Source organism: Symphalangus syndactylus, chromosome 8 (assembly GCF_028878055.3).
Source record: "Symphalangus syndactylus isolate Jambi chromosome 8, NHGRI_mSymSyn1-v2.1_pri, whole genome shotgun sequence".
Taxonomy (NCBI): domain Eukaryota; kingdom Metazoa; phylum Chordata; class Mammalia; order Primates; family Hylobatidae; genus Symphalangus; species Symphalangus syndactylus.
This window is the reverse complement of record NC_072430.2, coordinates 84550530-84622618: the sequence shown is the minus strand read 5'-3', so window position 1 is coordinate 84622618 and position 72089 is coordinate 84550530. Positions and strand designations below refer to the sequence as shown.

The 72089-nt window shown below is 37.0% G+C and overlaps 2 long non-coding RNA genes across 2 annotated transcripts; both read left to right on the top strand.

The window, feature by feature from the left end:
- Nucleotides 1–23630: 23630 nt before the first annotated feature.
- On the top strand, nt 23631–29954 carry LOC134737409 (uncharacterized). The gene is made up of 4 exons (XR_010122297.1): nt 23631–23757; nt 26830–26870; nt 29231–29302; nt 29752–29954. It is a non-coding gene; the product is annotated as an uncharacterized lncRNA (long non-coding RNA).
- A 1797-nt stretch (nt 29955–31751) lies between these two features.
- Nucleotides 31752–65017, top strand: LOC134737408 (uncharacterized). The gene is made up of 4 exons (XR_010122296.1): nt 31752–31875; nt 32986–33219; nt 63830–63947; nt 64925–65017. It is a non-coding gene; the product is annotated as an uncharacterized lncRNA (long non-coding RNA).
- Nucleotides 65018–72089: the final 7072 nt, after the last annotated feature.

Genomic DNA, 72089 nt, shown 5'->3' with positions numbered 1-72089 from the left:
AGGCCATTTGCATTTTCCTTTAAATATTATAATAACCTTGCAAAATGCCATTAAAAAAACTTTCTGAGAATTTGATTGTGATTGTACTGACTCTGCAGCTCAGTTTGGGGAGAATTGACTTTTTAGCAATATTGAATGTTCCAAGCAGAAACATAGCATATCTTTATTTAGGCCCTATAAAGTTGCTTTCAGCAATGTCCTATATTTTTCAGCAAAGAGAACTTACACATCTCTTAAATGCATTATTAAATATTTTATATTTTTGTTATTGTAAATGCTATTTTAAGAAATTTCAAGTTGTTCAGTAAGAATGTGTAGAAATACAGTTGATTTTTGTGCATCATTTTTGTTTTGTAATATTGTTAAGCCTACTTGTTTAATTATTTATTATTCATTTTATAACAAAATTCATGGGATTTTCTACATCTACATTCTGTCATCCACCAGAACCTTATGTTTCTTCTTGACTTTCTTTATGTCTTTTAGCTCTTTTTCTTGACTTACATATCCAGTATGATCTCGAATAAAGGTTGTAATGGCAGATATTCTTGCCTTGTTTCTATCTCAGGGGTAAGTTCACTATTCCATACAAGGTTAATTGTAAGTTGTTCTTAAATGTCCTTTATGAGATTTAGAAAGCTTTATTTTATTCCTAGTTGTTGAGAGAGTTTGTCATTTATGGAATAAAATCCTTAATATACTATGTTTTTATATCTTGCTAGATTGTCCTTGCTAATATCTTATTTTTCATGTCCTTAATCATGAGGGACATTAGTCTGTAATTTTCTTTTCTTCCAGTTTCTCTACTTGATTTTGGATTTGGTTATACCAGTGTAATAAAAGGAGTTAATAAGTATTATCTCCTCAGAAATCATTTGTATAGGATTGGTCTTATTTCTCCCTTAAAATTGATAGAATTCTGTAATAAAGCTATTGGGGTCTAGGGTTTTCTTTTGGAAAAGTTTTAAATTAAGAATTTAATCTATTTAACGATTATCAGATTTTTTGTTTTTGAGGAATTGCTACACTCTCTTCCACAATAGTTGAAATAATTTATACTCCCACCAACAGTGTATAAGCATTCCTTTCTCTCCACAACCTTGCCAATATCTATTATTTTTTGACATTTTAATAGTAGCCATTCTGACTGGTGTGAGATCTGCCCAGCAAATCCATTACTGGGTATATTTCCAAGGGAATATAAATTATTGCATTATAAAGACACATGCACCCGTATGTTCATTGCAACACTATTCACAATAACAAAGACACAGAATCAACCTAAATGTCCATCAATAAGAGACTGAATAAACAAAATGTGGTACATATACACCATGGAATACTATGCAGCCATAAAGAAGAATGCAGTCATGTCCTTTGCAGGGTCATGGATTGAGCTGGAGGCCATTATCCTTAGAAAATTGATACAGGAACACAAAACCAAATACCCCAGGTTCTCATTTGTAAGTGGGAGCCAAATGATGAGAACACATGGACACATAGAGGGGAATAACATACACTGGAGACTATTAGAGGTTGGAGGGTGGAAAGAGGGAGAGGATCAGGAAAAATAACTGATGGGCACTAGGCTTAATACTTGGGTGATGAAATAATCCATAACACAAACCTCCAAGACACAAGTTTACCTATGTAACAAATCTGCACATATCCCCCTGAACTTAAAAGTTAAAACAATCATATTTTTAATTTCTTATTGTATCAATTATGTTAAGATGTGTTTTTAAAGGAATTTGTCAATTTCTTCTAAGTGATCAAATTTATTAAAATAAATTTGTACACAATTAAAACTTATTGTCATTTAAATGTCTGTAGTATCTGTAGTGAAGTCTGCTTTTTTCTTTTTTACATAAGTGATATGTGTTACTCATTTCCTTCACTGTTCTTGCTAGGAATTTATCAAATTTCCCAATTATTTTAAATTTAAATTAACTTTTTCTAATGTATTTCTGGTTTCCATTATATAGATTCCTGTTCTTACTTTTGCTTGTTTGTCATACTTCTTTGGATTTAATTTGTTCTTTTTGTCTCCCTAGCTTCTTAAGGAATAAATACAGTCTTAATTTTGCCCCTCTCCCTTTTAACTAATATAATAATGCTATACATTTTCCTCTAAGAGCTACTTTACCTGCACTGCTGAATTTTGATACATTGTGTTTACAACATATTCAGTTCAAGGTGTTTTTTAATTTTTTTATTTCTTTTTAATTTAGTATAATTAAATAATGTTTACTTTTCAAGTATATGAGTATTTTCTATATATCTTATTCACATTGATATATAATTTAATATTGTTTTGATAAGAAAATATAAACTTTATAATTCAGATCTTTTGAAATTTGTTGAGACTTGTTTTATGTGCCAGCATATGGTCTATTTTGGTGGATATCTCATATTCATTTCTACTATTGTTTTATGTAATGTTTTCCGTATCAATTAGGTGGTATTGCTCAAATATTCTGTATTTTTGGTGATTTTTTTTTTTTTTTTTTTTTTAGATGGAGTCTTGCTATGTCACCCAAGCTGGAGTGCAGTGGTGCGATCTCGGCTCAATGCAACCTCTGCCTCCCGGGTTCAAGCGATTCTCCGGCCTCAGCCTCCCAAGTAACTGGGATTACAGGCACCCACCACCACACCCAGCTAATTTTTTTTTTTGTATTTTCAGTAGAGATGGGGTTTTACCATGTTGGTCAGGCTGGTCTTGAACTCCTGACCTCAAATGATCTGCCCACCTCGGCCTCCCAAAGTGCTGGGATTACAGGGATGAGCCACCATGCCCGGCTGGTGATTTTTTAATATATAACCTTATTATATACTGAGAAGAAGGTTTAATGTCTCTAGCTATGATTGCAGACTTCCTTCTTTCTTTCTTCATTTCTGTCAGTTTCTGTTTTAGGTATTTGAGTGCTTTGTTATTAGGTACATAGATATTTACTGTTCTTAATGAGTTAATCCCTTTATTACCATAAAATGTCCCTTGCTATTTCTTGTAATATTATTGTTTTGGATATTTACTTCTTTTTATACTAATATACACCTACCAGCTTTTTTTATGCTTTCTTATGCATAGTGTTTGCATGGCATATCATTTATTCAGCCTTTGCTTTCAACCTATCTTTTTCACTAGAATTTTTCATATACTTATCACAGTTATTTTTAAAACACTGCTTAATAATTTCAACATCAGTGTTATCCCTTAGTTTGATTCTAATGACTATTGACTATTTGATATTTTGATAATGGGACACATTTTCTTGCTTCAACACGTTTCTCATAAATTTTAATTGAATATAAGACATAGTGGTTTAAATAACAGTGTTGACTGACATAAATTATATTTATGCCCCAAAAAGGTGCATGTCTCCTGTCTGACCACTAGAGTCAATCTAGTCTGTTGAACATCATGTGCCTAGATTCTTGTTGTTGATTTATAGATTCATTTCACTCAGTCTTCAAATGACGTGATGGCAGAAACAAATCTGTCCTTTATCAGAGCTTGGAGTCTGAGTGCCTGGAGCATTTGTCTCAGGTTTTCTGCCCTCTTCTTAGCCATTAGCAGGCCCTATGCATCTGCATCTCAGAAGAGTTTTCTTTTCTGCTCTCATGCAAGGTGCAAATAGTCACTACCTGGTGCTCATCATATGGCCTGGAGTGCATGCTGGGTTTCTCTCAGTTCTCCTTCAGACTTAAGCAAGCCTGATGTCACTATACCTTAGAACGTGTTTTTCTCAGTTCTCTACTCTCATGAGCACTAAGTGAAGGTCCTTGGAAAAGAGTTATGCATGTTTTTATTTTCTCCAAGACTTCTGGGTCTTTTAAGTGACTAAACCTGTCCACATTCAGCCTTTAAAAACTCATCACAAGGTCAATTCTTCTCTTTTCACACCTGTGGCAGCTGCCTTCCCCTCCCATTGCTCTAACAAGGATGCGTGCAATCATGAATCTCTTCTTTCCTAGGAGGAGCTCATTACTTTCTGAATTTCAATCTATTAGTTTCCATCACAACCTCATATCTCTTATAAAAGATAAACTTTAAAAAATACATAATTTTGTAGATTATCCAGTGTATTCTCACTTTTAATTTGGGAATGATGCTTTCTTGAGATTTTCTATATCTGAAGCAGAAGTTTAAGTGGTTTCAATTGTTTTTAAGAAAATCTGTGATCAACCTAAAATATAAGTAATTTATTATATTTATTGCATACAGTGTGAAAAGCAGCTTAAATTTATTTTATATGCTCAATACACATTATAAATATTTAACAAATACATGTTAGACCCTCAACTAAATATAAGTATGAAGCCTGTAATCCCAGCACTTTGAAAGGCCAAGGTGGGCAGATTGCCTGAGGTCAGAAGTTGGAGACCAGCCTGGATAACATGATGAAAACGCTTCTCTACTAAAAATACAAAATATTAGCCAGGTGCGGTGGTGCACAGTTGTAGTCCCAGCTACCCAGGAGGCTGAGGCAGGAGAATTGCTTCAACCCAGGAGGCAGAGGTTGCAGTGAGCCGAGATTGCGCCACTGCACTCCAGTCTGCATGACAGAGTGATACTTTGTCAAAAAAAAAAAAAAAAAAAAAAAAGCATATAATTTCTTAACTAGATCACTTGAATATTTCTACTTGCCAAGAAGAATTAACAGCCTTTACTCTCCTCTCTCTATTCCATTATGGCAATAATGCAGATGTTTTATTTTCACATAAAAATTACATTATAATATTGACTACAATTTTGAATTATATCAACTCCACCTTCAACCTACCTGAAGATTCTCATATGGCCCACTGAACGTCAAGAGCTCAATGTGCTTTTAAAACCCCATTTGGGAATTAATGAGATACACAAAATATCTCATTATTGTCGGATTTCTTTATTTCTAGTGTTTTCTTAATTAAAATTGTTATGTTTAGCTTTTTTAACACCCAATGTCACCAGCTTTGGTCTTAAATGATTTTTGTATGTGAGTAAAACCAAAACTGTTCTCTACACATTGGAGACAAAGGTACTTCTAGATCAGAAATAGTAGGATTAGTCTTATGAATGTAGTGTTGCTTTAGCACTGCCTTACCCTAATTCAGTATTATAGAGTTTCAGTCCTTCTGTACCTTATTAAAATGCTAGCTTTTAAACATTCTACTATCTATTAAAAATGGTTGGTGTCACTACTTATTGAAATAACTAAAAAAATACACTACCAGAAAAAAATAGTTTTGAAGACAGTTTCAAATTTTGAATTTCAAAATTGAGCAATGGAAATCATTCTAGTAAAGTAGTGTGACATAAGGATCCTTCATTAGGTTAAGTGATTTAATAACAAAAATAAAATCAGAAGATGACTGATTAAACACAGGTAGTATATGCCTCTTCCACAGAAAGGAACCATAATAATAAGTAGATACATTTCAAATAGATTGGCTAGGAGAGAATGCCATGATTCACCAGAGAGGGGACAGGAAACACCAGAAGTAAGGAGAGGGTTCAAGGCAGATCACCCAGCCGAGGACTGACTGAGAGCCAGGAACACCTCCTGGACACAAGAAAACAGTAAGACAGAAAACCCTAGGGTGTGGCTTTTATGATCTTGGCTACAGGAGAAACCCTTGACCCACTAGGGCCTTGGGTCTTCCAAAAGATTGCACAGAGATGTTGCTCCAGAAAGGGAACCTACATGGAATCTCACAGGCATCCAAGACTAGACCAGCCTCAGCCAGTCGCCATTTCAAGTCTAGATATTGGGGATCTATAGAACTGGCTGCTGTTGCTGCATTGCTCCAAGGAGAGAGAGGAGAGAGGGGATACTGAGCGTTCCTATGCACCCTTGGAAGAGTCCCTACCACGCTGCTGTGAGCTGCTGTTGGGACTGAGACATGAGTGGACTGTACTCTCTGTAGCTTTTTATACTGCTTGCCTAGGACCCCACCCTCTCTGGCTTCAGCCTCAAGGATCTGTTTTGAGAATTTAAGAGTGGGCTGTGCCCCATCCTCAGGTTGAGTTGGGCTGATATAGCTGCAGCTGCCACCCAGCCAGAGAGGGTCAAGGAAACCAGGCCCCGCTATGGATATTTAGGATGATACCCACAGCAATGGGCTGCTGTGAGACTGAGATGTGAGGACACTGCACTTTCCACAGCTTTTTGCTCATGCTGCTTACCTGGGAAGGGCCCTGCTCTCCCTGGTTGGAGGCCCAAGGAGCCATTTTGAGAGTTTAATGCTGAAGCAGCCATCACCTGGTCAAAGAGAGTCAGGAAAACCATGTTCTCTTACACACACATAGGACAATACCCATTACCCACTTTGGGCTGCTGTGAAACCAAGACTAGAGCAGACCACACTCTCTAAAACTTCTCGCCTATGCTGCTCCCTTGAAAGAGATCTTGCACTCTTTGGTCACAAGCCCAAAGCTTGCACCATTTTGTAAGTTTAATGCTGGGCTGTGCCCTGCCCTTGGACCAAGTTTGAGTTGGCGTGTCTGTAGCCACTACCTGGCTAAGGAGGGACAAGGAAACTAAGCTCCTCTATATTTACCTAGGACAGTACCCACCACCCTGCTATAGGCTGCTGTGATACTGAGACTTGAGTGGGCCACACATTTAACAGCTTCATGCCCATGCTGCTCATCTGACTGTGGGTGTGGGGGTTGCTGGAAGGGTGGGGCATCCTCTAGACACAAGCCCACAGCTGGCACCATTTTGTCAGTTTAACACTGGGCTGTAGTCTGCTCTTGGGCTGAGTTTGACATGTCACAACTGCAGCCACCACCCGGCTGGGGAAGGGAAGGGACGACCAAGCTCTCCTAAACACACTTAGTACAATACCCACCACCCTGCTATAGGTGGCAGTAGGAATGAAGACTAGCCAGCCAGCCCAACTCATTGCAGCTACCGGGAACACCAACACAGCAGGCTTGGGCCCCAGTGGGTTGCTCGATCACTGCTACTGCCATCACCCACATAAGACTAGCTGCTGAGGGGCCTCAGAGCCTGCCCACACCTCGTTCCCTACTCCCTCTATAGCTTCTAAGCAAGCTACCAGCAGGCCCAAGAATCAATCCTCCACAATACACAGAAACCAGAACTAGTGTAAGCTGCTCTGGGGCCTAAAATAAGGCATGTTTGCCCCACTGATGCCACAACTGGAACCCAAAGACTAGCTCAGTTGTTGTCCATAGGCCCCAGCAAAACTTTGACACAACTTCAACTAATAACTGTACTCTAAACCACCAAGAAAATAATAAAGACCACTGATATTGTGTACTGCCAAAGAAACATACAAAGATCACACTATCATGGGCACCCAAAATCAAATGCAAAATATCCCACTTAACCAACAGCACAAATACATTTTTAGGAAAAAATTCTCCCCTACAAAAGTAATTTTGAAATATTGGAACAACCAATTGCTACACCATATGCACAGATACAAACAGGAAGACATAGGAAACATGAAAAAGCAGGGAAATATGACACTACCAAAGGACTAGAAGAGTTGCCCAGCAACAGATTCCAATGAAAAAGAATCCCTTGAAATGTCAGAAAACTATTCAAAATATTAATTTTAAAGAAGCTCAATGAGACACAAGAGAAATCTGAAAAGCAATGCAAGGAAATCAGAAAAACAATTCAGGATATGAATAGAATTTTTTCCAAGCAGATACATATTTTTTTTTAAGTAAGCAGAAATTCTGGAACAAAAAATCATTGAAGGAAATACAAAATATATTCAAAGCTTTAATAATAGACTAGACCAACTGAAGAAAGAATCTCAAAACTTGAAGACAGGTCTTTTAAAATAATTGATTCAGACAAAAATAACGGAAAAAAAGAACAAAGGTGAAGGCATCACACTACATGACTTCAAACTATACTACAAGGCTACATTAACAAAAACAGCATGGTACTGGTACCAAAACAGATATATAGACCAATGGAACAGAACAGAGGCCTCAGAGATAACGCCACATATCTACCACCATCTGATCTTTGACAAACCTGACACAAACAAGCAACGGGGGAAGGATTCCCTATTTAATAAATGATGTTGGGAAAACTGGCTGGACATACGCAGAAAGCTGAAACTGGATCCCTTCCTTACATCTTACATAAAAATTAACTCAGGATGGATTAAAGACTTAAATGTAAGACCTAAAACCATAAAAACCCTAGAAGAAAACCTAGGCAATACCATTCAGGACATAGGCATGGGCAAAGACTTCATGACTAAAACACCAAAAGCAATGGCAACAAAAGCCAAAATTGACAAATGGGATCCAATTAAATTAAAGAACTTCTGCACAGCAAAAGAAATTGTCATAAGAGTGAACAGACAATATACAGAATAGGAGAAAATTTTTGCAATCTATCCATCTGACAAAAGGCTAATATCCAAAATCTACAAAGAACTTAAACAAATTTAGAAAAACAAAAACCATCAAAAAGCGGGCAAAGGATATGAACAGACACTTCCAAAAAGAAGACATTTATGCAGCCAACAAACATATGAAAAAAGCTCAACGTCACTGGTCATTAGAAAAATGCAAATTAAAACCACAATGAGATACCATCTCATGCCAGTTAGTATGGTGATCATTAAAACAACAGATGCTGAAGAGGATGTGTAGAAATAAAAACGTTTTTGCACTGTTGGTGGGAGTGTAAACTAGTTCAACCATTGTGGAAGACAGTATGGCAATTCCTCAAGGATCTAGAACCAGAAATACCATTGACCCAGCATTCCCATTACTGGATATATACCCAAAAGATTATAAATCATGCTACTATAAAGACACATGCACATGTATGTTTATTGCAGCACTATTCACAATAGCAACGACTTGGAACCAACCCAAATGCCCATCAATTATAGACTCGATAAAGAAAATGTGGCAGGGGTGGAGCCAAGATGGCCGAATAGAACAGCTCCAGCCTACAGCTCCCAGCCTGAGCGACACAGAAGACAGGTGATTTCTGCATCTCCATTTAAGGTACCCGGTTCATCTCACTAGGGAGTGCCAAACAGTGGGTGCAGGACAGCCGGTGCAGGGCACTGTGCGCAAGCCGAAGCATGGCGAGGCATTGCCTCACTCGGGAAGCACAAGGGATCAGGGAGTTCCCTTTCCTAGTCAAAGAAAGGGGTAACAGACGGCACCTGGAAAATCGGGTCAGTCCCACCCTAATACTGTGCTTTTCCAACGGGCCTGGAAAACGGCACACCAGGAGATTGTGTCCCGAACCTGGCTCAGAGGGTCCTATGCCCACAGAGTCTCGCTGATTACTAGCACAGCAGTCTGACATCAAACTGCAAGACGGCAGCGAGGCTGGGGGAGGGGTGCCCACCATTGCCCAGGCTTGCTTAGGTAAACAAAGCAGCCAGGAAGCTGGAACTGGGTGGAGCCCACCACAGCTCATGGAGGCCTGCCTGCCTCTGTAGGCTCCACCTCTGTGGGCAGGGCACAGACAAACAAAAATTCAGCAGGAACCTCTGCAGACTTAAATGTCTCTGTCTGACTGACAGCTTTGAAGAGAGTAGTGGTTCTCCCAGCACGCAGCTGGAGATCTGAGAACGGACAGACTGCCTCCTAAAGTGAGTCCCTGACCCCAGAGCAGCCTAATGGGAGGCACTCCCCAGTAGGGACAGACTAACACCTCACTCGGCCGGGTACTCCTCTGAGACAAAATTTCCAGAGGAACTATCAGACAGCTGAATTTGTGGTCTCATGAAAATCCACTGTTCTGCAGCCACCGCTGCTGACACCCAGCCAAACAGGGTCTGGAGTGGACCTCTAGCAAACTCCAACAGACCTGCAGCTGAGGGTCCTGTCTGGTAGAAGGAAAACTAACAAACAGAAAGGACATCCACACCAAAAACCCATCTGTACATCACCATCATCAAAGACCAAAAGTAGATAAAACCACAAAGATGGGGAAAAAACAGAGCAGAAAAACTGGAAACTCTAAAAAGCAGAGCACCTCTCCTCCTCCGGAGGAACGCAGTTCCTCACCAGCAACGGAACAAAGCTGGATGGAGGATGACTATGACGAGTTGAGAGAAGAAGGCTTCAGATGATCAAACTACTCCGAGCTATGGGAGGAAATTCAAAACAATAGCAAAGAAGTTAAAAACTTTGAAAAAAAATTAGATGAATGGATAACTAGAATAACCAATGGAGAGAAGGGCTTAAAGGAGCTGATGGAGCTGAAAGCCAAGTATCGAGAACTACACGAAGATTGCAGAAGCCTCGGTAGCCGATGCGATCAACTGGAAGAAAGGGTATCAGCGATGGAAGATGAAATGAATGAAATGAAGTGAGAAGGGAAGTTTAGAGAAAAAAGAATAAAAACGAACGAACAAAGCCTTCAAGAAATTTGGGACTATGTGAAAAGACCAAACCTACGTCCGATTGGTGTACCTGAAAGTGACGGGGGGAATGGAACCAAGTTGGAAAACACTCTGCAAGATATTATCCAGGAGAACTTCCCCAATCTAGCAAGGCAGGCCAACATTCAGATTCAGGAAATACAGAGAACGCCACAAAGATACTCCTCAAGGAGAGCAACTCCAAGACACATAATTGTCAGATACACCAAAGTTGAAATGAAGGAAAAATGTTAAGGGCAGCCAGAGAGAAAGGTCGGGTTACCCAAAAAGGGAAGCCCATCAGACTAACAGCTCATCTCTTGGCAGAAACTCTACAAGCCAGAAGACAGTGGGGGCCGATATTCAACATTCTTGAAGAAAAGAATTTTCAACCCAGAATTTCATATCCAGCCAAACTAAGCTTCATAAGTGAAGGAGAAATAAAATACTTTACAGACAAGCAAACGCTGAGTGATTTTGTCACCACCAGGCCTGCCATAAAAGAGCTCCTGAAGGAAGCACTAAACATGGAAAGGAACAACCAGTACTAGCCCCTGCAAAAACATGCCAAATTGTAAAGACCATCGAGGCTAGGAAGAAACTGCATCAACTAATGAGCAAAATAACCAACTAACATCATAATGACAGGATCAGATTCACACATAACAATATTAACTTTAAATGTAAACGGGCTAAATGCTCCAATTAAAAGACACAGACTGGCAAACTGGAAAAGGAGTCAGGACCCATCAGTGTGCTGTATTCAGGAAACCCATCTCACGTGCAGAGACACACATAGACTCAAAATAAAGGGATGGAGGAAGATCTATCAAGCAAATGGAAAACAAAAAAAGGCAGGGGTTGCAATCCTAGTCTCTGATAAAATAGACTTTAAACCAACAAAGATCAAAAGAGACAAAGAAGGCCATTACATAATGGTAAAGGGATCAATTCAACAAGAAGAGCTAACTATCCTAAATATATATACACCCAACACAGGAGCACCCAACACAGGAGCACCCAGATTCATAAAGCAAGTCCTGAGTGACCTACAAAGGGACCTAAACTCCCACACAATAATAATGGGAGATTTTAACACCCCACTGTCAACATTAGACAGATCAACGAGAGAAAGTTAACAAGGATATCCAGGAATTGAACTCAGCTCTGCACAAAGTGGACCTAATAGACATCTACAGAACTCTCCACCCCAAATCAACAGAATATACATTTTTTTCAGCACCACACCACACCTATTCCAAAATTGGCCACATAGTTGGAAGTAAAGCTCTCCTCAGCAAATGTAAAAGAACAGAAATTATAACAAACTGTCTCTCAGACCACAGTGCAATCAAACTAGAACTCAGGATTAAGAAACTCACTCAAAACTGCTCAACTACATGGAAACTGAACAACCTGCTCCTGAATGACTATTGGGTACATAATGAAATGAAGGCAGAAATAAAGATGTTCTTTGAAACCAACGAGAACAAAGACACAACATACCAGAATCTCTGGGACACGTTCAAAGCAGTGTGTAGAGGGAAATTTATAGCACTAAATGCCCACAAGAGAAAGCAGGAAAGATCCAAAATTGACACCCTAACATCACAATTAAAAGAACTAGAAAAGCAAGAGCAAACACATTCAAAAGCTAGCAGAAGGCAAGAAATAACTAAAATCAGAGCAGAACTGAAGGAAATAGAGACACAAAAAACCCTTCAAAAAATTAATGAATCCAGGAGCTGGTTTTTTGAAAAGATCAACAAAATTGATAGACCGCTAGCAAGACTAATAAAGAGGAAAAGAGAGAAGAATCAAATAGAAGCAATAGAAAATGAAAAAGGGGATATCACCACCGATCCCACAGAAATACAATCTACGATCAGAGAATACCACAAACACCTCTATGCAAATAAACTAGAAAATCCAGAAGAAATGGATAAATTCCTCGGCAAATACACCCTCCCAAGACTAAACCAGGAAGAAGTTGAATCTCTGAATAGACCAATAACAGGTTCTGAAATTGTGGCAATAATCAATAGCTTACCAACCAAAAAGAGTCCAGGACCTGATGGATTCACAGCTGAATTCTACCACAGGTACAAGGAAGAGCTGGTACCATTCCTTCTGAAATTATTCCAATCGATAGAAAAAGAGAGAATCCTCCCTAACACATTTTATGAAGCCAGCATCATCCTGATACCAAAGCCTGGCAGAGACATAACCAAAAAAGAGAATTTCAGATCAATATCCTTGATGAACATTGATGCAAAAATCCTCAATAAAATACTGGCAAACCAAATCCAGCAGCACATCAAAAAGCTTATACACCATGATCAAGTGGGCTTCATCCCTGGGATGCAAGGCTGGTTCAACATACGCAAATCAATAAATGTAATCCAGCATATAAACAGAACCAAAGACAAAAACCACATGATTATCTCAATAGATGCAGAAAAGGCCTTTGACAAAATTCAACAACCCTTCATGCTAAAAACTCTCAATAAATTAGGTATTGATGGGACGTATCTTAAAATAATAAGAGCTACCTATGACAAGCCCACAGCCAATATCATACTGAATGGGCAAAAACTGGAAGCATTCCCTTTGAAAACTGGCACAAGACAGGGATGCCCTCTCTTACCACTCCTATTCAACATAGTGCTGGAAGTTCTGGCCAGGGCAATCAGGCAGGAGAAGGAAATAAAGGGTATTCAATTAGGAAAAGAGGAAGTCAAATTGTCCCTGTTTGCAGATGACATGATTGTATATCTAGAAAACCCCATTGTCTCAGCCCAAAATCTCCTTAAGCTGATTAGCAACTTCAGCAAAGTCTCAGGATACAAAATCAATGTACAAAAATCACAAGCATTCTTGTACACCAATAACAGACAAACAGAGAGCCAAATCATGAGTGAACTCCCATTCACAATTGCTTCAAAGAGAATCAAATACCTAGGAATCCAACTTACAAGGGATGTGAAGGACCTCTTCAAGGAGAACTACAAACCACTGCTCAATGAAATAAAAGAGGATACAAACAAATGGAAGAACATTCCATGCTCATGGGTTGGAAGAATCAATATCGTGAAAATGGCCATACTGCCCAAGGTAATTTATAGATTCAATGCCATCCCCATCAAGCTACCAATGACTTTCTTCACAGAATTGGAAAAAACTACTTTAAAGTTCATATGGAACCAAAAGAGAGCCCGCATCGCCAAGTCAATCCTAAGCCAAAAGAACAAAGCTGGAGGCATCACGCTACCTGACTTCAAACTATACTACAAGGCTACAGTAACCAAAACAGCATGGTACTGGTACCACAACAGAGACATAGATCAATGGAACAGAACAGAGCCCTCAGAAATAATGCCACATATCTACAACTATCTGATCTTTGACAAACCTGACAAAAACAAGAAATGGGGAAAGGATTCCCTATTTAATAAATGGTGCTGGGAAAACTGGCTAGCCATATGTAGAAAGCTGAAACTGGATCCCTTCCTTACACCTTATACAAAAATTAATTCAAGATGGATTAAAGATTTAAATGTTAGACCTAAAACCATTAAAATCCTACAAGAAAACCTAGGCAATATCATTCAGGACATAGGCGTGGGCAAGGACTTCATGTCTAAAACACCAAAAGCAATGGCAACAAAAGCCAAAACTGACAAATGGGATTTAATTAAACTAAAGAGCTTCTGCACAGCAAAAGAAACTACCATCAGAGTGAACAGACAACCTGCAGAATGGGAGAAAATTTTTGCAACCTACTCATCTGACAAAGGGCTAATATCCAGAATCTACAAAGAACTCAAACAAATTTACAAGAAAAAAACAAACAACCCCATCAAAAAGTGGGCAAAGGACATGAACAGTCACTTCTCAAAAGAAGACATTTATGCAGCCAAAAAACACATGAAAAAATGCTCATCATCACTGGCCATCAGAGAAATGCAAATCAAAACCACAATGAGATACCATCTCACACCACTTAGAATGGCCATCATTAAAAAGTCAGGAAATAACAGGTGCTGGAGAGGATGTGGAGAAATAGGAACACTTTTACACTGTTGGTGGGACTGTAAACTAGTTCAACCATTGTGGAAGTCAGTGTGGCGATTCCTCAGGGATCTAGAACTAGAAATACCATTTGACCCAGCCATCCCATTGCAGGGTATATACCCAAAGGACTATAAATCATGCTGCTATAAAGACACATGCACACGTATGTTTATTGCGGCACTATTCACAATAGCAAAGAGTTGGAACCAACCCAAATGTCCAACAACGATAGACTGGATTAAGAAAATGTGGCACATATACACCATGGAATACTATGCAGCCATAAAAAATGATGAGTTCATGTCCTTTGTAGGGACATGGATGAAGCTGGAAACCATCATTCTCAGTAAACTATCGCAAGGACAAAAAACCAAACACCGCATGTTCTCACTCATAGGTGGGAACTGAACAATGAGAACTCATGGACACAGGAAGGGGAACATCACACTCCAGGGACTGTTGTGGGGTGGGGGGAAGGGGGAGGGACAGCATTAGGAGATATACCTAATGCTAAATGATGAGTTAATGGGTGCAGCAAAACAACATGGCACATGGATACATATGTAACAAACCTGCACATTGTACACATGTATCCTAAAACCTAAAGTATAATAATAATAATAAAAAAGAAAATGTAGCACGTATACCCCACAGAATACTATGCAGCCATAAAAAAGGATGAGTTCATGTCTGTTCCAGGGACATGGATGAAGCTGGAAACCATCATTCTCAGTAAACTGACACTGGAACAGAAAACCAAATGTCACGTGTTCTCACTCACAAGTGGGAGTTTACCAGTGAGAACACATGGACACAGGGAGGGGAACATCATGCACCAGGGCCTGTTGGCAGGTGGGGGGCTAGGGGAGGGATAGCATTAGGAGAAATAGGTAATGTAGATGATGGGTTGATGGGTGCAGCAAACCACCATGGCATGTGTATACCTATGTAACAAACCTGCACGTTTTGCACATGTACCCCAGGACTTAAAGTAAAAAATAAATAAATAAATAAAATTTTAAAAAACCATGATCCAGCTCCACCTATATGCTGTCTGCAAGAAACTCACCTTACCCATAGAGACACATACAGACTGAAAGTAAAAACGTCATAAAAGTTATTCCACAAAAACAAATATGAAGCAGATTTTAAATCAAAATGATAATAAAGGGCAAAGAAGGTCATTATGTAATGATAAAGGTATCAATTCAGCAAAGGAACAATCCTAAATATATATGCTGCCAGCATCATAACACACAAATGCATAAAATAAATATTCCTAGTCCTAAAGAAAGAGATAGACAGCAGTACAATAATTCTGAGGAACTTCCACACCTCATTAACAGCAATAGACAGATCATCAAGGCAGAAAATTAACACAGAAACATTGGACTTAAATCAGACTTTATACCAAACGGACTTAATGGACATTTATAGAACAGTCTACCCAAGAACTATAGAATATACATTCTTTCCATCAGCAGATGGAACATTTCCCAAGATAGACCATGTATTAGGTAACAAAACAAGTCTTAACAAATTTTTTAATAATTGAAATCAAGTATCTTCTCAGACAATAGTGGAATGAAGCTAGAGATCAATACCAAAAGAAACTTCAGAAACTATACAAATACATGGAAGTTAAACAGAATGCTTCTGACTGACCACTGGGACGATGAAGAAATTAAGATGAAAATTAAAACTTTTGAAATGAATGAAAATGAAAACACAATACAATATACCAAAACCTGTGACATACAGCAAAGACAGTGCTAAGAGGGAAGTTTATAGCATTTAATATCTACATTAAAAAAATAGAAAGATCACAAATAAACAACCTAACATCATACCTCAAGAAACTACAAAAACAAGAACAAACCATACCCCAAATTAGCTGAGCAAAGGCAATAACAAAGATCAGAGCAGAACAAAATGAATACGGACCATTAAAAATGATAAACAAAATGAAAAGTTGATTCTTTGAAAAAAGATAAATAAAATTAATAAATCACTAACTAGCCAAAAACATGAGAGAAGACTCTAATAAATACAACCATAAGTGAAAAAGGAGACGGTACAACTAATACTACAGAAATGCAACAGATCATCAGAAACTATTATGAACAACTGTAAGCTCACAAACTAGAAAATCGAGAGGAAAATGCTAAATTCCTGGAAACAGAAAACTTCCTGAGATTGAGCCAGAAAAAAATAAAATTCCTGAGTATACCAATCATGAAGAATGAGAGTGAATCTTAAATAAAAAATCTCTCTCTCTCTCTCTCTCAAAAAATAAAAAAAAAGCCCAGGACCAGGTGGACTTTCTGGCCCAGAACAGTCAAATTCTACCAAACATACAAAGAACTAACACCAATCGTCCTGAAACAATTCCAAAAAATTGAGGAAGGCATTCTCCCTAACACATTTTCTGAGAACAGTATCACCCTAATATCAAAATCAGAAAGGACACAGCAAAGGAACAAAACTACAGAACAATATCCCTGATGAAATTACATGCAAAAAATCCTAAACAAAATACTAGGAAATCAAATCCAGCAGCTCATCAAAAAGATAATACCCCATGATCAGGTGCAATTTATCCCAGGTATGCAAGGATGGTTTAACATATGCAAATCAATAAATGTGATACATCATATAAGCAGAATCAAGGACAAAGTCCATACGATCAAATCAATAGTCACAAAGAAAGCATTTGATAAAATCCAGCATCCTTTCATTATAAAAATTCTCAACAAACAAGCATAGAAGGAACATTCCTCAGCATGATAAAAGCAATATTCAGCAAACCCATAGCCATCATTATACTGGAAACATTCCCTCTAAGAACTGCAACAAGACAAAGATGCTCACTTTCTTCACTTTTATTCAAACCATTACTGGAAATTCTTGTCAGGGCAATCATACAAGAGAAAAAATAAAAAGCATACAAAATGGAAAAAAGGAAATCAGATTATCCCTGTTTACTGATGATATAATCTTATATCTGGAAAACCCTAAAGACTTCACACACATAAAAACCTCTTAGATTCAATAAATTAATTGAGCAAAAGTTTCAAGATACAAAATTAATGTACAGAAATCAATACCATTTCTACACACCAATCATCAGCTTGCTGAGGATGAAATCAATAAGGCGATACCATTTACAATAGCTACAAAAATATCTGGAAATATATTTAACCAAGAAGGTGAAAGTTCTGTCTATAAGGATAACTACAAACACTAATGAAAGAAATCATAGATCACATAAACAAATGGAAATACATTCTATGCTCATGAACTGGAAGAATCAATATTGTTTAAATGACCATACTGCCCAAAACTATCTACAGGTTTAATACAATGCTTATCATATTACCAGCATCATTTTTCACAGAATTAGAAAAAACAATTCTAAAATGTATATGGAACTAAAAGAAGAACTGAAATATCCAAAGCAATCTAAGCAAGAAGAACAAAGTTGGAGGCATCACATGCCCCAACTTCAAATTATACTACAAGGGTAGAGTAACCAAAACCGTATGGTACTGGTATAGAAATAGGCAATAGGTGAATGGAACAGAATAGAGAACCCAGAAATAAAGTCATATATCTACAACCAAATGATCTTTGACAAAGTCAACAAAAATACAAACTGGAGAAAAGATACCCTATTCAATAAATGGTGCTGAGAAAATTAGCCATATGCAGAAGAATGAAACAACTGGACCCATACCTCTCACTATACACAAAAATTAACTCAAAATGGATTAAAGATCTAAACATAACACCTGAAACTGTAAAATTCTTGGAAGAAAACCTAGGGAAAACTCTTCTGGATATTGGCCTGGGCAAAGAATTTATGACCAAGTCTTCAACAGCAAATGTAACAAAAACAAAAATAAGCAAATGGGACTTAATTAAACCAAAAAGCTTCCGCACAGCAAAGGACACTAACAACATAGTAAACAGTAAACCTACAAAATGGGAAAAAATATTTGCAAACTATACATCAGACAAATGACCAATATCCAGAATCTATAAGAAACTCAAGCAGCTCAGCAAGAAAAAAAAAAAAATACCCCCATTTAAAAAAAATTGGCAAAGGACATGAACAGACATTTTTCAAAAGAAGACATGCAAGTGTCCAACAAACATGAATAAAAATGTTCAACATCACTAATAATCAGAGAAATGCTAATTAAAACAACAATGAGATAACACCTTATACCACTCAGAATGGCTTTTATTAAAAGGCCAAAAATAACAGATGTTGGCAAGGATGTGGAAAAAAGGGAATACTTATTTGCTGTTGGTGGGAATGTAAATTAGTTCAACCTTTATGGAAAACAGTATGGAAATTTCTCACATAGCTAAAAATAGAACTACCATTCAATCCACCTTTGCCACTACTGGGTATATACCCAAAAGGAAATAAATCATTATATCAAAAAGATACTTGCACTCATATTTTATCACAGTTCTATTCACGATACCAAATATATGGAATAAACCTAAATGTCCACTAACAGAGAACTGTATAAAGAAAATGTTGCATGTGTTTGTGTGTGTGTGTGTGTGTGTGTATGTATATATATACACACACACCTTGGAATACTACTCAGCCATAACAAAGAACGAAATCATATCCTTTGCAGCAACATGGTTGGAAGTGGAGGTCATTATCCTAATTGAAATAACTTAGAAACAGAAAGTCAAATACCACATTTTCTGGCTTATAAGTGGGAACTAAATAATAGGTACACATGGACATACAGAGTGGTACAATAGGCATTAGAGACAATACGTGGGAGTCTGGGAAGGGGATGACGGTTGAAAAACTATCTGTTGTGTACAGTGTTCACTGTTTGGGTGATAGGTGTGCCAAAAGCCTCAACTTCACCACTACACAATACATGCATATAAGAAGCCTGTATTTATACTCATTATATATATAGCATGTTTTTTAAAGGTGAAAAAAAAATCAGCCACATTTCTTTATGGCCACAATTCAGGTACTTCAGTGGTCTCTGTCAGTGAAAAGAGCTTAATATTTTCTAAATAATATAATAGCATCAGGTACTCTATTATTTCATTTACATTTTATCAATAAGTTGTTATATAAAACAATAAAAGAGAAGACAAAACAGTAAGTTACTTATGGGATCGTGTTATGTGCAATCTGATACTCCACATTCACCTTTTTAACAGGAAATTGTTCATCTAAATTGGATATTTCCTTTTTTAGTCAACAAAGTAATCAGAATTCATGTCAGCACACCTGTACAAGACTCACTTTAAATTGAAACAACAAATAAGATAATCTTGAGAAGCTGAAATCCTTTAATTTTTCAGAATTTTTTTCTGTTAACATATTTCACTGTATTATGGTGTATCATTTAGAATAAAAACACCAACCTGTCATATTGCTTTTCTTTTTTATATTTATAATATAATGCATCATCTAATTTTGAATATAATCTTGAATATACTCCAAATGTGAGAAAAAACACTTAGAGATAGCAATAATCATGATTAAAATTTGGCTATGCAAATTCAGAGAACTTATTCTGAAATGATGCAAACATGTATACATTAAGCCACATTGTTTTTACCTCTGAAAAACCTCCTGATAAACACCACTGGCCAAGGGTAGCAATTCATAGCTTCATTTCTATTTGCAAGTCATGATGTATAACACATTAAGCAGACTATATGCATATATACATATATATATATCAAGCAGACTAAGTTAAAAATAATAATCAACATGTCCATTGTTGCTCTTAAGACGTGTTCTCAGATGTGATTTTGACTAAAAAGAATTCTATTCATATTCTATATGCACCCATAGCAAAAAGTGTTGAAGTATATGAGACACACACACACACACACACACACACACACACACACACACACACAGAGATATCCTTATTACATACACCTAATTTAAAATGTAGATATAATTATTGACGGACTAATAAACAAATATTTCTCTATGCTACAGCTTATAGAATTGGTTATGCCAAAAATATTTAAGGAAGTAAGAAAACTAAGGTGCAGTGGGGTACAATTTCTTGGTACTTTTTTGGGAAGGAAGGCTGTGGTAGAAGTCTCCTGACTGTCGCATTATATGCCCAGAGAGCTTTGCTCTATTCCTAAAGTGTTTAAATTAAGAATGCATTCCTAAAAACTGCATTTTTTCCCTAAAGTCCTTAAAAATTACTAACCATGTCTGAACAACTTTAAGTTACATCTTGAGTTTATATGATAAGCTATCACATCTTGCTTCTGTGAGTCTTACATTGCCCAAGAATTGTTAGTCCAGTTCACATGGAAAAAGACATATTTTTATTTACTTGGATTCAAAAGATTCTTTAATGTTATAAACAAATAACACACTCAAAAATAAAGCTTAATATTCAGATTTTACAGTCCTAGCCATTTTTCCCTTTAACTTTAATATTAATTGCTTTCTGAATGTATCATTACTTTTAAGATAGAAACATACAATTTCAAATATTTAGACACAGGAGACACATTCATCTCATGTGCTTCCACAGATATAAATTGGATATATGCTTATCATAACAGGTTGTAATTGCCATTTTATTTGTCTAACAGCTCAAAAGACTACAAGTTCTATGGAGACAAAGATCATAACTCTTTTAATCACTATTGTAGCTACAGTGCTGGTGTTATATAGCTGGTATATAAGTGATGATCAAGACATTTTTGTTGAATTTTTATTCATTCATTAAATACTTATCAGACACCTTCTATGAGCAGTATGATTGGCAGTAAAGATTCTGACATGAACATAACTGAGAAGCTTAAACTCACAGGAAAAATAAAATAAAGTGTAGCAAGTGCAATGATAAAAAGCACATTATTTATCAAAGTAATAAAGAAGAAAGAGGACTTAATTCTTTTCGGCATAATTTGTGGAAGACTCCTGAAAGAGCCAGATTTCAAAGAAGAATGGGATTTTGCCAGGAAGATCAGTGGGGAGATTTGACAAAATTCTAAATAAATGGTGCAGTATTTGAAAAGGCACACTGGATATGATGATAAAAATTGACAAAACCCATATCCCTAAAACATAAAATAAATTAGTTGTTAAAATATGTGGCAGTTCTTACTCCACAAAGAGTGAATTACCACTCCAAAATTTTTATCAACATCGCCTTAATACTGCTGTTGCTTGAAACTGTGTTCCCATAGAATTTTATATTATCACTATTAGACCTCCATTCTAATTTAATCAGTATGTCCCACTTATCAGCATAAGATAAAGAATTAAGTCACTTTCCTTTTATTCAAATTAAATTATTTTGAGGTTCTAGTCTATCTCTTCAGAACCTTCTCCTTACTGATCGCTTTAAGCCCCCAGGGACAGTTTGCTTTTCTTTTGTTTAATTTTCTTTCTTTTTCTCTCTCTCTCTCTATATATATATGCATATATCTTATATATGCAAATATGCATACATAAATATAAATATATATATAGAGAAAGAGAGAGGGGGAGGGGGGGGGAGAGAGAGAGAGCGAGAGAGAGAGAGGTCTCTATCTGTCACCAAAGCTGGAGTGCAGTGGCGTAATCATGGCTCACTGCAGCCTTAAACTCCTGGACTCAAGGATCCTTCCATCTCCGGCTCGCTAGTAGCTGAGACTATAGACATGCATCTCCATGCATGGCTAATTTTAATTTGCTTTTTGTAGTGACAGGGTCTTGCTATGTTGCCCAGGTTGGTCTTGAACTCCTGGCCTCAAGTGATCCTCCCAACTCAGCTTCCCAAAGTGATGGGATTAGAGGGGTGAGCGACTGTGCCTGGCCCTGGGATAGTTTCTTACTTCAAAAGGTCTCAGGAAAGCAGCCTGTGTCAGACAAGAATCTTCCACCCTGGCTGTAATACTGTGGTTGCTTCCGTAGGACTGGTGTTGTAACCTGGGCAGTCTTCCCAAGAAAATATAGTGCAGGAAGGTCAGGTGTTTCCTAGGGGACCATGTATAGTAACTTGATACACACTGAGCCCAATGCGTGGTAAGCCAGCTTCCAGGTACAATTTATGTCCTAGTATAGATGGTGTTTCTTGCCTCCCCACCTGGTCCTGGGTGAAGGAATAAAAAAGATGATTTCATGCTTAATTCTCATGATTCCATGCCACCTTCTTCTTGAGAGCCTAACATGAAAGTTGTTTAATAATACACATCTTTCTATTTATATCCACAAATATCTACATAGCCTTAAAAAAAAAAAAAACTAAATAAAGCCCAGATCTAGAAGGGTTGCCTGTTTCAGCCACATTAACATGAATTACGTCTTTGTATGGTTTCCAAGAGTGTTAAAGGTTCTCACCTTTTCTAGCCACACCAGTGATCACCGTTTCCTATCCTTGGGTGAGTGATATTTCTATCTATAAAAATCCTAAATTCAATTTGTCCTATACAATGCTTCCCAATTAAATTTCTTTCTTAAAGTGTAACTCTTCTTGTGCCAATTAAAAATTTGTTTTGGTCCTCTACTGCATGTCAAATTGTGGCCATATGTTCTAGTTTTGAGTCTTCCTACTCATATTACAGCAAAACACTTCACGTAACCATAGTCTCACATATTCCTATAGTGATAAGGAATTAGATATCTCCTATTGCCAATCCAATCCAATCTAATGATTTTATTTCATTGATGAGGAATCAGACTAGAATTTTAAAGTTCTATTAGCATAGGTACTTTTCACATTCACTACCATATATTTAATGCTGAAATGAGTACCTGGCCTATCGAAAGCGCTTGCTAAATATTTGTTGCATGAGTTAAAAGTTTAGATTCATTTTTCTATTTCCAAGCTATAAATCAAAGTATGTATACAGGATCTGATTATCTCATCACAGCCAAAGTGAATATTGAAGCAAATTAAAATAAAAATCATACATCTACACTCATTCACCTAATATCAAGGTGCACAATATTATTACTATTTCAAAAATAATAATAAATATTTATTAAACATTTAGCATGTGCTGTATTTTGAATGACTGTCCCTTCCAAACTCGTGTTAAAATTTAAAAATTGCCATGGATAGTATCTGGAGATGGCACCTTTAAGAGGTGGTTAGGTCATAAAGGCTCCACTCTCACGAAGTGACTAACACTATTATCAGGGGAGGAGGATCTCCCTCTCTTGCTCTCTCTCTCACCTCTCTTGGCCATTCTTCCATATGATGATGCCTTCAGCCATGTTAAGACGCGGCAAAAAGGCCCTCACCAGATTCTGGCACGTGGATATTGTACTTGCCAGCCTCCAGAAATGTGATAAATACATTTCTGTTTAATTTATCCAGTTTCAGATATTCTGTTATAGCGGCACAAAATGGTTAGGTGTTGTTCTGATATTTTAAATATATTAATTCATATAATCTACAAAACAATCCCACAGTAGATATTAGTTTATGTCAATTTTACAAACAAGAAAACTGATCACAAAGAAACTAAATAACAAGTACACTGAGAGAAGAATGTCAGAAAATTTTGTCTGTAACATGTGTAGGAGCAGAGAGTATTACAGGTAACTAACTACCAGTTATCCAGGATTAGCATCTGATTTCATGGAAATGCCAGCATGAAGATAGCAAATTTGAAAGAACATTTAGGTTTGGGGGTGTGCATGTGTACTTTAATGTGTTTGGTTTGGGTTTTTATGTAGAGAGACCTTTAAGATATCCAAAGAAAAATATTAGGATGGCAGTTGGCTTAGAGGTCAGAAGAGAAGCCTTGAATGAGGATATAAATCTGGGAGTCAACGACTTACAATTTATATAGTATCTAGCTATGACATGCACATGCATATTCCCACATCCTCATACGTACATACATACATACATACACACACTCAGATACTAATAGATAGAACTATGTCATGCTGAACTATAATTTAGCCCAGCTTCTTAATTCAGAAAATACTGCCTTTTAATATTAAAGCTTGGGGATCTATATTCATTAAGTTTAGCTACTTGTAGCAGAAACCAGAATACAACTATTTCTCAGGTAACAAGTCAGGAAGAAGGTATTTTAGAGCTAGCGCTGGTAAGGGCCTCAAGTTTCTTATAGTTTCCTACTCTCCCATCGTAACTGTGACATTTGTATTTATTCATTGTGGTGTTACAATATTCCGGGCAGGAATAAAGAAGTGCAAAGTAGTGTGTACATCAGGAAAGCAAAGTATTTCATTTTTCATGGCCACCCCTAGAAACAAAAGTTCCTGGGAAACCAGGTTTTTTATCTGAGCATAATGTAACCCCAAATAAAATTGAGTTTATGTTTTTTTAAGAAAGGGAGCGTGAATATCAGACATTTGACATGTGCTGTGATTTGAATGTGCTCCTTGCAAAATTCAAGCATTAAAGCTTAATGGCCAATATGTCAGTAGTAAGAGGTGGAGGCTTTAAGAGGGGATTAAGTCACGAGGGCTCCAGCCTTCATGAATGGTATTAGGTGGCCTTACAAAAGTACCTGATGGAGAAAGTTTGTCTCTTTTGCCCTCCACCTTCCACCATGCGAGAGCACAGTGTTCCTCCCCTCTGGAGGATGCAGCATCAAGGCACCATCTTGAAAGCAGAGAGCTGCCCTCACCAGACAGTGAACCTGCTGGTACCTTGATAGTGGACTTATGAGCCTCCAGAACTGTGAGAAAATAAATTTCTCTTCTTTACAAATTACAAATTAGTCTGTGGTATTTTGTAATAGCAGCACAAATGGACTAAGATAGCATGTCTGCCAGAGAGTTGTTGGGCTTTAGAGCTTTAACAGAATTTGAAACTGCCTTACCACAATTTTCCAGATAAGATTAAAGTGATTTACTCCAGGCTACATTTTGAGCAAGTAGTACTGGCAAAAAATAAAACTGGTAAAAGCAGAACCTAGGTGTGCTGGCTGGTAGTACATTTATCATATCATACTGCAATATCAATTGCCTAAAATTTTATAATGCTAGTCCACAACCTATCCCAGAGCCCTCTATGTTCCACTTAACTCCCATAGTTCTCTGCATGAATGATCATTATCATATTTATCACACTCTTCTGTAATTATTTGTTAGTGAGTCTACTTGCTCTCTAAATTAAAAACACCCTCTGGAGCAGGAATCATGAGTTATTCATCTTTCTATCCCTTTCCTATCCTCCTCCCACTCTTATTCTCAGAGAACACTCAGCATATTGTAGATGGTTAATAAGTTTTTGTTAAATGAATTAACTTCACATAGAAGAATATAACCTCATGATTATATTTTAGTGTTGCCGATGGAAGGATATTAAACATTTTTACAGTGTTGATTTTTACCCTAACAGCCCCCAAGCCATTGACTAAAATCATTAATACATTATCATCATCATAGTCTCAGGGCTAGTGAAAGTCATCTGATTCAGTTCCTACATTCATGTAGTCATTTTTATCATCAGAGTCAACTAAGGGCCAGAGAAGTTACATTGCCCAAGGTTACAAGATCAGTAGGTGAAAAAGACAAGGCACAGGTTTCCTTCTTCTTGGGGCTATTTAGTGTCATTATTGTTGTTTTCAGTACATCACATTGCCAAAACTTTAATGTAATGATATATTTCACTTTTATATTTCATATGTTCAAAGTCTAAAATGTGCTATGCTATTTTAAAATATTGACCCTTTGATATATCTTTGGGTGAAAATGCAAAGGTTTTCACACGTATGATATTGTATTTGAGCAACAGCAAGTGTGCCAAAATTTATTATCAAGATTGAACTTGAGTTTTTCTATTTCTAGGGATTGATACTCATAATACATCTTTAGTGTCCCTCCAGGGCAGCTTAGATAGTCTACTTTTGGTTTATAATGGAAAAAAATAGAGGTTAAAATAAAGGCCAGAGCAACTGTCAGAAAGCATCAGTTTTGCTGCTATATAAACATATCCATTTACTTAAATTATGCTGGTTCTTAGCATCCACACTTTTGCTATATGCAACACAGTTAACACTATTTTCTCAGCACTTTACTCACTTGAAAATGAGAACATGTATTTTATATGATTAAATAAATTAGACAAGGCTAGGCTATAACATATAGTTCTTGTCTCCAAGACCTAAATGAAATCAGAGAAGTCTATTAAGAGGTAGACAGTAAGCATAAAGACCATTAGGTGCAGAGCTAAACATAATCTCATGTATTTCACATAGATATTTCATATCATATATATCAAATCTGTCTTATATATTTATAGTAATCTTCATCTTTTTGGTACTAGTAGTCATGTAAGCCCTATTTCCCCTGGATATAAGTTCACTCAATATAAATTTGTTGAATAAGAATGATTTTATATTTCTTTTTCTATTCAATGCAACCTACCGTGCGAGTGAAAAATTTGGAAGTTGTCTGAACAATGAGAAATAGTTGGGTAAGTCAAACAGAATCAACTGGAGTTTGCATGTGAGGGTTATGCCCCTAATCTGTTTAAAGAGTTAGAGCCTGGGATTCTGTTTAAAATATATATTCTTACTTCCATACTTGACCCTATTTGATCCTCTCCAAAACCTCGTAAGTTAAAAAAACAAGAGCAGGTTTTCTTATTTCTAGATGATGAAAATTAGGCTCAGGAAAGTTCTACAGCCTATCTAAATTCTCATAACTACCAAGTTACAAAATTGGAAAGTCAGAGGGAATAAAATCCAGAGAATTCTGCTTTGAAATTCTGGGCTCCTTTTACTTCACTACATTTTCCTGTCATTAGAAGTGAATCAGCCTGGGTTGGGGGGACAGAAACAACATACATCATAAGAGTTAAGCTGATGTTTTATAGATTTGTTTTAAAAATTATTTTTTAAACCAAGTTTGGTTACTAAACAACTATACTCAAGACAGGTAATCACTTAAAACCTCAATCATTTCATAAACGTATGAAATATCTGAATAGTAATTAGCTCTGTTACAGAATTGCTTTGATGTGCTACATTTAATGATTATTATATTTTTAAATTTATAATTGTCTAATATCTACTTACCTGTTGCTATGGGAAAAAGAGACCTTTTTTGTTACATGTATGCCTTCTAATCCTGCCTTTATATTGCTCTGTGAAAAGCTGATTAGGAGCAAAGTCCATTAAGATATATATTAAAGGAACTATGGGAAAATCAGTCAGAAAACCAACATAGGAAATTAAATGGGAAATAAATTTTTTAACATCTGTTCATTCTTTTTAAATTGTATACATTTCCTTTGCAAAAAGATTTTACAAGTCAGTTATAAACATGTACCAAGAAGACTTATTGTGAATAATTCAATACCTTCTTGCATACACCACTGCTCGCTCATAACCAACCTGCCCTCCAAATAATATTATGTAGACTACCACTATATTTGTATTTGTTTAGTGCTTTAAGAATTTTTTCCCATACATTATCTTTTTTTTTTTTTTTTTTTTTGAGATGGAGTTTCGCTCTTGTCACCCAGGCTGGAGTCGAATGGCACAATCTTAGCCCACTGCAACCTCCGCCTCCCGGGCTCAAGTGATTCTTCTGCCTCAGCCTCCCGAATAGCTGAGTTTACAGGTGCCTGCCACCACGCCAGCTAATTTTTGTATTTTCAGTAGAGACTGGGTTTCACCATGTTGGCCAGGTTGGTCTTGAACTCCTGACCTCAGATGATCCACTCGCCTCGGCCTCCCAAAGTGCTGGGATTACAGGCATGAGCTACAGCACCTGGCCATTTTTTTGACCTCTTTATATTAGTCGTGTGTCCTTTTATGTCTACATACCTACTACATTTCACTGATCATCTCTTTGTCTAAAATGTAAGCTTAGGAGTTATTCTTATATCGTAGAACCATGTTCAGTTTTGAGAATATAAAGAGTATAACATCTTAGCTAAGCAAGAAGATAAATGTCCTGAGCATCATGCAATTAATTTCATGACAAATATATCATAAATCATCCAGAATCTCCTCATTTTCTTATACCACAGAGACTTAAGAATTTCAGAAATGTAGTGATGTTATCATCATCCTTTGGTATTCAAAGCTGATTCTTGTTACCAATATCCTTATCTCTATCTCACGTTGCACCTAAAAAATGTTTGAAACTCTTGGCCCCACACAGACCAAGTCCTGTAACTGTTAATGGTTGTCATTTAAGGGTCTGTGCACCTCTATTTTTCATGCCAAGAGCTTTAATTAAACTTTTGAACTCTAAATGCCAGGTTAGTTGATCTGCTGCTATTCTTCCTCCTTTGTAGAGCTCAATTTCTCTGCTCGAAATTATGTAACTTTGTAATGTTTCTTCCATTCATCTTCATCCATCCACACATTCCAGTATTTGTGACTCCCCTGACCACTACTCTAACCAAAATCTGCTTTATGGAATTAGTATATAAATATTAAATTATTTTGTAAATTTAAGGCACCTTACCCCAAGTGTTTTAATAGCATGGTAACTCTAATTCTGGAATGAAAGACTCTTGAAGATATTGAAGGCATCAAATGAAAAGGAAAAATTTATAAGATGGTAGTGATGAAAAAAGTAAAGAGCTGAGAGCTTGGTTCTGGAGTACAAATTTGGCTGATTCCTTATCCAGATTAGAATCTGATCCTAAGAGCATTTTTCTCTATTCTTATCCTCTGACAGACATTCTAGAAAGATTAAGGGTGAGATCTTTGACACTTTAATTTAAAGCCAAAAAGCAATATTTGCGTTAAGAAGAATAATGTCAAACTCAGTAGCAAATGCAAAACATTTCAGCTATTTTATATCATTTAATGCTAGAAATATTCTGAAGAAGGAAATATATTCTTGGAAAAGAAAATATTGGAAATAGAGACATCCCTGGAAAAAAAGGTAATATACTTTTTAAAGTGCCTAATTCAAAATGATTCAAAAGGCACAGAACCTTTTCTCCTTTATCATTTTGCCTACATTCTAAAATGAAATCTTGCCATTTTTATTGTACTTAGAACGAGTATTAGATATGTTATTAAAATGTCAACCTAGAGATAAAAATGGGTCAAAGGCACCACCTTGATTTTTATCATTTTATGCCTTGAAAATTACAACTTAAAATATACAGTTAATAATCTTCCTAATGGACTACAGAAATACGAGTTATGTATATATCCCTTCTGATATACACTCTGTGGCACAGTGTATCTTCCAGATATATACTATCCTACATATGCTTTTTACAATGTAACATCAACACTTCAGTCAGGAGGTGAAGTCTATTAAATATATCTCATTTCTTTCTCTTTCCTTTTCCTCATTCTCTGACTTCTCTCTTTTATCTTCAGCCACTCTTGGAACCCAGCCAGCCACTCTGCTGTCAGCAAGTCCACACTAGCCATGTAGAAAAATAATACGGAAAGCTCCACATGGAGAGAAACTAACTCCCCCATTCAATAGCTAGTCAAAACAACCAAGGATAAGCAATCCTTCAGATGATTCCAGCTTCTAGCTATTGGGTCTTCCAACTGAGGCCCCAGATACTGTGGAAGAGAGGTAGGCTATCCCCTTTGTTCCCTATCCAAACTCTTAACCCACATGATCCATCAGGATAATAAATGGTTGTTTTCCTCAAATACATTTTACATAATTTGTTATAGAGTCAAAGTTAACAGAAACATTATCAAATTAGAACTAAGTACTTGGTGTTTTTGTTTTCTACTCTTGGCTTTTGTCATGAGTGCAATTTTTGATTATTATTTTTTTTTAAATAATGAAGCAGAGTATTATGTCATCTACTTCATTCCTTCCTTGCTTCTGAATCTCCTAGCCAGGTTCAATACACTTCCAGAGGCAGCACATGGCACAACCATATTTCAAGACTAAATGAGCAATTTAGAAACAACATGGGAACATATTTTGCAACCCTATCTGTGTTAGTACCCAGATGTAGAGACATTCAACTTATATCAACATACATTCAGGCCGGGTGTGGTGGCTCATAACTGTAATCCCAGCACTTTGGGAGGCCAAGGCCAGAGGATCACTTGAGGTCAGGGGTTCAAGACCAGCCTGGCCAACATGATGAAACCCCATCTCTACTAAAAATACAAAAATTAGCCATGCATGGTGGTGTGTGCCTGTAATCCCAACTACTCCAGAGGCTGAGGTGAGAGAATTGCTTAAACCTGGGAGGTGAAGGTTGCAGTGAGCCCAGATCATGCCACTGCACTCCAGCTTGGGCAACAGAGTGAGAATCCATCTCAACAACAACAAAAATACATTCATTGAGTATCTGTATGTGCAAAAGAAAAAAAAAATGAGGCGATTTATGTTAAGTAATTTGTACAAGGCATGCACTATTAGTTTCTTAAAAATGTACAACAATCTTATTACATAGGGCATCACCACAGATGTGACTCAGAGAAGTTAAATAACTTTTAAGATCTAACTACCAGTTGTTGGTAGAGTCAAGATTCAAACTCATATCTGCATTATGACAAATATATGACTTTTGCACCTTACCTTGTTTCTGTAATGGGATAATAATAGTAACAATGTCAGTGTTTGTCACATAAATTCAATGAAATTCATGGAAGTTCTCTAGAACATAGCAAACAATAAATATTAAAAATTAATGGTATTTTTATTATGTCATTTTTTTATTTTCTACTTGGTGCTAGATATTGTAAAAAACAAAACTTAGTAACACGTAGTCTTTACCTTCACTATATTTGCAAGATAGTGTTGGGAGTGTTAAGTTGGATCTATAGTGGGTTAGGCATTGTATAAATACACAGATAACTGTAATGTAAAATAAATTGTAATAAATGACTTAAGACAGGTATAAGAAAATGACTATATTCAGTTGAGATATCAAGAAATATTTTATGAATACTATGGTGCCAAAGATGAATCTTGATGGTTAAGATTTTATTTTAACAGAGAGGAAGAGATACTAATTTCATGTAGAAGGAACTGCATAATGAATGGATATACAAACATTGGGAAATTTCTCTAAAAATTCTACAAAGTTTAGTATTCCCGGAGAAAAGAGCTCATTAAATTTTTAAGATGGAAAGATTGGATATGTTTATAAGCTAGGGGAAGGAGTCAGTAAAAATTTTAAGAATAGAGACAGAGAAATGGCTATTCTAAAAACAGTAAGAATGGAATGGGTCGAGGAAGGTGGGAATGCAATTGTCCCTGAAAAGCAAGTGAAGCACCTCATTCTCAGAGACTGTAGAAAACTGGGATTATAGATTAGGTGACTGTGTATGAAACAGTAGGGAGTGGAGGAAGAATGTATATGGCGACTTCAAATCCTCAGTTTGATAGGAAAGGAGATTGTCTGAGTGGTGGAAGAGAAGAGGGCTTGAAGAGGATGCAGAAGGCTTAGAATGGTTTTGAAACTGAATAAAATAAGCAATTGAATAAGGATACATGCAAGGATTGAAAGTATTGTTCCCATGGTAAGTACTTATTGTTTATCCCCATGCTTTAGATTTTGAAAGCACAATAATAAACAAGGTAGGCACTGACTACACCTTCAAGACAGAGATTAGGTAAGTAAATGAAAAAATTACCATTCAATGTGATTACTGTTCAGGAACTTTGAATGGAAAGGTGTCATTTGAATATCAATAGGCATTAACCAAGCAATGAGAGAAAGAGGAGTAAAGAGTGCTGCAACACACGGCCTACTATATGCAAAGACCCACAATTACAGGAAGTCTGGTATATTCTATTTCACTGAGTATAGTGCCCTCTGGAAGTTCAGAGAGATACAGTTGAGGTGAGGAGAGGAGAGGCTAAAGAATAAGAAGGGAGGGCCTGACTATGTTGGTCTTTATATAGTACAGCAAGGAGTTTGGACTAAGCTCCCAAGACATTAGAGAAACGCTGTATGGTTTTATACAGGAAAAAAATCAGCTCAAATCTGCATTTTGAAAGATGTCTTGGTTAAAGCTCTCCATGGCAAAAAAAAAAAAAAAAGGAACAGAATACTGCTAGAGCTGACTTAAGCAAAAAGAAGAAATTTATTAACTATATATTATAATGTTTTTCAACCTTTTCCATATCCTGGCACAGATGGAAAATGATAATATTTATACAGCACCCTGGGGAAAACAGACAAGGCTGCTTGTGGCAGGAGGCAAGCAGCCTGGGGACTCCAGCTGCCCTGAGGCTAGGGGGTCAATATCTCAGCATACATCTGCAACAGACCAGCTGGAGAGCTCAGAGCCACTACATGAAATTATAGACTCAGGGATAAATCATGCAAGCAGAGACTGGCTGAGCCTCATGAGGCTAGCAACTTTAAAGCCATCAGAAGTCAGGTCTCTTTTCTCAGCCTCTCTCTCTGTCTAGGGCAATGTGGTTCTATCTCTGCTCCTTTTGGTATATAGATGCTTCCTTGTGCACATGGCTGAATCTGCCTCATATCTCCCACATATGCAAGTTCTTCCAGTTAAAGTATCCAATAAAAAAAATTTAACAGTCCTTAATGTTAACTCCACATTCCCAAGAAAAAGAATCTGATTGAACCAGTTGTCTATTCTGTCTGCATCTTTTGTTATCAGTAAGAAAGATGTCATATAATAAACATAGAGCCATGGAGGCCTACTGCCATGTGACTGGAGGTAATTTCTGAGAAGAGCTGCAGAAGTGGGCAGACTCTTGAGACCTCAGAAGAGTACTCTGGCTACAATAGGAAGCATGTCTAAAGAAAAGACTATATGGGATTCATGGAGATGCATTGAGAAGCTGTTCCAGCAAGCCAGGAAAAGTTGAGAATGGCCAAGGCAAGAGTAAGAGTATTAGTAATACAAGTACAGAGATTTGAGCAATAGTTTCAAGGCATAATTAATAAGATCTGGGGTTTGGTTATTCGAAGGTATAAAAAAAAAGAGCCAGATTTCTGGCTTGAACAACCAGGTGAAGGGGATGGCATCTTTCACTGATCGGGGACATGTGGGAGGAATAACAAGATTGAGAGACAGAAGAGTTTCACCATTGGATTGATATGTCCAATAGGCAGCTGGTTAGGAGATATTGGGGCTCAAAAGGACCATCTAAGAGGAATATAAATGTGGGAGTTTTTAAAATAATGACTAAAGTTTTGGAGTGAAATTGTGCAGGTACAGAGTTTAGGATGAGAATAAAAGCTGAGAAACAGTGGAAAGGACCCCAGGAAAAAAACATAGTTTGAGAAGTGGTCAGAGTAGGAGAGGCCTCCAAAGGAGATTGGGAAAGAGTACCAAGAGGGGAGAAGAAAGCACAAGAAAGAAAGAGGAAACTGAAAGAAAAAAGGAAGGATTTTTTTCTACAAATAGGAAGAAAACAGTAGTGCCAAATGTTGCTAAGAAGTAAAATAGAATATAGAATAAAAAGAGCTCCATGGATTTAGCAATAAGTGCCTTGGCAAGGAAGCCATCTAAATAGAGGAGTGAGTACAAAAGCCAAAATAGAAAGTATTTAAGAGTAAATGGGAGATAAAAAAGTAAAGCTTTAGCAAGAGTCATGGGAAATTTGGCTGTGAAAAGGCAGAGAGATATGCCAATAATCAGAGAGGGTTATAAATTGAGGGAGTGTTTTGTTTTGTTCTTAAATATGTCATATTAATTCCATACAATGGTGTATCTGGCAGGCATCTCCAAGCTAAAGAGTGGAGATGAAATGGTGGCAGTAACAAAAAGCGTGCCAAATCTTTTCTACCTGTGCCTAAAAATGCAGAGGATAATGCTGAACTGCAGGATTTAGAAGTTCATTCTCTGGTCACTGAATGTGTCAGGTCAATGAAGCCTTCAAGGTGCCAACAGAGATCATGGTCAGGTGGACCCATATATGAACTCCACCAACACATTGAGAGGATCCTTGCTGGAAAGGAACAGGCTGTTCCTAAAACAAAATCTGGTGTTTCTCAGAAGAAAAAGATAACCCAAAAGGAACTAAAGAAGAAAAATTTAGGACAGAAAATACAAAGCACACAATTAATGCAAATAAAAACAAAATAAGAGGGAAGGATAGGTGACAATTGATAGGAAGTATGAGATAGAGATGTGTGTGTGTGTGTGTGTATGTGTCTGTGTGTGTGTCTGTGAGTGTGTGTGCATGTTGTATTGCTTTTATAGAATAGGAGAGAACTAAGAATTTAGGAGAACTAAGAATGGGAGAAAACTAAGAATTTACGATTATGCCCAGGACATAGTAGATACTCAATACATGCAGTAATGAAAAAAAGAAAAAGAAAGGAAGGTAAGGAGAGAGGGAGGGAGGCAAGGAGAAAGGGAGGAAGGGAAAGAAGGAGGCAGGGAAGGTGGGAGGAAGAAAAGGAGGAAGGAAGAGAGGAAGGAAGGAAAGGGAGGGAGGGAGGGAGGGAGGAAGGAAGGAAGGAAGGAAGGAAGGAAGGAAGGAAGGGAGGGAGGGAGGAAGGGAGGGAGGGAGGAAGGAAGGAAAAGTGTCTGCAGGCTCAATACTGGGACTCCCTGAAAGTTGATGTCATTGAAGGTATACCAAAAAGAATAAATACATAATGGACCAAAATCCCAGTGTAGATTGAAAAGTATGATGTATAGAACCTATACATTTATTTTTAAAATGACTGAAATGTGGCTTTAATAGGCAAAAGATTTCTAAAGAGAAAAATATACATAAAAACAAGGATGATAATATCTGAAATAGTAAGACAAGCCCCAGAAAACAAAGGCTGATAACACCAAAGATAATTGTAGTGTCTTTAGAATGGTGCTGCTGGGGTGAGCTGAGCTACTCCTCCTTGGCTTTCATAAACAATAAAGTAAAAGTAAAACATAGTTCCCAGAATCTGTTGGCTATTTAGACAAGAAGCTAAACTATAATCTCTAATGAAATCCAGATGTGACAGAATGTTGAATTGGACTGTTTCACTCCATTTTGGGGCTGAAGCCTCAAAATAATAAAAATCACATTCGAATTTAGGTACAGCTAAAAATGCATGACTTCAAAGGAGTAGTCAAAAACCAGTTTTGTGATTGTTAATCTCTTATCCTCATTTAGTGCATAAAAGATTTGGAAGTTTGAGAGCAAAGTTGGATAAAAAACGATTGCTAGCGAGTTAATGTTCTCTGGGATTTCCTCCCCAAGAGGGAGAAGTCAGAGAAGAGGTGTCTCTTTCTTACTTCATTCCTGGGAAATAGGGTTTCTTGAACACCATGAGGAGAGTTTGATGTTTCCCTGGTGCTTCAGGTGACACAGCAAGTGGCTGTCTAAGAAATCAAGGTTCATAACAGTGTAGTGAACTAAGTGCCCTGGGAATGGAAAAAGGGGGACAAGACTGCATTGAGTCTGGCCTGCACTCCATGTTATTATGGCAAAGGGGATGAATGTTTCCTATAGACCAACTGTGGGTCTCTTTCAACAGAGAAAACACAAGCATTTTTAAGACCATCCCTTAAGGTATAAAATAACTTGACCAGAAAGAATTTGGAGGTACTCTTCTGAAAGCAGAGGGGACTTTAGTGACAATATAAGAAATCAGTTCAAGAAAAATATTACTTCTGTCAAGGCTACTACTCATGAGAAATCCTCAAAGACTGTGCTCCTCTGTGGAACTCACCAAAGTGATACATGATGAAAACGATTGCAGTGCTCAGAAACTGGTGACACCAAACAGCTTAAATTCAAGAATACATCTTGAATGTTTTCTCTGAGTGAAATTTTTATGCCCTTCTTAATTTTACCTCCTTTGATCTCATCCATATGCCAATCGTGGAAGGGTCAGAAACTGTTAGAAAGATAGAAAAGGGGATGGAGTTTCTAGATTGGGAAAGAGAATCGTGCCAAGCTTTTTTCTTCATTTCTCACTTCAGGAGACCAACCTGGGTAGTTCCAAGGAGAAACAAAACTAACCTAATACTAAATTTGAAGTGTTAATTATTATACCTGAAAGAATATATTAATTATGGGAATGAAACTGTGATCTCTGCCTTGAAGTGGCTGGGAGACTTTTCATTATTCTGTGTGTGACTGGGATGTCATGATTTTGGTTTGCCCAAGATTTCGTCAAGGGGCAGGCTAAGTACCAACCCCATGCAATAGGTCTGAACAGTGAACAAAGGGGAAAATCAAGTGGTTTCTCATTGTCCCACAAGAGCCTCTTCTTCATCAAGATGTCTACACGGTATTCATAATCCACCCACTACTTGTTCTCTTTTCCCAGGCAATAGAAAAACAGACATGTCTAGTATCTTAAAAGTTTTATCTGTCTTTAAACTTGAATTTTAAAAAGCAATAAAGGGATGAAAAAAATCAGGTGAAACCTGAAGTAATTTTATTTTATACAATATTGAAACAGGTTGTTTTCATTTATTTTCTAGAAGAAGAGAGAGAAAGTTTGTAGGAGAACTATATGAAATATAGTTCTATATGATATAATCTTCTGTGATATAATCTTCTGTGCGGAATATAACCATACATACATGAATCACTTTCCTCCTTTAATGCTATTTTAATGCTTATTCTAAAAACATATTTTATTAATTAAATCAGCTCAGTGAAACACATTTGTTAGGAGAATAGTTATTATGTAAAATATTAATGTTAAGCGCTATCTCTGCTCTGGCTAACTGCAGTTTCACAGACTAAATTATTTGTTCTAGGTAAAGTCCCATGTTGTTCACTTTCTCCTAATACAAGCCTAAATTATAGAATGCTGATATCCATGAGAAATACTTGAGGAAATGAAAGCAAATATCTGGAGGTGAACTAAATTCTCTCCCTATGCAAGGCAACCAACAAAATACTAAAGTTGAATATTAGAATTTGAGGAGTCTTCCCTATCAAAATCAAGCACTGACATTCATGCAGTGACTGCTGTGGGCATTTGAAAATCAACAGGTTGGCATTGACTGAGCCATTCTTGCAGTAGAATGTTTCTGCCATGTATTTTTCACCAACATTTTTTGTAGAGGTCATTTAAGGCTTTAAATCTTAGAGAACTAAAAAGTAAGTTTAATTTTTTTTCCTGTGACAGATATACTAGTTCAATTTTTCACCTGAGGCACAATGCTCTCTTTTATTTCTCTTTTCTTATTGTGGTAAAAACATTTAACATGAAATCTACCCTCTTAACAAAACTTTTTTAGTGTACAATGCAGTAGTGTTAATTTTAGGCATTAAGTTGTACCTCAGATCATTGGAACTTATTCATCTTGCATAACTGGAACTTTGTATCTTTTAAATAGCAACTTCTCATTTCTCCCTACCCCTAGCCCCTGAAAATCATCATTCTACTCTCTGCTTCTATGAGTTTGACTACACAAGATACCTCATATAAGGGGAATCATGTGGTATTTGTCCTTCTTTTACTAGCTTATTTCACTTAGCACAGTGTCAAGGTTCAACCTTGTCATCTCATATGGTAGGATTTCCTTCTTTTTTAAGGTTGAATAATATTTTATTGCATGCTGTATTTTCCTTATTGATTCATCTGGTCAGCGGGCTTTTAGGTTATTTTTGCATCTTGCCTATTTTGAATAATACTGCAATGAACATGGCAGTGCAGGTATCTCTTTAAGATAATGGTTTAAATTCTTTTGGATATACACCCAAAACTGGGATTGCTATATCATATGGTAGTTCTATTTTAAATTTTTTGAGAAATCTCCATACTGCTTTCCATAATGGCTGTATCCTTCTGTATTACCACCAATGGTGTATAAAGGTTTGAATTTCCCCACATCCTCACCAATGCTTGTATTTGTTTTCGAATTGCTATCCTGACGGTGTGAGGTGAAATGTCATTGTGGTTTTGATTTGCATTTCCTTGATTATTAGTGATGCTGAGCATTCTTTCATATGCCTGTTGGCCATTTGTATGTCTTCTTTGGAGAAATGTCTATTCAAATCCTTAGCCCATTTTTCAAATGGGTTATTATTTTTTATTATGTGTTTTTTTTTTTTTTTTTTTTTTTTTTGCTACTGGGTTGTAGGAATTCCTTGTATATTTTGGACGATAATTCCTTATAAGATATATGGTTTGAATATTTTCTCCCATTCTATATGTTCCCTTTTCACTTTATTGATTGTTTCCTTTGCTGTGCAGATGCTTTTTAGTTTGATGTAGTTCCCCTTGTCTAATTTTGCTTTTTTTGCCTGTGCTTTTAATGTCATATCCAATTAATCATTTCCAAGGCTAATGTCATGAGGCTTTTCCCCTGTGTTTTCTTCTGGGAGTTTTATAGTTTCAGGCCTTACATTTGAGTCTTTAATCTATTGTGAGTGGAGTTTTATTAATGTGTAAGATTAAAGTATATTTTCATTTTTTCTTCTTGTGGATATCCAGTTTTCCCAACACCATTTTTTTTTAAGAGACTAGCCTTTTCCCATCATGTATTCTTGGAACCCTTGTCAAAGATCAATTGCCTGTATATGCATGGATTTATTTCTGGGCTATTTTATTCCATTGTTTTAAATGTCTGTCTTTATGCTAGTACCATATTTTTTAAATTACTGTAGCTTTGTAACATATTTTGAAATCAGAACATGTGGTACCTACAGCTTTGTTCTTTCTTGAGATTGTGTTGGCTATTTAAGGTCCTTAATGGCTCTAAATGAATTTTAGGATAGATTTTTCTCTTTCTGTAAATAATGCCATTGGTATTTAAATAGTGATTGCATTGAATCTGGAGATTATTCTGTGTAGTATGGCCATTTTAATAATATTAAGGCTTTGAATTTTAATAATATTAAGGCTTTCAGTCCAAGAACACAGCATTTTTTTATTTATTTGTGTCTTCTTTAACTTCTTTTATCAATATTTTATAGCTTTTAGTGTAAAAGCCTTTCAATGTCTCTGCTAAGTCTATTCCTAAGTGTTTTAGGGTTTACTACATGTAAGATTATGTCATCTGAAAACAGAGATAATTTCCTTCTTTTCTAATTTGGATACCTTTTATTTATCTTTCTTGCATAATTGCTCTGGCTAGGACTTCTATGACTATGTTGAATAGATGCAAGAGTGGATAGTTTATCTTGTTCCTGATCTTAGAGGAGAAGCTTTCAGTTTTTCACCATTGAGTATGATGCTAGCAGTGAGCTTTTGATGTATGGCCTTTATACTTTCCCATTGCTGAGCCTGTGGGGGATGGGTTATGGTAACTGTGTGCTAGTCCAAACATCATTTTTATTCTCATTCTCCCCCCAGGCATTTAGAATATGCTATATCCTATAAGTGCTTTGACATGAGAGAGATAAGAGCAAGTACCTTCGGAAACCCATGAAAATTTTGAGGCATTGCATATGCAGTCCAATTATTTCCCTCCCCAGGGAGAAGCTGGGAACTAGGGGTTTTCTTCTGATCTTCTGGTCTTCTGCCAATAGTAGAGGTAATGGTGAGATGATATCTTGAACTTTCCTACTGGTTTCAATGTGGCGGATTTTGCCCTGTACAAAAGGGCAGTGGAAGAGTGCAAGAGCCTCCCAACTAGTCTATGGACTTCTCACAAAGGAAATTTGTACATGTATTGTTGAATTGGTGTATTCTTTGGGTGAACGAGAGTCCAACTTTATTTTCTGCTGTCTTACTGATGTCATTCCTTCCATAATGCTTTCTTAATTCTTTCCATAATATTTGTGTTTCTATGATGCTGAATTTTTTGCTGAGTTTGAATAACAGAGTAAAAGGGAAAGCTACAGTAATAATGTTTCTTATAATAATTTTCTTACTTGAAAAATTAACTACAAATATTATATATTATGCCTACTTAAACAAAGTCTTACCTGTCTTATTAGAAATTTCTTTTAATAAGTTTTCTTTCAATGGTAGTTGTTCTTTAATGCTATAAAGTAGAAAGGACAAATATTATGGTCAAGGGGCCAACTGGGAACAGAATTTAAACTGACCTGAATTCAAAAGCCTGATCTAAACTCCAAACAAGTATTCTTTTTTATGTTCTACTAAATGGAAACACTTCTTATTCATCATAAATCTAGAAGTCACATGTTCAGTCTCTACTTCTAAAATCCATTTCTTAACTTGACATGGGGTAGGAAAAGTACAGAGGCAGTGTTTCTTATTACCACTTAGCAGTGTCTCTGGGAAGAAGTTAATAACTGCTTAGCTTGGAGTTTTTATCTTCTTCCAGAGAATGCCTTTGCATGGAAGCAATAAAGTAACTTCCCTCTGTAATCATAAGAAATAAAATATACACACAGCACTGGAACTAGGAGCCCATTTATTTCCTCTTTCTTGTTTTCTCAATTCATACTCCCCAGAAAAGGAATATATAACATCCACAACCACAGAATGCATCTCTTATTCAAAATGGAACCAAGGTCCTCCTTTAAGTACCAATGTCCTTGCAATGGCAGTTACCTCCCTACTCAGTAAGTCATTTTATTGCTAGGATGTTGAGAAAAAAATTCACCTTAAAAGCTCTGCTCCACACCAAAAAACATTAGAAATTTCATGCCAGAAACTTGAGTACTTTGTGGCCCATGAAGTTGGAACTCTATGTTTCCAATTTATGTAATTTATGTAATTTATGCCCTCAAAGACTTAGTTTTTAAAACAAAAATTTGATATGGTTCTACAGGAATTCCTTTGGGCCTCTTCCCTTTCTTCTTAGCTTTCCTACTGCATAATGCGTGTCAGATTGTTCGCAGAAACTCTTGGACGAGCTGTGCTATTTACCGTGTTGCCTTATTTTTCATGCCTACCACCTGTTAAAGCCCTGTGATTTCAGATTGTTCATTCATTTCATACGTTACCTCTGTTAATTATAAGCAACAAAAACAAAGGCAAGCATCATTTCTGAAGGCCTTGATTATAGTATGAAGTGGGAATTTAGTAGTTAACACAAGAGACATGGGCCTTGTCATTTATGTCCGAGTAGAAGAAAAAGATGTTAAACCACCATTGATATTAATTATTTGAGTACAATTGAGGGAAGTGCTATGAATGGTGATATGCGGGACTGTGAAAAGGGCATAATGGTGAATCTGTGCTAATTTGGAGTGCTGGGTGTCAGGGAGTCAATGGGACAGGGGCATTCCAAGAAGAAGAGGTGACAATGTGAGGAGCATGAATGGAAAGTACTGATGCACTTCAGGAAATGAAATAAATCATGGTAACTAAAGTGGGTGTGAAGCTCTAGGATTCCACAAGATGTTACTAGACTGGGGAAAAAACAAACAGGAGGGGGCATTTGTTTTAAACTTTACATACCCCACAATGTTTGCACTTGCAGTGATGGATTATTACTGAATGGCCCCAGCAGCAGTTTCATCAACAGTCTTATAGCTTTGTGTGACTGTGCTCATTTAGACAAGTGCATTCTCAGTTTTTCTGTGAGATAGGGGAAGTCAATGATAAAAGGTGAACACTGTATCACACAAAAGGGAGGACAGCAGATTGATGACATAAACATCTCCCTCTCAAATTGCCTACCGCAACCTCTTCTTATTGTCAATGATTGGCCATTAAAGGTGACTAAGCTCTATTTGTGCAATACAAAATTATGGGGAAATTTTTATTCTAAAGAAGGTATTTTTGTGTGTCATGACTCAGTTTCTCTCATGCTGATTTGCTGTTGCTATAAATGTTGCTGAATAAGGATTATGTAGATTAGAATTGAATTACATTGTGAATTTTTCATATTTTTGTGATTTTTCCTTCATTTGTTATTACTATGAATTGTATGCTTGTATTCTCCCAAAAATGTATATATTGAAACCTTAATCCCCAGTGGGATGGTATTAAAAAGTGAGGCCTTTGGGAAATAATTAGGTCATGATAGTGAAAGAGTCATGATGGGATTAGTGCCCTTATAACAAGAGAAATGAGAGATCTTTCTTCTTTTTCTGCTCTCTGCCATGTGAGAGTGGATACAAGAAGATAGTCTTCTGCAAACCAGGAAGCAGGCCTTCAACAGACACTTGCTATGCCAGTACCTTGATGTTGGATTTCCCAGTCTCTGTAACTGTGAGTAATAAATGTTTCTTGTTTAAGCCACCCAGTCTATGATAATTTGTTATAACAGCCCAAATGGACTAAGAGGGTTATTTATTATGTCATTTGTTTTAAGCTTCATCAATGTTTACATTGTCCAAAATGTCAGATATTCCAGTAAGGTAATTTTTGAAGACAAAGTTGAGATGGTAGAGGAGGATTTTAGGCCTAGGCTTATGGATAATAAGAATTATAAACTTCTAAGTCATTTCACTGTACTAGTGCAAAAAGAAACACAAAACAATTTCATTACAATAAAAACTAGTTATCAATGGGTTTTACATGGATTGTTTATCCAAGTTGTATTCTGTGGTGCAGGTGCATCATTTGCACATCATTTCCTGCATCATTTGCTGCAGGAAAATTAAAAAGACGTGAGCACAAATCATAGCCATTTTATAGGTAAAGTTGTTGATTATTTCAAATTGCTATTGGAATCTCAGAATAAAAGTGAAATTTTGTTTAAAAAAGTCACATTTAGTGAAAAGGCTCAGGAAGCAAGTTATTTAGTAATTAAATATGTTGCCTAAAAATATGAAAAAATTGATGTACTTGATGAGAACCTAATAATACTAGCATAGACATTTATAGTGAGGAAAATGATAGGAAGAGTTGCAATATGAGAATTTGAAAAGGTTCTATATTACATGGTATGCTAAGTTATCATATTGTTGACATGCCACAGGATGCTAAAGAACTTTGGGGTAATAAACAGCACATCTTCCCAATGCAGGTTGACGACTCAACAGATTTCATCAATAAGTGTCTTGTTGTAGCATTTGTATCATTTCTAAACGGTGGTGAAATCCAAGAAAACTTTGTTCTACTGTACCTAGCTTACCCAAACAGCAAATGCCAAGATCTATTTAATGTTGTGCCATCATATATGGAAACAAAAGGCCTGTCCAAGAGGACCGTGTTGGCATCTATGCTGATAGCACCATGCACCTATTGTGAAAAAAATGAAAATCCTAATGTTGTCATATTCATTGCCTTCTTTACTGAAAGATGCTTCTTCAAAAAGTCCTCAACATGAAATAAAAAAGTCCTATGTGATGCTATTAAAATGGTTAACTTTATTAAACAAGACCAGTTCACTCAATAATTTTTAGAAACCTGATCAAAGACATCGTAAGTCTGCTCCCTACGGAAATCCGTATACTTAATAGAGAAGGAGTTCTCTGTAGGGAGTTTGAACTGAAAGCTAAATTGCAGGAACACTTGCAGAAAGAACACAGAGGCCAGATTTTATTAAGGGCTTGTATGATGAAGAATAGCTGCAGACACTAACCTGCTTAGCAAACATTTTTCATCCCATGAATCAGTTGGACAAGTCTCTGCAAGGTCCTGAAGAAAATGTTTTGATGTCAAGTGACAAGATGTTTGGCTTTAAAAGAAACAGAATCATTAGAAACAATCATGTTGAAACAGGAAACCTTGAAATGTTTCCCATGCTGCTTGGATTTGCGAGTGAGAAAGGTTATCAGTCAGTCTCTAGCCTTACTGAAATCCACCTGGAATAACCACAGAACAAAATTGCCTTTTTTTCCCCATCCCATTCAACACAAGTACCTGGCCAGGTGAGGGCCCTTTCTCTGCCACTCGTGCTCAGTCTAAGAACTTCATTTTTTAATATTTCTGAAATGAAAAGCAAGCACGTGTTTTCCATTATTTTAGTCTATGCATGTGTAGGCCTATAACAGAGATCAAGAAACTAATGTACATATATAAAAGTTTTATTAACTGTCTAGGCCTACATTTGTGCCTGATATGTGGCTCAGTAAGAAAATGTTTTCAAAGTCTTATATAAAATGATGCGTAAGCTATATTTTTATTCCTAGTTCTTTCTCTTATGGTTTTGATAGCCTTACTATTCAACATTGCCAGTAAATTTTCATGTTGAAATAACATTAATTAAAATCAGTTTATAATATTTAATTAAGTGAAATTTACAAAGCCAATTCTCAGAAAAATTAAATCTCATTTTGGCCCAAACCAATTATTTAAAAGAAACTTATTATGGTCTGTCTTATAATTTTTTTTTAATTTATGAAAATGAGTGAATGATAATTTCAAACAGTAAGATAAACTTAACTGTTTTTTTTTTAAGGAAAATTTGAATAAAAGGTCACTTTTATCTTTTAATAAAGAAAAATGTACAATTATTCTTGTATGTTCAATATAGCACATAATAAATCTCATTAGCATTTTAAATAGGAAAAATTATAGTACAGCATTTAGGCATACTTGGATATATTTTTTTAAATCAACCATAAAATTATTAAATAAAGAAAAGCTAGTTTCCTTTACCTACAGGCTGGCTTGCATTAGAGTTAGAGCACTTGTAGAGAGGTAGAACAACATGACAGTAGGAGGATATACTGGCCAAAATAAGCAGATCCACAAAAAAAAAATCATTCTTCACTCAAAAAGCACTGACAATTTTAATGCATTATTTTATGTACAATTTATGTCCACACTAACATGCTATGAGCTGTAGATACAATATCTTTATATAGGATTGTCTGAAATATAAGAAGTATTTCAAGGCATCTCAGAGATAAAAAAACATTAAGAAAGGCTGGGCTAGTACAGAGCAAGTAGAAGGTTGACATATACTAGATGAGGCTCGGGCTATAGGTAATGACAAGGTCTGATGTGGAGCTAAAGAAAAGTACATATATTAGAAACTCATTAAAACCAAGAGAACTTGGCCCTATATTGTACATAGAGGAGAGGTTAGGGTTAAAAGGTGCAAAAAATGAGTTCTATGTTTGTGGTTTACAAGACTGAATGGATAATTGTACAATATGAGGTTCTAGTGAATATTAGAAAAAGTCCAAGCTTGGGAGATAAGATCAATTGTTCAGTTTAGGCATATTCATTTTGAGGCACCTATAAGACATGAGAAGGAAATGTGATAAAGGTGTTTGGATAGATAGACCTAGAGCTCAGAGTAAAGGTTTGAACTAGAGAGATCATGTTGGGATTCTTTTTGATACAAGGGTCAGTCAGTTACAGCTCTGATGAAATGACATGGAGAGAAGGCATTGAATTAGAAAAGATGGGAGCCTCAGAATGACCACTGAGGATTGAATAAGGGACAGACAGAAGGAATGGCCAGAGAAGTATTGGGGGAAGTAAAATGACCGTGGTGCCCTAGAAACCAAGAACAAAGAAGGTTTCAAGCAAGAGAAAGTGGTTAGCAATGTTGCACACTGCTAAGGGAACAAGACTAGTCAGGACTGAGCATCTTGCCCACTAGACTTTTCTAACAAGGAAGTAAAAGTCAGCATAAATATGAAGAGGTGTGTTGAAGTTGTAGGTGCCCAAGCAAAATCAGGTGAGGAAAGAAGTAGGGAATGAGCAAATGGGATGCAGCAACATGAGAAAACCACGAGAAGTTAGGTTGTGGAGAGTAGAGAGATAGAGGCTAGCTGGTAAGCCTTTCCTTAACATTGGAAGGCCTGAAATGAGGGTGGGAATGGAGGCCTATATGCTGTATTTCTAAATATTTAAATGTTATAAATCAAGTGAACACAGTGTTAAATAAAAGGTCTATCATCCTACCTTTTAACATGTGTCTTTATAGGAATCTGGAAGGCCAGATAGCACCAAACAGCCATTCACACTTAGGAATTTTTGGTCTCTTCAGATTTGTGCACTAGAATGTCCAGCATAAGGAGTGATAGCCCCAAGCCTCTGTCGCTGGCCAGTGATTGGTTCTTTCTCTCTGATCCCATGAGGTACCTCACAGTCCTGCATGAGGACACCGCTGCCTGAATGTCCAAGCTGTCTCCAAGCTCTCCTGAAAATTGCCTCCACTTGACCACATCTCACACCCAGGCATAGTATGGCCTATGCTTGGGAAGGGGAGACAGAAGCCTGTGCAGGTCTTAAAGGTGGAGTTGGGGTCTCAAGTACTTGAAGCATGGCCTAGAAAGAGGGATGATGAGCTCTGGGTGGACATATCTGCTTGAGCCTGTGGACACCTGACTCTGTAAAGAGCTGCCCCAGTAGCTCAAGTCAGGTCTAGATCCTCTAAAACACAGGGTTTATGTCAGAGATCTCTCTTCCTTAGTTCTGAGGGCAGTATTGCTAGCTAGAGAGAGGGGTATGTTAAAACCATGGTCACATTTTTCCTCTTTTGAAAACAGACTATCCTTCTTGGCAGGTAAGCAGAATGGCCTGCTTTTACTCCAACATTTTCTGTTCAACGTAATCCAGAGGAGGAAATTGACAAGCTGTAGCACAGCTTCAAATGAAATGGGCTGGTTAAGAAATTCTTGTAAGACATCAGTTTATGAGCTATTTATTCAAGTTCACTGAATAAACAATTTACAAATCACTTTTCATTGAGCTTGATGCAGCACTCTGAAGTAAATGAATATGGAATCTCTACCAGGCTTTCAGTGCAATATCAGCCCGGCCTAAACAGAGGATGCTGAATTTATGCTATAAATCTAACTCTATTTTGCTATATTTTGACTCTACTTTGTTGTTGTTGTTCCTGAGATTTCTATAAAGGCTAGATCTACATTAGCAGAATAAATGTAAACAAAACCAAAAACCACTGCAACAATTACTTGCCACAACAATATATTTCAAGCAAGATGATTTAGGCTTAATTATCCACACAATTAGCTTATTTTTCTGCTTCATTTTAGTTGCATAAAACTGTCCAAACATAGAGATTTTTTTCGGTCTTGTTCTTTTTAAAATTTGACAGTAATAGTAGATAAAAATGTAAATGTCTTATACTGTCCCGCTAAATGTGAAATTGATAGATTTTCACCCAAAAAGATTGTCAATATGACTTATATTTTTCTTTATATAAATATAATTAATTTACTACATACAATGTTTTGATATAATATCTCATACAGATTTGGGAAATATCTCATTTATCACATTAAAAGAGATAATACTTATGTCCTACTACTCTTTATTTACTTAAAGATACAAAGAGGGAGATAAATCATTTAGGCAATCTGTATATTCAAGTGTTGTTCTACTGTTAGAGAACAAGACAACTGGAAGAAATTATCTGGCATTTATCAAATAATTAGCTATTTTGAAAATTAATAAACTGGAAGAATCAGGGGTTAAAGATATGAAACGAAGCTGTGGCCGGTTATTTAACAATAATGAATTGACCTAAAGGTTAATCAATGAAAACTATTCCCAGAAAGTCTCCTGTTACAGAGAGGGGTATTTTAAAATATGGTTTTATATAACTAGATTATATGGTATATACGTGCCTTAGAAATTATTCCCAAGTTTCTATTTTTCTCACATTTAAAGTAGAGTAAAATAAGAGGCTCCAAAATACCATTTCGAACTCTCATAAGTTATTTGATAATCAGAATGATTTCAACAATTTTGATCACATTAGTAATTGCTTTTCATCATTGGGATAAATCCAGCTTTTGAAAAGTATTGACAATAAGGCCACAGACAAAGGCAGACTCATTTAGTAACAATTAAAAGTAAAGGGAGCAGAGATCTGCAGCCAAGAATCAGGTTTTACTGAGGTTTTCTCCAGGTTCATGGGTACAAATATGTCCATCTTCTTTTCGACATGAAGTTAAAAAACAGAAAGTAAGTAAATAGAAAGGTGGCAGGAGAATGTTAAATTTTATTAACCCAGTAGTGTCTTTATGCTAAATAATGGGGAATATATATGTGTGTGTATATATATATTTTATCTTGGGCCATACACATAAAATGGCTCTTGCCCACAAAAGACATTTAAAATATCCTTGCCATTCCCCTCATTGCAGAGCACTGATAGTGTATTCAGAATGCCGAGCAGGCAGCAGGCACACATTGGTCTATAAGAAGAAAAAGACGCTCAAATTCAAGGGGCAGAGTGGTAGCACCAGGCAGCCATTCACATTGAGAATGCACACAAAGCATTTTGGGGAAAGTAAAGTCTTTTGCAAAAATCTATCAAGAATAGTTCTGTGCTTAAAGTCATCCTTTGTGTGACTGTGTAAGCCAACGTGGGTACGTAAGGGGGAAAGGCACAGGCATAAGAGCCTTGAAACAAAATGCAGACATCGTAGCACAAGAGAAACATGGAACTCAAGGGGATTCTCTCCGCATCAGAATTTTTGTGAGAAGATCTGAGGTTATTATCTATTTTTAATCCGAAGAGGAAGTGGAAAGTAGACACTGATAACCAAACTAATACATAGATTTTGCAAATAATTGCGTATAAATATACAAACTAGACCCAACAGAGTTATTATTGTAGTGTATTGACTCAATAATATCAAAAAATCTTTTTTGTCATTTTTGTAAAATACTGAGCTGAAAAATCCTGATAATTAGAGAACTGAACCGCAATATACCAGGCCATTGATTTAGGCTTCTAGTGAAGAGAATGGGGGTTCTGTACCTCATTCAGATGTGGAACAGATGGGGTACATAAACACTACCTTTAACAAAGTCAAAAGTAGAAAAAAAATATAAAAGTTTTACAGTAGTGTCTAACTCTTTTCTAGAATAAATGACAATATAAATAGTGTGGTCAATATAAATCTCAGCACACATGCTTGAGTGAACTACAAATATAATTCAATTATTCAACAACTTGAATCAATTGCAAATATCTCACGATAAATATACTTAGTGAATTTAGTTTTCTATTATTCCTTCTTAAGGTTGTATCAAAGTTCCAGGCTGCTTTCATGTGACCAAGCAATCAAGGATAAGAGAGAGGAGCATGGGTTCTTGGGATCTTTAATCATCTAGGTACACGATAAGGGCTAATGCTGAAATAACCCTCAGCTCAGTTAACCTGGAGGTGTGGGCATCTCTGCAAAGGTTTCTATGACTCCCAGTTACCCGCAGGAAGCTCATAGTCATTTTTTCTTTGAGGCCATGTTCCATTTCTGGGCTTTGCCCAAGATATGGACACAGGAATGCTCCTGCTAAGGCCCAGTAACACATCCCTATCTCATTTTTTTCTTCTCCATCTCTTCCTTATGGAACCTAAGGGAATTATTTTCTAAACTGGAAAATGAGCAGAGGAGACTCTACACTCTTTCCTGTGTTTATCCCGAATTTATGGCCTAATCTTTGAAAACTCTTTCATTTTCTAAAGGTTTAGATTTTTGGAAACCAAAGTTAGGATGACTCATGGGATTTCTTTTCTCTCTGGATTGTCACACCTATCCCCTGAGGGATTGCACATAGAATTAACTAGCTACTCCAATGAGGAAATTGGAGAAACTGAAGAGAAATAATATTGGTTAATAAAAAAGGTGTTTTTTTCCCCACAATAGCTTTACGATGAGATAACCAAAAGATGGCCATTTACTTTAAATCCTAACACAGACATACACATACGTCTCATAAAATATTATCATGTGTATACTACTACAGCATGGCTTTTGGCTTCATATAGCCAACTTTCATGGCCTATACAAGTAATGAATAAATAGTACCTGGAAGAATACCCTAGACTTGAAAAATTGGTATTTAAGATCTTCTCCACCTTACTCTACTCCATCACAAGAAAGAGCACTTAAAAAAAAATTAAACTAGACCTCAAGAATCAAAATATTATGGTTTCCACTTTTTAAATGTCATGTTGTTCTGAGACTTTTGCTTTTAATGATGAACAGAAATTTCTGAAGATGTACAGCAGTCGTCATGACATCGGACAGGAAGAGAGAGCCTTCTGTATAACACACACCCAGGAGAGATGTCCTGCAGAGGAAATGTCACGAACAACGTTATGTTGGGGATTTCTCTAAACCCATCATTGCCAGGCACCTGTGCTCCAGGGCCTCCATCCAATCAACTGGAGAGCAGGCACCTTGCCATTTCAGCAGATGGATATTAATGTTGAAGGCAAAGGAACCACGTACAATATATATTTCAATTATGAGTGTGGAGACTTGGAGTCCCAGTAGGAATCATGTCCATTCCTTTCTGAGCCTGTAACAAACTAGAGATTGTATGATCCAGAATGTAGCTTTACACAGAATAAGCTTTCAGGAAAAATACATATTTACAAGGGAAAAAACATATTTTGTATGACAAGTCAAGAGTTGAAGGAAAAAAAGCTGAATATTTTAAATAAATTTCCCAGGCTTTGTATTTCTACTGAAGCAGCATTGAAAAGGCAGAGAGGAGGGAATATTTCTGCCTCACAGGTATATAATGTCAGGATTGACAGAATTGTGAAAGCCTGTGGATTCTTAAATGTCAGTGTGTATTTCAGTTTTTCAAAGTGTTCTAGTCAAACAAACCTGAGAGGTGAAGTGACTTCTGGGATAGGATCTTTTTCCATCTTGGGACTGCATATCTAAGACAGAGCTATCCTTTCTGGTCATACTGACTTCAACATTGTTACATTTTAAAAAGGTTGTAAGTAAAAATATCTAAGTTTTACATTGATTAATATTATTCACTGGCCAATTATTATTTCAGGATGTGATAACTTAGCATACTATTCACTCTGCCTTTGACTACCTAATTTCATTGTTGTTATTATCATCAGAAAATATTGAGATGCTTATTTTATGTTTTACACATTATCCTGGCCGGTCAGCATTACAAGCAAGTGGCAATACCTGCATGAGTTACAATTATCTAAAGAAATGTCAATTAACTTGTTTACTTCTTTTCATATAATCCTTAAAGAAGGGGTTTAACCTATTCTTTCATCTAGCTGGGGTATATACAGATATTTTTTTAGGATGACCTAAAACATATCTATTATTGCACATGATACATCATCAGTTCCTATGAAATTATTTTATAGTACCTAGGATTAGCACATGGGATAAATGCCAGCATATTTTGAGATGCCATCTATTCCATGGAATCTTTCTAAATTTTTGTTTAGGGAGTCAATTATTTATTTTATTGACTATAGCACTACTGATATCCCAGTCATGAGAAGCAGTCACAACTCAGGAGCAGAGTGGAAATTAAAAATAGTGGTAGAATTCTTACTGAACCACTCCAATGTGATATACTCATGTATTGCTTATGATGGTATAGACTTCAGGCTGCCATAGTCACCTCAAAACCTGAAACTCAGCTTGTAGTCTAAAAGGTGACTTGAGGCTCTCTACTTTAATAATTCATTGTGGTAATATAGGGACCGTAAAAGTAACACCTGCAACACTCCAGGGAATTTTACAGGCAACCAGATGGCCAAACCAGTGGCCAGAGAAAAAGACTAATAGAGGCAACAAAGCCCTTCTGCGTACTGTCTGTTCAATGAGGATGGGGAAGCTATGTGTTGAATGTAATTCCTAAGCTTCCCATCATTTCCAACTCAGATTGAGTCCTGTCTCCCCCTTCTCTTGGAATCCTAGGGTTGAGTTTGAAACTCCCAGAATGCTGTCACCGTCACCCTGAAAAAGAGGTTGCCGTGGGCACATGACAGGCCTCAGGCTGGCCAGGACCTGCATTTTCAGGCAAGAAACAGACTTCCTGGCCTGTGAGTAACCACTCACATGGATTTACACTGGCATCCAGTGTCACCAGTGCCACTGCCTCCTAGTTATGATAATATTAAAACCATGCAACAATATCTATGCTTAGGTAAAACACAGATTCTAGGCTTAGGTAATTATAAAGAGGATTTTCACCCAGGGAATGTCTTGGAGTCATTGGAAAGGAGGGCAGGGAAGAGTAATGCAGGGCATAGTTCTTCATGGTGGAGTGCCGAGCACCCCTGCTCCCTGCCCACTAAAGTGCCACGGGCTCATCCAATCCTGTTTACCAAAAACTCCCTCTAAGGGAAGTTATGCTCCATCCCCATCTTTGGGAACCACCACCCTAAAATGTAAGCATCATTAGCAGTATTTTACAGATTACAAACCTGATTCTTAAGTAATTGGCCTAAATATCAAATATCTAGTTAAGTGAGATTTAAACCCAGACCTGTTTTATTTCTAAAGCATAGGTTCTTCTCACTGCACTACACGGTGTCTCTGGGTCAATTAATTGCTCCATATAAAAGGCACAAATAATTTAATTGGGTAGGGCTGAAATTAGGACTAAACAGCACCTAGACTCCAGACCATGTTTAAGGAATTTCTATTTGATTCAGTTTTGAGGAAGGAAAAAGTGTCTACAAATTTTTTTAGCACTTCCACCATCCATTCATTTCCTCATCCATTCATTTCCTCATCCGGTTTTCCTCACTACCGTGCTCATTTTCATTCTGATTTCAAAACACTTTAAAGTGAACACAATCCTGTAAATGTTAAATCAAAGAAAATGCAGAACAGGAGCTATAAAACCAACTACTTTAATTCCATTTTATGTACCGTGAGTGTTGCCTTACCTACTCGGACATAATTCCAGCGGTAGCCTACAACAGCAAGGATTCTTCAATCACAGAGCCCTGCTTTTTGTTGTAATCATTACCTTACTTTCTTCTAACCTCCCTATCTCTAGGTTCTCCACTTTATCTTGCTCCATAGCCAAATACTCCCTTGCTGAATTTGTCCTCTGAACCTGGGATTATAAAGTAGGAATTATCTTCACCAGTTAAAAGGATCTTTTCTCATCTCATTCCTACATAATAACCATTAGTATTTTCAGCTTCCTGCTGCAGGGAACACTAAAGTAGTGGTTCCCGGCCAGGCCGGTGGCTCATGCCTGTAATCCCAGCACTTTGGGAGGCTGAGGCAGGCAGATCACCTGAGGTCAGGAGTTGGAGACCAGCCTGGCCAACACGGCGAATCCCCATCTCTACAAATAATACAAAAATGAGCCGGGTGTGGTGGCGGGCGCCTGTAATCCCGGCTACTCGGGAGGCTGAGACAGGAAAATCACTTGAACTCGGGAGGTGGTGGTTGCAGTGAGCTGAGATCGTGCCATTGCACTCCAGCCTGGGCCACAAGAGCGATATTCCATCTCAAAAATATATAAATAAATAAAAATTTTAAAACAATAAAGTAGTGGTTCCCAAACTTTAGTGAGCATCAGAATCATCAGAAGGGCTTGTTCAAACACAGTTTGCTGAGTCCCACCCCAGAGCTTCTGATTCAAGAGGTCTGGGGTGGGGGCCAAGTTCTAATAGATTCCTAGGCATTGTTGATGCTACTGATCTGGAAACCACATTGAAAATCGTTGAAGAAACTTCTCCACTGCTTCCGATGGAGGAAATACTGAATAGAGTTCGTGTAATGACTAAGCTATATATATATATATTCTTTTTTTTTTTTTTTTTGAGACGGAGTCTCGCTCTGTCTCCCAGGCTGGAGTGCAGTGGCGCGATCTCGGCTCACTGCAAGCTCCGCCTCCCGGGTTCACGCCATTCTCCTGCCTCAGCCTATATATTCTTATGTATGTTCCAACAAAATATCAAACAAGATGATGGTGCCTCGGCATGAAGCATGGCAATGAAAGTTGAAACTTTCATTGCAGTTAATTTTATTTCTTTTTAAAATTTTGTTTTTTAATTGACAATAATTGTGTACATTCATAAAGTACAAAGTGATGTTTTGATACATATAATGTATAATGATCAGATCCAAGTTCTTAGCAGTTTTTTTTTTTTTAATCCTTGAACTTCCTGTGAGTTGATAAGAGAGTATAAGTATCTAAACCAAACTTCCATACCTGGAACATGGCCATTTTACCCAGGGAAAATCATGCTATAATAAAGGTAGTAACATCTAAAACTACAACAATACAATATTAGTAATAATAGCAGGTAATATATATTGAATATTTATTACAGGCAAGGCATTGTATTAAGCACTTTCCTTGAACTGTCTCATTTAAGTTAGCCTTGTGAGGTGCAGTTATTATTACATTTCTATTTTACAGTTGAGCAACCCAAGATGCAAGGAGGTTACATAACATGCTCAAGGTCTCAGAGCCAGAGAGCGTGTTCTCTCCGCTCTAAATCTACCCTGCTAAAGAGTCCACCTCAACAGCTCCCCCTCCTCTGCCTCCCTTCATTATGCAGTGACGTTGACAAGATCCCTTCAGCCACGAGATATAGGTGTTCATAAGCATGACAAATATGTATAATATATAGACAACTTTGTAGTGCCCAATGATCCCATTGCCAAATAGTTAGTTGCCAGATTGGTGTGATTTTAGGATCCAGAAGTTTGAAAGATCATGGATTCTTTAATCAGCCTCCTTCGCTTTTATCATATGCAAATCTGACCTTTCAGGCATAATGCTATAGGAAAAAATACGTTAATGATTGGTGAGCATGTCTCATATTTTTATGAACTGTGACAGGTTTAAAACAACATTAGGATACTTTATATTAATTTTTGCCATGATTACACAAGCTTGGCTTAACTTAAAACTTTCAATGACCTCATACAAAATACGGTTTGAACATGTAGTAACAGGCAGTTGAGGTGGGAGTTTTCAAAGAATCTGAAAATTACATTAAGGGAACCTGGCTTTATCTGGCTTCCTCAGCCAAACCATTACCTGAAGTGAGGGAATCCAAGTGAAAAAAAATAATGTCAAAATGAATCTTTTTTTATAGTTGAAAAAGAAATGCAACAAACAAAACTTGTTTTTTTAATAAATGATTGTAAATGTTAAATAAAATGTCAGTAGGGTAAGTGATAAGCTGTTGTGACTTTAAGAGTAAGAATTAAGTAATACATATTCTAAAAGGTTAGCCCTCACTGGAGTATCATTTCACTTCATTCACAGTATGGTCTATAAATACTATTTATAAACACAGTCTATAAACACACCATAATAAATAAAACTATCAGTCCTTGAAGCAAAATATTTTTCAAACAAAACCATCACCTTTTATAGAAAAAGAAACCTATAGTGTGACTTCTTAACATTTTTATGGCAACATTGATAATTTGTTTCGTAATTAACTGTATCTTCTTTGATTTGTAATATCACTTACAGCTTATCTCTGAATATCGAGGTTTCTAAATAACTCTCATAGTAACTTTGGAAAGTGATCTCTTACTATCACCTTTTGAGGAATTTACCTTTAAGTAACGGGAAAAAAATGGAATTGCTTCTCTATGTCTTTCTCATGATAAAGAAGGTTTCTACCTGAGGTAGAGCTAAAAATACTTTTTTCAATTCATTGGTAATAGAGCACTACACTAATACATTGTAAGAAATCAAAAAAAAAAATATTTGCAGTTAATAGCCTGTCCACAACATGAGGATCACAAAATGCTCACTTCTAAAAAAGAAAAGTAATCTTAAGATTATGCTATCATTTCAACAGAAACTCACCTAACTTGAATTTACAAATTTAACAAGTGCAAAATTTGAAATAGTGTTTTCTGCTTCCTTTTCTAAAAGCAGTGTTAATTTTCCACTGCATATGAACAAGGTTCATAAAAGGTTTTGTGGAACAAGTTTCCATAAAAATGGAAAAAATGGCATGTACATTGGCAAAAACAAATGCTTTTAAAAATTTTCTCCAAGTTAAGCTGGTTTGATTTTAAAGGCAGGCTGTAGTAGATGCGCTGAACCCTATTTCCTCAGCATTTCTGATGCCTATTTAATTGGAAAAATATTTGAACAGGGCTGAGGCCGGGAAGGGTAGAAGGCATAGAAGAGCAAACATTGGGAATAGAGTAGGGGTCAAGGTAGAGGCCAAAGGGAAAGGAAAAGAAAACAGTGGTAGGGAGAGAAATGAAAACAAATTGGGGCAGAAGCCAGAGAGAGACAGAAGACTTTGTCTAATGGAATAAGCTGAAGGCGAATTAAAAGTGGAAACAGAAAAATGATACCATGAATTATCTTAAGGATTCCAGGGCATTCAATACCTTGATTACTCTTCTTCCAAGATCATCCAGATAACAGAGGTTCCATCACGTTATTTTTAAAGCTAATATTTTAAAGTTCTAGCCAGCTATATACAAATAACAAAAGAAGTTCGTAACATTTTCTAATGATTAATTGGAATGGAAAACACTGGAACACATTTGGTAGTCCTTATTAATATTCTTTCCAATAAACCAGAAAGGCATGTAAAGCATATTTATCTGACAACTTCCCATGTATCTACTTACTAAATATTTAGTAGACATGATCATTTAAAAGCTATGAAAGTTAAGTGTAAATTTTCATCCTTCAACTTTTTCAAATGTTATTTTCTCTCAAAATAATATTTATAATATTACGGTTTTTAAACAAGTTGCCTATCCCAAGCAAAAGTATAGCAGTTTTTCTCAAAGAAAAATTATCTGCAAAAATGTTAAGGCACTTTCACATTCAGTAAATCATTTTTACCCCAAACAGGTAAACCAGGTAATCAGATGAAGAGGCAAAAAGTCATACTTAAGAACTACCTATCTTGTAATTAATGAAAATGTTGATTCTTAGGTAAACCTCAAAGTAGCAGAAAGGATGATTTCATAAAGTGTGTCTCCAATATGTTGTGATTATATTTTGAATTGTATATGCTCCAATACCCATCATTAACTCCTATCTGAAAATAATAATCACAACAAAAATACAGTTACTGTTGTAGGATTTTTGTGAATTCAAATAAGGGCAAGATGTAGTTCCAGTTCTGCTCACCGACTTTAGGCAGCAGACCAACCAAACTATTTCCAAAACCTTGAAACAGAACATAATATTTTTCCTTTAAAAACTTTGATAACTATGATAATTAACATTAATTTCTGAAGTGATGTATGTGGTTGTTAACCAAAGTTTTCTTCTATCTAAACTATGTGCCCATTAAACTTTTATAATAAATAATAACTTTTGGCCACATATCCTAGCTTTGACCTATTGGTATGCCCAAGAAAACCCTGGCATCTCATTCTCAGTATGCTGAACCCCCAAGTAGAAATAGCCTTCGGGGTTGGGGGGGGGTCAGACTGGTGTGCAGCAGCCCATACACAACAAGCAACCTGATTACAGTGCTTTACTAAGGTGCATTATTTATGGCCCTTGGCAGCTACAAGCTACATTACACTGTATTATGCAAATATTGCATCTGTGGTTCAGAAATGCAGGAGAAATAGATTTTATTAAATATAGGTCATATTTGATAAGAAAAAATAATATATGCAATCCAACAAGATGAGTACTTTAACAATCTATCTAAACAGCTATTAATAATTATTACTTTAGTGTTGAAGCAGTTGATGCTATTTTTATGCAAAGTTTTAGATCACAAATCATATTGGAATGGGAATTAGGTATTTCTGGTGCTGGCAGATCTGAGTCATTTTCCACAATCCTTAATAAGAAAATCTTCCACTGTGGGCACTGACCATCTGCTGCTATGTCGACCTAGATATGTGGGATACAAGAGCAGCGCTATACAAGGGTGTCAGTGGTCAGTGTGCTGTACATAGGATAGAGGCCTCACTTTTCCTGAAACCCTCACATGGCTCATATCCTGTGTTCTCATGCATCACATATTTGAACTCCTCTGCCTCCATTAGGAACAGGTGTTTCCTAGAATAAAAATTACAGTAGGTTTATGCATTTTCTTCCCATTCTGACACGTTTAATCCTCAATACCTCCAGACACATTGCTCAGACACTAAATCAGATTTTCCCCCAGAACCCTTACAACTAATTCCCCACTAATTGTGTTGAGAGCTCATTAGGTGTCAGGTTCTTGCTGAAGCTTCCGTCACACATATTCTCCTAAAGATCACAATAATTCAATTAGTTAATTAGAAGCAGTTCCCAGCATAAGATCCCAGTCTCTCCTTTGGTTACTTGGTCTGGTGTTTCCATGATAATGTATACCTAGGTCAGTATATTTTTCTATAAGTAGGTTTTGTGATTCTTAAGTAGACCTAGAGGAGCCCAGAAGGCAACTGGAAGGGAAAAGTGAGAGAAAGGAAAAGAAGAGGTAATTGCTGTCATGAAACCATTCGAGTTTTATAAGACAAATACAATTTTTGTAAGCATAATTTTTACTGCAAGTGATTTAAAGAAAAGAGCAAAAGGACTTTAGTCTTTTCTGCCCCCACAAGCACTCTCTTCATGCATCTATTATAAAATACAGCAACATACACTATACTTTAAATTCCTATATCTTTCCCTCTATCATGGCAGAGACTTCCCAATAAATTCTATACTCATAGTGGCCAGCTGAACACCTGACATTTAGTAGACTCCTCAAAAATGATTTTTGAATGAATGATGACTGACCAGCTGAATGAATGACCAATCTTAAAGCACCAGTGAATGTTTTTACTGTCTTCACAGAGCTCAGAATAGATCATTGGAAGCCATTCTGGAAAAGGGCAACTTTCCAAGGACGTTTTCAAAAAGACCAACATATAAGCAAGTGTATTTGGTTGACCCTCTTTGCCACCCTAGGATACAAATTAAATCACATCCATTTTAATACTTAAAGTAATTTCTGGAAAACTTTGTATGCCAAAAACAACAACAACAACAACAACAACAACAACAGGACCTCTAGTATCTGCCCCCTTCCCCCCTCCATTCACCTCTACCTTAACTGGGAGGCTTAATTCATGTGAAACAACCAGCTTTCCTCTGAAACAGATGTCAGATGATTATCTGAGGCTATAAAAAGTTTCCTAGAAGGCCAGATTGGGGATGATTTGCGTTTTTTGGCTGTTAAGAAATGATGGGTTGAAAATTACTTCTAAAAATTGTTTAACAATCTTATTGAGATGTAATTAACTTATACTACAATTCATCCATTTCAAGAGTGCGATCCAAAAGTTTTCAGTATATTCACAGAGTGTTGTTCTGCATGTTATAATGCTTTCCTGTCATTGGCTCCAGTAGTAACCTTACTGGCTCATATATCTGCTCAGACCACAGTTATTCCTTCAGGAAAGAGAATGCAACTCCTTCTGGTAGTATTCAAGGTCAAGGGTACTCCATGCTTAAGCAACATAGATTAAACCTTCATGCTTTAAGCTTACAAGTCCAATCATTGTTACCACAATACAACACTTGCCCCAGTGCCAAGTTTCCTGAATAGAAGTAAATTCAGGGTTTAAAACAACCATCCCTTAAGACCTGACTATTGAGCTCTGGTTAACAGTCCAGCCTACCTGTGGTATACATGGAAATGTGCTACGCAGAGCTCACTTCAGAGAAAGACTGCCCAACTGCAAGAAGTATAGTCAACAGATAGCCTTCATCTGGTAGCTTTTTTAGGATATGCTTTAGCTGCAGAGTTGCCTGGCCCAAGGGTCAACCTTTTTGGGGTCAGCTGATATCCAGTCACTGGGCAAAGCAGGGATATAAAGGCCTGGCCATTTTGGCCTGACACAGGAAATTCTGATGTGGACAATACTCACTCTAGAACTTTCTGCAGGGTTGGTGGAGACTTCATCAAGCTGCTTTGCAACTTGGCCCCTTCCTCTTTTCAAAAGTGCTCCTTTCCCATCCTTGTCATAAGTGTTGATCTCTAACAAACATCTGGCATCTCAGACTCCATCTCAGTGGCTCAGGAGTAACAGCTGCCCTCAGGAGTGGTCTGAAAAAGCAGGCAACAAGATTGTTTTGAAGTTAGATCACTCATCACTGTTTGGGGTTTAGCACCAATAGCCTGTGGCATAAAGTGGCAGACCCGTTGTTAAAACTTCCACTGGAGGCTACTTAGGAGGTTTTACCAGTAGAAAGGAGTACACTGGGCTCGGCCTATCTGGTATTTGATAAATATGGAAGAAATAGCAGCTATAAAGATAATAGAATTGTGTGACTATTTCTAAGTGCCATGGATGCTCTTCAGAAAGAAACTATACAGCAAAGGGTAAATGACAGCCAACTGAAATCCTGGCATGAAAGCCAGTGAACCTCTTTGGTTATATAAATACAATGAATTTCTCTTCACACACAGCAGAGGGAAGAGAAAGTTGAGAACCACGCCCAGTACCTAATAGTATGAGTGACTTTATTTCGAAGAAAGTTAAATGTAAAACCACAGCAAGCCTGTTATGTGTGGATGGGGGGAATGTGTGAGTTTGCTGGGAAAACCCCAAAGTTGTTGTGACACCTAGCCAATGTGGACTTATAGAAGCCAGGAGAATTTGCATAGAAGTGAATTCTGGGCCGGGCATGATAGCTCACGCCTGTAATCCCAGCACTTTGGGAGGCCAAGGTGAGCAGATCACGAGGTCAGGAGATCAAGACCATCCTGGCCAACGTGGTGAAACCCCATCTCTAATAAAAATATAAAAATTAGCTGGGCATGGTGGCACATGCCTGTAATCCCAGCTACTTGGGAGGCTGAGGCAGGAGAATTGCTTGAACTAGGGAGTTGGAGGTTGCAGTGAGCCAAGATCATGCCACTGCACTCCAGCCTGGGTGACAGAGCAAGACGCTGTCTCAAAAAAAGAAAAAGAAAAAGAAGTGGATTCTGAGGATGTTTGATCAAGAAGACCAGAACATTAAATTAGATAGGCAGGCACTTACTGAGTTTGGAACTCTTTCTCCAGATGCACCCTAGCAAAGATTCCACTACAGTGTGAATTCACTACTAGGATAGCTCCTAGAAGCATGGAAAAATGATGATCCATTCTGAGATCAGTTGAAATGTCAGAATTGTCATGGCAGACAATGGAGAAAAGAAATCAAGGGCTCAGGGAAGTGGGCATCCTGGAATGAATATATCACATAAGGTTGGAAAACCACCACATGATTACATTCCACAGGAAGACCAAGAAAACACACTATTTGCCAAGGACACAGAAATGCAGCGATAAGAGGTGTACCAGAGTCACCAAAAAGTTTAATGGTGGCTTTCCTTTTCAAGTCAACGTTGACAATAGGAAAGCTTGTTACATAAATTGGCTTATTGACAGCAACAGGGGTAACAGGACCCCAAAAAACATAAAATTAGGTAGCAGCATTTAACTTCCAGAAACCAAAGGATTGTAATCATTATAACAATTAGGCAGGTCAGGGTTGCACCCAAGAGAACCTGAGCTGAAAAGAGTTATGGAGGTAGTTAATGCAATACAATATCCCAAGTGTCATAGAAATGCATAACCAAAAATGGTACTATCCTAGTTCTCTGGCCCTGTGTCATGTGTATAGGAGAATTTAGATATCATGTAGAATACCAACTGACCCATTTCACTGGTAACTTTTTATTGGTTGGGCCAGATGAGCAAGAGGTGGCTGGCATATGTGAGGCCTCAATAAGTCATGTGTGCTCCAAAGGGAAGGAAATAAATTTTATGGACTACCACAACCATAAAATGTTTAGGGGTTCAATGGTTAGGGGTGTAACAAGAAATCCTCTCCAAAGTAACATACAAATTATCACAACTTGTACATCCACCACGGATAAAGAACCACACTGGTAGGCTTTTTCCATCTCTGAAATTGGCGCATTCCACATCTATATTCAGGATGATATAAAAGACTGTCAGCCTTAAATGGGGCACAGAGAAGTAAAGAGCTCCACAACAGGTCCAAACTGCTGTGCAGGCAGCCCTCGCACTTGGACCATGTGATCTGGCTCCCTCTGTGGTGCAGGCAGTATCAGTGGTGTGAAAAGTTGTCATATGTAAGTCCAAGTGGAAGAACCACAAAGTAGATCCCCTGGAATTTTAGGCCAAAGTCTTGCCATCTGCAGTGCACAATTATACATCTTTTGAAGAATAATTCCAGGCAGGCTAGTGAGCTGTGGTAAAAATGAAATGCCGGACCATAGTTCACCAAGTGAACATGTGGCCAGAACTGTCCATCATTAGTTGACTCCTGTGAGACCCACCAATTTATAAGTTAGTGTACACCCAGGAGCAACCCATCATAATGTGAAAGTGACTAAGCACAAACAGGGTTGGAATCAGCCACTGCACCCTTCCCTCAGCTGATTTTTATAGCTTTATGGGGGATCTTGTATGACCCATTGAAGAAGAAGGAAAATACTTCTAATAAACATATGAGGTATAGTGTACCTGTTCATTAATTTGGGATAAAATTAGTGAAGTTATAATGAATTCAGACTCTTGGGCAATGGTAAAAGGCCTATCTGACTTTTCGGGATTATGGAAGGAAAACAAAGTTTGCGGATGAGGAGGCTGTTTCAGAGCCTGTGCAGCCCACAAAACCATGAGCTGATTAATGTCTATTAGATGGATATATATGGGATGTCTATGAGATAGGCATATGGGAATGGGCATGAAATGGGAATATATATGTCATATGTCAATGCTCACAAAGGAATATCAATCACAGAAGACTCTAATCAACTAAGTACACAAATTAACTCAAGCAGTTAGTGTCAGCCGATCTCTGTATTTAAACTCCCCAGTGTTGACTAAGAGAAAAAATGGATTAAGAGACCACAGTGGCAGAAAAGGAGATTATGCATGTGCCAATGCATGGACTCTCACCTTTGAAGTCCAATTTAGCTGCTGAATTTCCACCCTACCAACACCAGATATCAATGTGGAGCCCTTGATGCAACACCATTCTTCAAGGAGTCCAACCAGTCATATAAGCTACCTCCATTACGGAAGTGCCATTCATTTATGCTCACAAGACTAGATTTAACATGTATTCCAGACATGAGTTTGCTTTTTCTGCCCAAAAGCCTCAGTCATCATTCTAGATGAGGGATTATGAAATTCCTGATCCACCAATATGTAATCTAACATAACATTTCCTCAGACCAGAAGACCATTTACAACATAGGAAGTGCCATTGTGTGCCCATACCATGACATTCACTGGCTATATTACAAACTCTATCCAGATGCTGCTAGTCTAATAGAGCCTTGGAATGGCTTGCTAAATGAGTAGCTAAAGCCCAAATCAGAGGTAGTGCTCTATGAGGATGGGGTGCCATTCTCTGGATATGCAGTATTCACACTGAATCAAAGGATTTTGTGCAGCTTTGTGTGTCTGATAAAAATGCAAGGGCCCCAGAACCAAGAAGTAGAAGCAGGAATGGCTCTTGTACTACAGTAAATAAAGATCCTTGAACTTGGTGCTTCCTGTCCCTGCAACGGTGCTTTGTAGAGTTAAAGGCCCTGATCTATAAAAAGGTCACAGTTTCACCAGAGGACACAATAAAAGCTCCGTAGAATTATTAGTATGACTGTTGTCTGGAGATTTGGGGGCAAAAAGGAGTCACCATCTCAGCATGAGTAACTGAGTTAAATCATTAAGGGTTAGGACTGCTGCTATACAGTGGAGACAGTGAGAAATACATGTGAGACTCAGATGATTTGGTTGAGTGCCTCACAGTAATCCCTTGCCCAACTGTAAGTGTAAATGGACAGATCCAGCAGTGCAAGCATGAGGAGGACATGGTAACCATAGATCAGACTTCTTGGGAGGACAGTCTGAGTAATGCTACCAGATACATGACCAAGGACAGCAGACATAGTGCCTGATGGTGCAGGACCTAAAATGAATAGTATAGGAGAAATAAAATAAATAGCAATATTGGTCCTGAGATCAACTACAGCAGAGCAACTGTAGTTAGTTCTGCTAATCTCCTTCTTTTCTATTTCCCCTACGGAAAAGTGGCCCAACAGAATCCTGGAGGAGCTGTTACTCAAACATATGTGTAGAAATACCTACAAATGACAAAACAGGTAGACTATGACAGATAGAGAGATGCGCCACCCAAATCCTCCTTCAGGTAAGGACTTGCTGCCTTGGGGTTGCCTCAACTGATTAGTTATCTACTGCTGCTAACAAGCTATCCCCAGAATTTAGCAGCTTAAAACAAGAATTTTATCTCAAATTTATGTGGATCATGAATTAGCACATGGCTTTGCTGGGTGCCTCTCACTCAAGTCCTGTCTGGGATTGTAGTCAAGCTATCACCTGGGGGCTGCAAGTGTATCTGAAGGGTCTATTGTTTGTGTAGGTGTAGAGGGGCCACTTCCAAGTTTACTGATGTGGTCCCTCATGTTCTTCACAACGTGAGCCTCTCCAGTGGGCTACCTCACAACATGGCAATTGGCTTCCCCAAACTGAGTGATCCAAGAGAAGGTGTGAGAGGAAGCCTCACCCATGATCATGGCCTTTTTAGGACATTCTGTGACTGAGCCACATTCTGTAACTGAGTAAGCCACGACTAGAAAGGCCCAGACACTTCACTCTGGCATGGGTCACTCTGACCAATAATACTCACCTCGAAGCTCCATGACAGGTTGGCTCAAGCATTGTCAGGCATACATCACACTCAAATTCTTCCTCTGGCCAATCCTGCTTCCTCTTGTCTTTGTCTCACAAGAATTGAGCCCTAATTTTGTATTTCAAAGTCTATCTCTGTGTCTGCCCATGGAAAACCCAATCCTTTTCCTTCCTGTGTAATAAAATTCAGTGGGGAGGGGAGTATTTTATTACTTTCCTACCCTGGCTGATTGTTTTCCTGCTGGGAATCTCCAAGTCCTCTGATATGGTTTGACTCTGTGTCCCCACTCAAATCCCATGTCAAATTGTAATCTTCAGTGTTGGAAAAAGGCCTGGTGGGAGGTGATTGAATCCTTTGGAGTTCCCCCTTTAGAAGGGACGTCCCCTTTGTTGTTTTCATAATAGATTTCCAACCAGATCTGGTTGTTTGAAAGTGTGTAACACCTCCCCCTTCACTCTCTCTCTCTTTCCTCCTAGCCATGTGAAGATGTACCTGCTTTCCCTTCACCTTCCACCATGATTTCAAGTTTCCCGAGGCCTCCCCAGAAGCAAAAGGCCTGTACAGCCCACAAAACCATGAGCTGATTAGACCTTTTCTAATACACTACTTCGTCGTCACTGGCCAGATCTAGAAACTAAAGGACAGGAAGGGCTGCTGTCTCCCATAACACAAATGGTCTTGTTCTATTTTGTTCAAGTTGAAGGGTACCTCCTGGCCTTATATTCAATTTGTGTGTGTGTGTGTGTGTGTGTATGGAGGTGATAGAGAAATTGGGGAGAAGTTCTCAGAGACTTTTCTGGAATTAAGGAGTCCATGTTACTCTTACTAATTTAACCTAAAGTCACAAACAACTTATAGTTTTCTTTTCTTTTAATTTTACCAAACCGATGTACTAAACAAATAATATTATCATATGAGAGGTTTTCTCATAAAAGTGCATGGAAATTGTTAGGAGGCATATCAAATGAAACAAATAACTCGGTTTTATTTTTGTTTTTGTTAATAATCTAGTGACTAAAAATTTTTAAATTTAGAATGCACATACTACTTATGTTCCACCTAAAAATACATATTCTTCAATAAAATAAGAATTCTCCAATTCTTTGAAAAGTACACAAGTGATCAAACACAGTACATACAATTTAGAAGCAGAAGCATAATAAAAATGCAAATTAATTCAAAGGTCCGTAATGAGATCATTTGGCCGTACGGCCACTAATGAAGTTTCTAATTGCTAGAACATCAACACCCAAGTCAGAAGGCAAAGGGGAAAAATTCTACTGTATTTTAATTTCCTTAAGAGATTTTGAATTTTAAGAAATATTTTCCGTCTCTGAAACATTTTTACACCAAAGTGTATTGAAAACCCTGCACTACATGAAGTTTTTAAAAAGTTTGAATTATAAATAATTATCCATGCTGTAGGATGAATAAAAAAATAAAATGTTATATCCATAATTTAGCATACAAAATGTATGCCCACAGGGATTCTATAATGAATAAAATTAATTTATTCATTCATCCAAGAGATTAATTAGCATCTATAATGTGCCAGGAACTGTTCTAGGCACTGGAGAGATACAGCAGCAACCAAAACACATATAAACCCCTGTCTTCATAGAGTCTTCATTCTACTCAGGGAGTCAGAAAGTGAAATAATAAATTTAACAATAATAAAACTAGTACATTAAATAGCAAAAAGTTCTAAAAATAAAAATAAAAGCAGAGGAGTGATATGAAGAGTAGGTATGGAGATGTGTAAATGGAGATGTTTAAATTCTGTGTTGAGAAAAGACCTCACTGAGAAGACGACTTGAGTTATTTGGGCTTCCTCCTGGGGACGAGCCCTCAAGGGTGGAGGCAACAATTGCAAAGTCCCTGAGGCAGGATTCAACCTGGCACATGTAAGAAATAGCAAGGTGGCCAGTGTGGCCATTGAGGAGTGAAGGAGGGTAAAGTACAATGAATAGGTTCTGAAAAGCAATGGGGAGGAGGGGAAGGTCATATATACCTTTAGGCCACACTGGCTTTACTCTAAGGGAGCAGAGAAGATTAGAAGGGTTTCATGCATAGATGACATGGCAGGATCTTATTCAGGCTTCAGCAGAGTCACTCCGGTTGATGTTATGAGTAGTAAAAAGAGGCAAAATTAGAACCAGGGAGGCAAGTTCAGAGCTATTGCAATGATAAAGGTGAGAGATGATGGGGACTTGTCCAGGATGATGGCAGCAGGGCTGGGGACAAGTGGTCAGATTCTGTAATACATAGGATTTCCCAAAGGTCCAGATTAAATGGTGTGGTTTTTAGTGGTAAAAACCATAATACTAAAATATCTGTACTTGCATTTTATAAAACATGATTTATAAAAAATCATGGTGCTAAATTTGTCTGTGACCTTTACTATCTGTTGGCTTGTTTTGCTCATTTTAGCAGAGACATATTTCTGAAGTTTAGCACTTAACACTGGCCTGTAGATGATGTCTTATTGATGAAGCTTTTGATTATGTCCTAGTGTGATATTGAATAATAAGAATAAAATGTTCAAGAATCTATACACTTTTGACCTATTATCATGTTAAAGATGGTCCTTGGAGGAAAGTACTATTGAATACATTCTTTACCTGAGTCAATTCTAGGTAAGTAGAAATTAACTGTTAGCTGCCAGTTAAGGAGCAGAAAAGGGACAGGGCAGAGAGCTGACTGTATTTACAAGGGGCATTTGCACTTTTTTACTAACACAACTACCCTCACCCCTCAAAGGTGGAATCTTTGACTCAGCGATTGTTCAAATACCCAGCAAAGTTTTGCTTTACATTAAAATCCTCATCATATTTGCAGAATGATCAAACGTTGTTTTTCTGATTGAAAAGAACCAATACATGTGACAATCTATGACAACTCTTTGTGAAGTAACCTAAGTACCCTTAAAGAGCCTCAAATATCCAGCATTTTTCTCTAGTATTCTTCTGCTAGTTTTCTGCATGTTTTCCCTTCCCTTTCCTCTTACTCTCTCCCATCCCTGGACTCTACCCATGTGCCAAGCCTCAGTGCTCAAGTGACGCTTCCTCCATGAAAAATTCACCATTTTTTTTCCAATCAAAAAGGAATCTTTTCCCCTCCTCTCCTACCAGTGTCTATTTCTTTTGTTTCTCTCTTTGCCTTTTAAAATGGTTAGTATCTTCCTTCCCTTTTCAATTCCTACCACAGCCATTATAATAGAATCTTTCTACTCTCCAGTTTCCAGAACAGTGCCTTGTGAATGTTTCTTGATTTTATTTCATATCTAGTGGGCCTGTGTTTATAATTAGATCTAGCCAAAAATGAATGCCAATTCTTCAGACACTTAGCACTGTGGTCGATATTAGGAATATTAATGCCAATTGTATTAAGTTAGCTCACTGATGATTCTGGAGGACAGCCTAAGTAAAGAAAGCCAAATTATTAGCATTTTAAAATGGCAAGAAAAGAGACAAAGACTAATGAGATAAGAATAAAGTGAGGTAGTCATTGGACATGAACTAGAAAAGGTAGATTCCCCATATAAGAGCAGGAAGCAAGATCTGGACTATTCTAAACATGGAAGGAAAAAATACAAAAATAAAACTTTGTGTACAGGATTTAATATCAGGAATATCAAATAAAATTTAAATATCAGAGAGGGAAAATGAAAAATGTTAAAATTAAAATGATTCTAGAGATATAAGATGACAGAAACAAAAATAATGAATACATTAAGAAACTAAAGGCAGTTCATTCATTGTCCAAATAACATCCATGAATATAACAAATTAATTATGTGTTTGAAACATTTGTAATCAGTTCACTGTGGAATTTCATCTATCGATATCTTTCCCAAAATAGAAATATAATCCTGATCATGAAAAGTTGAAGTCAAAGTCAAAAACATATCAGTATGCCATATTTTGGAAGTAGGCACAAAATTCCTGGAAAGAGTTCATTGCTGTTAATGTGGGGTAATCTAAGATGAACCTCTTTAAAAATAAGTTGAAGAAATGAGCTAACATACAGCATCGGATTATCAGATCAGATTCACATGACTCAGAGGTCTTAATAACAATTTTACTGTAAATAATTACTAAAATACAAGAGATTCAAGAATCCCAGGTGAAGCAGAACAAGGTCTAGGACATCAAGGGTGGTGAGATGTACCTCTAAATAGATAAGGTCTGGAAAGGAGGCTTTTGAGTTCCTTAAACAGCGGGACCTGTTTAAGCTATGATATGTCTCCATTTCATATCTAGTAGGGTTTTATAGCTTATGTGACATTCTCCAAGGAGCCATGTATCATAGATCCTGAGTTTCACCTATTATAGGTACAGTAATTCTAAATCAGGGACATACTGCTAACGGTATTTCAGAGATTAGGTATCTTTCTCCTAGCAAATAGCATTAGTCTATTTATCCAAATGTCCATTCAACAAGATTAGACTGGGTCACCTGCCTCCTTTTCTTTCCTTAGGGAACATCCCCTGATGAAAGGAGAGAATGTATTCCACGGATCCCTGTCCACTGCTTTAATATCTTCCTGCCAAGAAGTCTAAGATGTTATTTCTCATGACGATACAATACTTAAATAAGCAGATATAAGTTGATTGTAGGACAGTGGGGAAAAAAGAATTTTAAAAGAGTTAAGATAAACCAGTGATTATGAAATCCCTGAGTCTACAATTTGAAGATAAGTAAGTGAGGATGGCATTTGAAGAAAGAATAAAATAAATAAGTCTATTGAGGATACTTTTGGTAGCCTAAAGGGAAACACAAGCTGATGCGTTCAAACCTGCAAATAATTTAGGATGTTGTCTTGTGATTGGTAGCAACAGTGATTCCTAAGCTAGCCACTCTGCCATTAGCTGTTAGCTCCCCTCTCTTCATAATCAACTTACACAGCCTTAGAAAATATAAACTATATGTAATAGAATATTAAAATGAAACCCCTACTGTTCCCTGCAGGTGAACAAGAAAACATTAGATGCTCCATCCCCAAGTGGGTGGTAATACAGACCATTTTGCCTAGAACCCCATAGAGGATGTGAGCTGCTGGAACCTCAACAGCAAAGACTTTGAGGAGTGGACGGATGTTGCAGGGAAACATTTGCAGTGAGAATATCTGAGGAAACCAAGAATATCTTTCCTAGAAAGAGTCAGCTTAAAATAATTGCCAGGTTCAGAAAGCACCAAGTGTCTTAGGAGAGAGCAAGTCAGGTAATAACTTTCCTGTTCCCTGCCTCTTGCGTCTCTGCTGCTTCTACCCTCCAGACTTCTCTCCTTAGCAACCTGAAGGAAAAAATGAAAACAGCACAGCAATAAGGAAAGAGGCAAGATCAGGCCTTCCTTTTTTCAAGTTCTGCTGCTGCCAGTCTCAATTAGGGGAAGGAAAAAATTTCATTTTAAATCAAAGTTTGATTCTTATCTGGGACTGGACATTTTTTGTTATTGAATTGAGAATGTGAGGTGTGTGTGATTTCAGTTACCTGAGAGTAATCAGAAAAACTTTTATCCAGTTGTCAAGGTGGGGCCAACACCATTGATTAGATTTAAAGAGACTTGAGGGGACAAAATAAAATTGCTTTTGCAATTATACCTTGTGAAAACTGCTTGTTGAATGTATTAGTCATATTTATTTGCTAACTTTAATCTTAATATCCTGTCAGAAAATATAATTAGCATTGCTGAAAGTTTTTTAACTGAAAAGCAAAAAAAAACCAAACAAACTGATGCTACAGGAAAAAGCATATGACTTAAACTGTTGTTTCCATTCATTAAAATAATGAATTAAAATTGGCATGTAATCAAAAAGTACATATTTGTCATTTAACAACCTGAGAAAATGCATATAGGCAAAAAAAGAAAGAAAAATCATTGTGCTGTATCTTGCAGATAACAGGCACTATTAACACTAGATTACATTTTTTTCAATGTTTCATAGAGGGAATCATCTGCAAATTTTTTTCACCAAATAATGTGTTAAAATTTTATTCCAATAAATGTAAATATTTTTAATTTTGAGTGGTTTTGTAGACAATTGAATTTAACCACGCTAATGCTAATGTTAGATAGTCTTCAATTTTACATTATTATAAGCAACACTCTTCATACCCTTTCATTGTGTATTTTTCCCACGTTTCCACTCATTTTTAGGATGAATTCTTGGAAATAGGAGGGTCAATATATATAAACTTTATGCCAAATTGATCCAGATAAATATTAGACTAATTTCTACTTCATCCTTAGCCATGTATGAAAATAACTTAATCTTAATTTATTTAAGAATTGAAAAGTGGTACCTTATTACTACGTGTACTAGTTTCCTAGGACTGCCATAACAAAGGACAACAAACAGTGTGGCTTAGCAAACTAATGCAGGAACAGAAAACCAAATACCACATGTTCTTACTTGTAAGCGGGGGCTAAATGATAAGAATGCAGGGACACATAAAGGGGAATAACACACACTGGGACCAATCGGAGGGTGAAGGGTGGGAGAAGGGAGAGTATCAGGAAAAATAACTAATGGGTAGTAGGCTTGATACCTGGGTGATGCAAATAATCTATACAACAAACCCCCGTGACACGTTTACCTATGTAACAAACCTGCAGATGTACCACTGAACTTAAAATAAAAGTTACGAAAAATTACAAATAAATATGTGATTTTTACTCTCAAAAAATAAAAATAAAACAATGAAAATGTATTATATCACAGTTATGGAAGCTAGAAGTATATAACCAAGGTGTCAACAGGGTCATGGTCCCTTTGAAATTTCTAAGAGAGCATCCACCTTCACCTCTTCGGGGCTCAGGTGGTGGTCAGCAATTCTTAGTGTTCCTTGGCCGGCAGCTGCATCACTCCAATTTCTGTCTCTGTCATTTTGTGGCATTCTCCCTGTGTGTCTTTGTGTCTAAAATTTACTCCTCCTAAAAGAACAGCCACATTGGATTAGGGCCCACCCTAGTGATTACTTGATTACACTTGAAAAAACCCTATTTTAAAACAATGTCACATTTACAGGTTCTAGGAATTAAGTCTTCAACATATCTTTTGGGAGAACCATTACACTACTCTAATCTACATCTCTTTGATTATAAGTATAGTTGAGAATGTTCCGTATTTTATTTGAATCATATTTTTCATTCTTGATCCTTTGTCTATTTTTCTAGTAAAGAGAGAGATTTTCAAAAAACTTCACTGGTAAAGCCTTTTAATACATTAGGCATGTTAGTTTTTTATAGAATATATGCTGTAAATATTTTCCTATTTGTAAATGGCCCTTTAATTTCCCTTATTCTGTTTTCCTCCCACCGTATAAAAGTTTAAAATATTTATTTAATCAAATCTAGTAACATTTTCCTTTGTGGTTTCGGATATCAGTGTCCTGATTTTTCTTAAAAAATCTATCCTGACAAAAATATTACATTTACACTTATAATCATGTCTATTTTTTTTCTAATGGTTTATTGAATATTTAGGTTTTAAGCTATGTGGAATTTTTTTAACGAAAGATGTGACAAAAAGTTGAAAAATAGTTTCAACTTTATATATCTATAAACTATAAGATATGTAGTATATTGTTAAAATCTAATCAGCCAGGACTATGAAGAGGCCTATAGTTTGACAAAATC